At 34.4% G+C, this 56,783-nt stretch overlaps 2 protein-coding genes across 2 annotated transcripts; one reads left to right on the top strand and one right to left on the bottom strand.

The window, feature by feature from the left end:
* Positions 1–12,273: 12,273 nt before the first annotated feature.
* OSTN (osteocrin) lies at positions 12,274–32,980 on the top strand (the record flags this gene model as incomplete). Its single annotated transcript, XM_082625349.1, has 3 exons — positions 12,274–12,372; positions 14,771–14,985; positions 32,896–32,980. The coding sequence occupies 3 exons, from the start codon at positions 12,274–12,276 to the stop codon at positions 32,978–32,980; spliced, it is 399 nt and encodes a 132-aa protein (XP_082481475.1).
* Positions 32,981–41,459: 8,479 nt separating this feature from the next.
* UTS2B (urotensin 2B) lies at positions 41,460–53,161 on the bottom strand (the record flags this gene model as incomplete). The annotated part of the gene is made up of 5 exons (XM_082625348.1): positions 41,460–41,485; positions 45,992–46,085; positions 47,342–47,379; positions 48,619–48,717; positions 53,062–53,161. 5 exons carry the CDS (start codon positions 53,159–53,161, stop codon positions 41,460–41,462), a joined length of 357 nt encoding a protein of 118 aa, XP_082481474.1.
* Between the last annotated feature and the right edge of the window lie 3,622 nt (positions 53,162–56,783).

Below are 56,783 nucleotides of genomic sequence, written 5' to 3'. Positions count from 1 at the left end.
GGCAACATATTACCTTTAGGACTTAATAACTTATAACAACTTATTTTTTAGAATTTGTGTATGTAAAGTTACAAATCTGATTAGTAGGAAATGGGAATGAAGGAAAATTTCAGACACAAGCAGGTATGTTTTGGTTAAAAGGAAATTAAAATACTGGAGAACAAGAACAAGATAAAAATGATTACAACGACTGCATTTATAGCCCACATGTCCAGTTCAGTATTTATAGGTTTGTTAGTGACAGCCTTCCCAGTATAGCAATGTTAATTACAAAGTAGCTGTCAGTTTCACTGACAGGGCTGCACACCTGACTGAGGCTGAAACTACTCACCATTTCCATACATGATCATTTAATTTAAGGGTCCAAAATATACATCAATAAATCAGTTTGCATTTCTGATTTTGTTTCCCTAAACCTTACACTGAAATATCCTAGTGACTTTCTTTTTAATAAATCTTAGTGCATCTTACTTCCCAAATGTGATTTGTAATTATCAGAGCTAGACTAAAACCTCAGGAAGAAGTGATGGGTCTAAGCCTGAACACAATACTAAATGTATACTTAAATTTTCCAGAGCCCATGCGCCTGTTGCTACTTAAATTCCATGGTCAAAGCAGTAGATAGAATAAATATGGAGAGGAAGAACAGGAGAGGGAAACAGAGAAAGAGAGATAGAGACTGGGAAAGACAGAGAAAAAAGGATGAGAGAGAGAGAGAGAGATTGAGGAGAAGCTTGGGAAAATGTTCAGTGGAAAATCTGTAGAAATGATGTAAGAGAAAACAAAGGCAGGGATTGGAGTAAGGGGTGTATAACTGAGACTATAAAAACTCAGAGCAAAAACTCACCATCAGAGCTGAGTTTGGGAGAAACTGCACAGACAGGACTCTAAAGTGAGAATCTCCTGATTTTTCACAAGGTAAGTTAAATATAAAAGCTGATAAAGAGTTAGGCTTTTTCCTTTTAACTTTTAAAAAAAATTTCACATACTTTTTAAATGTTTTCATTATATCTTGATTTAGCTAAAGTCAGAAATGTTTTTGGAAATATTTTCCTCTCTAAAAATGAGTAAAAAATCTAAGATATTTTTGTAATACAAACTTAGGGTGGAGATAATTGTTTGCTCAGGCATTTTATATTTATTACATTATTTTTGCTTTTATATTCTATTTTAAAACAAAGAGAAAGGGAACTCAAGATAATAATCTTATAAGTGTGTTAGATGTATTAATTTTGCTTTCATCAAATATATCTAGTGTTAGGAATTTTCTAAATGTACAAAGTGGCCTAATTTTAAAAACCTAGCTAGAAAAGAAAGATTTTCTCTTATCTGTATTTCTATTATAATTGGAACTTAGGAAACATCCCTAAACTAATAAAATTCTGTATTCTATATTCTTCAAACCCATATTATCTGATTTTATGCTTACAAAACTCAAATAGGCAAGTATAATATTAATAACATAGCTTAGAGTAGACTTAGATCAATGTCTATTCTTCAGTATTTGAAGTGCTCTTGCTATTAAGTTATTGAATTGAGTTAATCTGAAGCATACATTTGAGTTCTGTTTAAGAAGAAATTTAAAATTTTGTTTCAGGTTTTGATCTGTGGAAATAGTGTACACTCAATAAATTAAGTTCTAGCAAAGCAAAATATAACTCCTTTGAATTACAATTATAGATATTATAGGTTTAGGAATTAGATTATTATTTATTTCTGAGTTATCGTTCTAGAAATTAGATAATTTAAACAATGATTTATGATGATTTTACTGCTCATTAAGCTATAGAATTGATAGCACTATATTTAATGTTCCCCCACAAACATCAGCACATTTTGTGTCTTCTCTTTACTTTGGTACTACTCTTCATCACTCTTAATAGAACTTTTCTAAGAAGAGCTTCCTGCAGATATGCATTCATCTCCTCTTTATAAGTTAATTGTACTGTGGTTTCATTCAATAAGTTGTTTAAGGTATTTAAGGTTATTTGTTTTCACCCTTTATTTCTCAGAATTTTAAACTGATTCCGATACAATGAATCATGGGCAGTAAAGAAGCAGATATGTTTAGTAGACTAGGTATGGGGACCTCAGGGCTATAATTTTAACGTCTTATTCAAATAATTTCAATGATTTGAACATTAATTAATAAAATTAGATTGGTTGAGCTTGTCTCAAATGAACAGAACTCAAAGTAAGCAGTCTCAAAATATTACCCCAACTGTGTCACTATGTAGTTGTGCAACTTCATGCAAGCTTAAGCACAGAGTAGGGCTCGACAACAATTTGTTATTATTGAAAGAGACAAAAGAACTAAAAGCGCCAGTGATACTGAATGTGAGAATGACCTGGGGAAGCTCCCATATCAGTCACTTTTCCCTATATTAGAGAATGAGGACTCAGCATCACAGAATCTTGGGGCTAATCCTTAGACATCATCTAACTTAATCTCCTTGCCAATATTTCATCCACTGTGATCTCTACACATCAGACAACGTTTGCTTAGGTTCAATGGTGTTATCAGAGGAACACATGATTTGGAGTCAGGAAACCAGCTTTCTAATCCCAGTCCTGTCTTCAACAGCTTTTACTCAGCTTCCTAGGGGCATTTTTCTCTCCTCAGTAAAACTAGAGTCTGTGTGGGTACAAATGATGAGTCACAAGTTCCCTCCTAGGCCTAGGCACCTCTCTACACAGGCCAACTCCCATGTGCCTAAAGATCTCTCTGACTAGAGATATTTTTAGCTGAGTCCTCCTTCTCCTTTCTGCAAATAATTTTCAGGGTACCTCTCTGGAGCAGTGGTTAGCATCACTAGCCAGTGATTGCTGGTGCCTTGGCTGGCTTGAACTGGCTGTTACTCACCCTTGCCTCTTCACCCTTGTCGATGCCTCATCAGCTCTGGTCTCAGAACAAAGCACCTGCTCTCTCCAGAAACAACCCCTCTGCCATGCCTTCTCCTCTTAATCCATTTTACATCTCCCCTTTATTTCCTCTCCCTCGAACAAGTTAATTACCTCTGAGTCTGGCTCTCTCCATCTATTGAGGATGGTAAATTCCACAGTTTCTAATGAGAGCCTCCTTCCCTTCTAAAACCCTATGTTCCTATGACACATAAGACTCTAAACATGTGAAAAATGCACCTTTAAAATATCACCTGGTCCACCACTGAGAACATGGATGCTGACCCACCAAGTAATAGCTGTGGCTTTCCATGGACCTCTCCGTGGCTTCCCTGTGGTCCCACTTTGGTGGTTGCATTTCCTTGCAAACTCTGACTTGTCCATCCATGCTGGGGCACTAAGAGCTTTAGGAAGTGACATCTCCTCCTCTACCTCCTTGGCAGTCCATCCCTCCCTGACTGCTCCCATGCTTCTGTAAGGTCTAGTTCCTGTAACAAGCTCCTTAATTCCCATAACCCTCAGGCTGGCTCTGCTTCCACGACACAGCCTGACTATGCTACACTGTCAATATTACAAAAACTATGGGAAAATCACGACTGTAACAACATAATTAGTGATTTTTAAAAAAATATTTAATAGAGATATCTTATGAACTATAAAACAAAATATAAATCATATAAAATCATATTAAAATTCAATTAAAATTTAGTTTTGTTAATATAATTAGAGTTGGAAGAATAATTATGTTTTAAGTATAACAGATTTCTTCCTTTTGTTTTCTTCTCATTATAATATTCTTTATAGTTGTATGCTAATATTTTCATAAAATATTGTGGCTGAAATTAATGATAATGCATAACATACTGTAACATTAAATGTTAAGAGTGATTGCCATTTATAACTCTCTTTAGTAAAATTTCCTTCCCCCAATCAATATTACTTTCTTTATTATATTTTATTTTCTATCACCCTGCTATAATTCTATTTTATTAAATAGTATACATAAGTACAAAGTGGAGTAAAGGGTGAAGGAGGTGGTAGTATTCCACATTACCCTGATGCTAATATATGCCATGTTTAACTGCAGTTATCCAACTTTACCCTTTGAAAGCCTTTTTATACCACATAAAAATGACCTAAGTATCAAATGGCTAAACAGAATGTTTATGTGCAACTCTACCAGCCTTTCCCTATCTCTAGGTTTGAAGATTCTTATTTTTCCCATTATTCATTATTAGAATTAAAGAACAAATTCCCTTACCAGAATTGCACACAATCATACACAAAGTTCTCTTGTCTTTCTAGATAACATAGTTTTATATGAAGAAACTTATAATAATTCAGGGATCTGAGCACAAATTAGTGTTTGATAAGGAGAAATCTTAAACTTTACTGGTATAATGATTAGGGAATAATGATGCAGATCTCTTTTATTAGAATGAGAATCTGTGATGTGAAACATTAATGGACATACCGGGATTTTGGCATGAACTTCATCATATATTACTGTAGATGTAAAACTTGGGCAAACCTCTTCCCATCTCTAAGCCTTAGTTTCCATATCAATAAAACTGGGAAGTTAGTATCTGTCCCGCATTTCTGTTTACCTACCACATAGGGCTGCTACATTCATTCATTCATTCAACACATAATGTTGACTCTCTGCCAGGCGTTATGTTGGGTGCTGAGATACAATAGTGAACATGTCATAGTTCCTACCCTCAAGGAGTTTACAGTAACATTTAAATAGTTTGTTAAACATACATACCTGGGCTTTATGATAGTGGGATCTTACTAGTGTTACTGTAGGTTTCTGCCTTCTTAACTTTGTGCAAGAAAGATACTAGTAGTATGATTGAAAATTCCATATAGAAAAGAAAATTGAGATATTTAACAACAAAATTTTGATTTTGGAAGGCAGTAGTGTCTGAAAAAGAACAAAAATAGTGCCAGACATAATAAAATCAGTTAACACATGTATACCGTAAATAATCATTCTTCCTGAATTTTAGCGTTCAGGGAAATTCATTTCAAAGAATTTTTTTTTTTTTTTTTTTTTTTTTTTTTTTTTTTGGCTATGTTGGGTCTTCGTTGCTGTACGCAGTCTTTCTATAGTTGCGGCGAGCGGGGGCTACTCTTCGTTGGGGTGCGTGGGCTTTTCATCGTGGTGGCTTCTCTCATTTGGAGCACAGGCTCTAGGTGCATGGGCTTCAGTAGTTGTGGCACTCGGGCTCAGTATTTGTGGCTCGAGGGCTTAGTTGCTCTGCGGCATGTGGGATCTTCCCGGACCAGGGCTCGAACCCATGTCCCCTGCATTGGCAGGTGGATTCTTAACCACTGCACCATCAGGGAAGCCCCCCAAGGAAAGTTTTTTTTAAAATGCAGGTGTTTGCCACATTAAGAACACCTCATCCATAAACATTTGACTTTGTAAGCAATTTGTTTTGGAGATGGGAAAATGTTTATACTTCTACAAATAAGTTATAATTGAAGAAACATGAAATTGAGAGTCTGAAAGCATTACATTATTGTTCTGGCTCTTCTTCTAACTGGCTATGTGGCTTCGGAAAATTGACTACTGCCAATGAAAGAGCAATGAGAAATGAGAAAGAATACATTCCTGACATTTTCATTTCTTAAAAAAAAAGGAAATGTTAAATTTCTCAGTCTTAATTTGCACCTTCCTTTCAAAATCATACTCAAAATATAAAGCAAATACCCATCACACAATCTACTGAAAATAGCAAATTTCATAAAGAGAATTTTAAACAAACGGCTAAACACCATGAGTATTTCTCAGATGTATTTCTGTGAGAATGATATAGATGATATGTATGCTAGAGACAGAAACTACTAGTTGTAATTCAGTTGCTCTTGGGTGAAAATCCTCAATGATTTTAAATCTAATATTTGACTTTATGAGGATCCAAAACTAATCCCCACTTCTGAAGTTCTAAGTGCCAAAGCCACACTGAGCTCTCTTCTTTGTGGAGCCGATTACACCATAGGCAGTGGAATTGCAGCACCAATAAAGAAGAGACTCCAGCGTCCAAGTCTCTGCATTCTAGCAGGAAAGTGTCTCAAGCATCTCATTGCTTCTCTCATCAATGAAAACTAGACATAAACTTAACACCTTGTTCAAATGTCACTCATTGAAATATCAAGATTATCTGTATCATGGCAAACTGTTATGTATCCTCTTGATTGTTTAACATAAGCTTTGCTGATTGTCTCTATGAATGGCCCCAGATTCCCTAGGTGGTTGTTGAGCATAAGCTTTACTTTCCTTGGAAGGACTTGTCGTCAAACACTTGCCTTTAGCTCAGAAATAATCATTTTTATATCATGTAGTTAATCTTTCCATATTATCTTATAGTTTTCAAAATGTTTTCATGCAAAATTTAGAGTCTCCATTGAAAAGTTCACCTATGATAAAATAAGAATAAAAGTGATGCAGTGTTTTTTCACAGATAAGTGTATATCTTTATATGTTTTAATAAATAATATTAAATATGAAAATAAATGTTTTTATTGCTCTTATTTGGCAAACAAGGCAAATCCATAATGATTTGTGTTATTTTAAAATTAATTAAATAATTTTAAATTAAACAAAATTAATTAATTAAAATGTGAGTTCATAAAATGAGTTTTATTAGACAATTTTGACAGTTTAAGCATCTTACTCAAGGTTACCAAGCACAGCAAGGACACTTATCCCTATCCTTCAAGTCTAATTCTGAGTTTTTCCTCACCATCATAGAAATATTTTTCTGATGATGAATGTCTATTTATTGACTGAAAATTTTTATTTTTAAAATACTCATTAGTTTATCTAAAGATTTTTAGAAAAACATTATGTGAAAAAGATATGTACATATGTGAAAAAAATATGTGTATATGTGAAACTGGTGGTGTTTCAGATATCTGAAAATTTCTACTTTCAAAAATTCCTATTTTGTAACCAAAATAGAGGCTTTTGATAATAGTGATTTTGTATCCACTAATACTAAGACTTGTGAGTACTCTGAAAATATTCAAATGATTATTTTCCTTTGATAGACTGTTAACTACAAATACAAAGGAATAAGGAATCAATCAAATCTTTAATTTTTTTAACATTATGTGATTTTTAAAATTTATAACTGATAATGTGTTAAATATTGTACAATGCTTTCTTTCTCTGACCCCAAAAGAGCAGATATAACTGCTACATGCTAGGGTATCTGGATCCTCCCTTAGCTCTAACAATGTTTGTTTTGAAAGTATGGGGGAATTGAGTATACTATCTTAAGCATGATGAAAAAAGAATCCAAGTAAACATTTGAAAGTAAATATATATAGCATATTTCATCCATTCTGTGCACATTTAACATCTTTGAAATTGGAATGTCTTACACTTGATAACATGGTATAATTTAATCGGTAGCATTTTTTCTTTCTTAAAATACATTTATAAAATGGGATTGCTTACCATAAATGAAATCTTAAAATCAAAGATTTGAAGGCCCTATCTTTTCAGCTAGAAATACTTAAAATTCAAGAGGAACATATTTATGTGAAAACCTAGATGCAAAATCTTATGCATAGACTCAGCTGATTTGAGGGACAGCAGAAAGGTTTTCCCAGCCAAACCTACACCAACTATTATCATTACCTACATACAGAGTCTGTGCTTCCACCAGAAAAGAGCCGGATTCAGAAACAGACTTTACAAAAGCTAGAAGCAACTTTAGAGGTCAGGGAGACTAACCTCAATTTACTCAGTCTAGAGAGGAAAGGGTTTGCCCAAAATCATACAGTGAAATAACAGCCGAGCCAAAGCAGAGCCTGAGTCTCAGAAACCCTAGATCAGGTCTCTTTCTATCACAGCGAGCCACACAGACTTTGTGGTAACCACTGTCCCTTTTAGGCCCATCTTTAAAATAAAAAATGATAGTTATTCTGCTATCTACTATCCTGGAAGCTTTCCTCTATTATCAAAAAGATCTGGGTGACCATGGCTTTATGGGGCAGGGTAAAGAGTACATTGAAGAAGAACTTACTCCATGTTACAGATTTACTGTGGGACCAAGCTGATCCACCACTTGCCTAGAAGACCACCCCCGTTTTCAGAGAAAGAAGATTTAGGGAGTGTTGTGTGCAAGTACACACGGTCATTTCCCACTGGCAGAACTAGAGACCCTTCATAACATGTCCTGTTAAATCTCACTTAAATGTCTGCAATGCCAAAGCAGAAAAACAGGATTAAAAATAATAATAATTACTTTTTAAGTCCTTTATCTTTAATTAAGGCTTTATTTTAAATTTCTGTTGAAAATAGGGTGGATAGAGTCTATTTGGAATAGCTCTAATTAAGAAATTATCCCAGAAGTTATCAAGAATCAACCCCAAAACTCAGTCCTTTTGTGAGTTTCTAATGGTTAGATCTACTATCCCTAAGTCAGACGTTGTTGAAGAGAAATTTCCTTCGTCACCTGAGTGATTTGTTTTTCTTCAACACCAGCCCTCAAAGGCAGATAGTTTGGATCAATGGCAACCAATCTTTTCTTTTTCCCACCAAGCCCACTTGAGAGATCATTTTTCACAGTAACAATGACTCATTGCAGCACTGATTCTCAATAAAGCAAATGTCTTTCTTCATTTTAACAGACTTCTCATTTAATCCTAGTTTAAATATAATTAAACCAGTTACTTTACTGCTGGACTTTCAGAGCTTAATCTTATAAGGCAGATCCCATGTCCACTGTCTCTTTTGAAGCTCCTCACATTAGAGGAATGTTATTCAAAAATTACTCAATGAAAAGTATAGCTGTACTAAAAAAAATTGCAAACACCTCCACTGTCATGTATTCACACAATGAACATCCTTTGAGTGTTCTTTCTGTGATCTGGAGTGTACATGGGGCTGAGTAGATTTTTAGTCATGGGCTATATTTATCCACTATCAACGGAGCTGAACCTGGTCTTTTCCTTCCGTCCCTATAATTTCCTCTGTTTCTAATTTTGTAGCAATCAAGTTTCAACTAGTTAATCAAATGTCTTTTGTGTGGCAGGTGCCAGGGTGTTTGTTTTCATTAGTGTACCAAATGCCATATTTAGGAACTTGGCCTTTTGGTTAACTGGCTGCAAGCATGGCTTTAAACCATTAAATGTGTGTATTTAAACTCAGCATTTATTTTTATATCTCCCTATCCAAATAATCAGGATGTGGTTATCTGTAAGATGATACATTATGACATTTTTCCTATATACACCCAAACACAAAAATATATGCCTCAGACATAATCATCAATATTACAAACACTCATCATCCTGTGCCTTTTATAGGATTGCAGAGATGAAGAGAAACCTGGTTAGTAAAATGTGCATAAAAATAGTTGAAAGAAATCCACATGGGAGAACTCATAAAATTGAGCAATTTCACACTTTGTAACCTGTTTTTAGCATCATAAAAAAAAGTGGAAGAAAAACATCACAACTGTACTTTATCTTTGATTGAATGAAAGAGGTATTTAAAAAAAAAGATATGACAGAAATATGAGCTCATTGTAAAAATACATTTATGTTTTTGATATATCTTCCCTTTTGCTGAGGAAAGTCAGAGACAGCAGCAAAATCAGAAGGAAGAATGATTCAATGGCTGATTTTCTAAAGAAATAAGTAATGCAGTTTTTGGTTGGTATTTTTACCAGATATCTTTTACATTCATGCTTGTTATTTTTCTCCTGTCTCAATTTAGAGAAATAATCATGATTAGCTGTTTTTAGATACTTATCAAAAAACTCAAATATTAAATATGTTTGTCAGAAAGAGAACACAGAATTTACTGCTCCCTTCCAGAAATTGTGGAATACACAGAAGCAGCTAGTGAACAGCATTGTATGACTAGATTGCAAAGTAGAGTAATTGATGACATAATGAAGAACTAGTTTAGACTGCATTACATGAAAATTAAGATTATATTTGATAAATAAATGTTATAGACAATGCTAAAATATTTTATCTCCATTTTGAGTATTAATACACATTTAATACAGATGCTACTATGTCTAGGTCTTATTTGTCTGTATTCTAGCAGATACATTTTTTACTAAAATCCACACTGAGGTTTCAGAGTAACAATATTTTAAGGAAGTGTCATAAATAAAATCTTGGATCACACCAAGGAGAATGTAGTTATTAAAGAAATATTTAGTAATATCTCATAAATGTTCTTTCACTTACAAATTATAAATGCTATATGGGATAAAGAGGTTATACATGAATTAATCCAATCCTCTCAAAAAGTTCTTCTGAGATCAGAGTTACTCCTCATTTCACAAATAAAGCTCAAGTAGGTTAAATGACACACACTCAAGGTCACACTATTACTAAAGCAAATATGAGTCAAATCCAGTTCTTCAGATTGATCTTAGGATCCCTTTCTTTTTGCTCCCTGTAGGTTTCCAAATGATTTTTTTTAATTTTTTAATTTTTTTATTAGTTTCTGCTTTATAACAAAGTGAATCAGTCATACATATACATCTGTTCCCACATCCCTTCCCTCATGCTTCTCCCTCCCTCCCACCCTCCCCATCCCACCCCTCCAGGCGGTCACAAAGCACCGAGCTGATCTCCCTGTGCTCTGCGGCTGCTTCCCACTATCTATCTACCTTACGTTTGGTAGTGTATGTATGTCCATGCCTCTCTCTCGCTTTGTCACAGCTTACCCTTCCCCCTCCCCATATCCTCAAGTCCATTCTCAAGTAGGTTTGTGTCTTTATTCCTGTTTTACCCCAGGTTCTTCATGTCATACAGAGTGAAGTAAGTCAGAAAGAGAGAGACAAATACCGTATGCTAACACATATATATGGAATTTAAGAAAAAAAATGCCAAATGATTTTTTTTAAGGCAACAGAAGTTTACTGAAACTTCTAGTTCATGAAGGATGGCCTGGGGGACTTCCCAATATCATGTGCTAAGTGGTGAAGTCAAGCCCGTTCTGTTGGTAGCCTGTGAGCTTCTCCCAGCAGAGCAAGGCCTTCTGCTTTAACCAGTGGCAAGACTGGCATCCAGCAGGCCTGATCTCAGTTGTAGATAAGCTTTAATTGGATTTATAGGTTTATTTAAATGTAAAAATTCATAAATGATACACCTTTGTGCTTACTACACAGAATTAACAAATGCAATATTTTAACATGTTTGCTTTACTATGTATATATAGAGAGACAAAAACTGAGTCCCTTGTGTTTTCTCCATAATCTCATATACTCCCCACCCTCCCCAGAAGTAATCATAGTCATGAATCAAGTTCCATTGGTTTATATTTTAATTATATATATAGATTTCAAAATATATGAAATTGCTTTACGTATTTCCAATTTAGGTAAATGGTAGCATGACATATGTATTGTTCTAGAACTTCTAATCTCCCCTCAAATCTGCTTTTTTAAATCCTTGCATATAATTACACATAATATTCAGGTCATTTGTTTTGAAGAGTAGATAACACCTATATTTAATTTATTTGCATAAAGTCCATAGTATGAATTTACCTCGTTTGATCAATCCATTTCTTCTTGAGTAGGGTACTTGAATTGATTAGTTTTTTTACTACTATATAAAATGAAGCTATGAACTTTCAGATACATGTCTCCTTATAAACTTTGACCCAGTTTTACTTAATTGTGAGTCTGTTTTTAAATTTTTATTTATCAGAGTTATTTAAATGTTCCAAATGTTAATCTTTCTTTTTTTATATCTGTTGAAAATATATTCCATTTTTAATTTGGTTTTTATTGTAACTTGTTTATGTATTTATCATGTAGACTCTTTCAGTTTTGATATAGTGTAATTCATTAATTTTTTCCATGAGATCTACCTTTTGAATCTTGCTCAAGAAATCCTTACATATCACAGGACATAAAGATAGTCTCCTATTGGAACTGTGGTGTTTCTGAAATTTTGGATTGAAGTGCTTTTAGACACAGCACATCCTCTCTTGCTCACCACAAATCCCATCAGGCCTTAGTCTCTCATACCTAGTCAATTTAACACATTTCCCCTTAGGTACATGAGGTTGTACTCTGTGGATTAGAGAGTCAAAGAATAAAGTTACACAAACTAGATTTTTCAGACTTGGGTTAGAGTTAAATTATGATTATTGTTGTACAACCCCAGTCTAGGTTTCCATGGAAATGAAGCCTTGATAGAATTCATTCTGGGAGATTGACAGCTTCTATTAAGTATTATATAAGTTTTGCAGAGGTGCACTCCAACACATAGAAGCTGAATAACTTGGTTTATTACCTGCCTATAACAAACTTTATAGACAATTTTGTTTTCTATCTTGCCAGACTAATCAATGTTAACCCTGATGTGTATGACCCTTAGATGCTGGACTGGAGATTGGCAAGTGCACATTTTATCCTGGCTGTGATGTTGATGGTCTGGAGCTCAGGAAAAGTGCTCTCAGTGGATGTCACAGAAGAGGTAATGGAAACTAGCTTAAGGGACCATACTTCTTTTATGAACATAAGCCATTTGTACTAATGTCAGAAGCAGGTGTTGCTGACAAGTAGGGAGCAGGTTTGATAACACAAAAATCAAGTAAATAAGCATTTCTTTCTATGCCTTGTCTTCACCATGGATTCAGAGAAAAACAGGTATCTAAATGTTAAAAAAATAGCTGTAAGTAACAACAAAGATTTGTATTCCATAAACCAAAAACTATAGGAGAAAATTCATTATAATTTCAGCCATATTTATAATTGAATCAATTACATGAAGATGAAGTGCTTTTATGTGAAATTTGAAGTCGTTTACATGTCAAGATTTGAGTAGTTGGGCCAAAATTTTATCACTCTACAGATGTTTTCTTGCTGCCAAGACTAAACTACAAAGGAAAAGAAATGTGAGGACATCGCCACACAGAGAAAAGTTAATTTGGCTCATTTGATCTTAATAGAAACATACATTCTTTGTGCTTCTTAAATAACATAAAGTGAGAATCTGAAATGTGTTTTACTGAAGGACAAGTTTTATACAAGTTTTGTGAATTTTTCCTGATGATTAAGAATATCTTTAAAAAGAAACAAAAATCTAATTTGTATATATGTCAGTTGGAAGAATGAACACATGGTTTTTGGAAGAAGCTCTGAGAGATAATAAAAGTTCTCCTAAATGTGCCCTTTGAAGGTTTGCCTCCTGATCTTAAGAGTTTCTTTCTCATGATTATAACATCCTTCCCCTCTTTAGTTTCTATGCCACCAGGCTTATGTAAGGAAGTAACAGAAGTTGAGGTTTTTTAAAAGTTGTGGACTTTGAACTATGAGTTACAGAGAGCTATAGAGATTTTTAATGTTTTTATATGATGAAAGTAGTGTTTGGGGATAATTAACTTCATGGCAGTATTCAGGACAGAATAGAAAAAAGAGAGAGAGAGAAGAGATAAATAAATTATATGGTGATTGAGAGTGTGCACTAAGCAGTGAAGAGGACCTGATATAAATCTCTCCTCATGGGAATCAGAAAGAGCAGGGCAAGAGAGGTTTTCCAGAAAGAACTGGCTAGACTTAGAACAGATTTCACTGGTTTAGGAAAGAAGGAGCTCAATGACTTTAGGTCTCAAGAGCTTTGAGGTGGACTGTAAGTATTGCAAAAGAGAATTGTGTGAGTCAATGATGAAAAGGCTTGGAAAGTACTACTGTTTCATTTTACTGGGAAAAAAATGAAGGGAATAGAAAGAGAATAAGAGAAGTAACTCAAAAATAAAGACAGGAAGTGAAGAAAAAGAGTCTTTCCCAGACCAAGAGTCTAGCAAGAATGTGACTAAAGGAAGAAAGGGAAGAGACCCCTGTAGTTATTAACCCTCCTTCCCACAGGGGAATAGTCTCAGGCTCTTGGGAAAGAAGTAGCATCCCCTGCACAACAAAATGATTCCAGATTGCTAGCAGGGGCATTTTCTGAAATGCTGTGATTGCGCCTGAGAAAGGAAGACAGACTTCACAAACTGGAAGCTTATACTTTTATGGTTTGGATGACATGCCAGGTGGCAATATGTGTAAATAATCAAATAAACAAGAAATCTGACATGGGACAAAAAAGTCCTTGGGATAGCTCTGACTCATCATAGACACTCATTAATATTTGTTAGTAAATCACATGGGTGGAGATGGTAAGCTCCTTCAGGGCACAGACTGGATTTTACTCATTTTTGTATCTCTTGGGTCTAACGCAGGACCTGCACAGTGGATGTTTAGTGGCTTGAATCAGTAAGGAATGAATGAGTGGTGAAAAGAAAATAACATGAGGTTTAGATTTTTTCAGAATTCATTCAATAAATATTCATCAGAAATTTACTGAGTACTAACTATGAGCAAAATACTGGGATAGGCATTGAATAGAGCAGATAAAAGACTAATTAGACCTAGTCTTTGCCCTCAAGTTACTCACAATCTAATAGGCAATACAAATATATTGTACCTAATCTAATACAAGGGAAAATGTAATAATGGCAGTGATGAAAGAAGTATAGATAAAGTGCTTTTGGAGTAATAAGGAAGGATGCAGTTGTTACTGGGAAAGAATCTGAAAGAATAATCAGTTATACTAAATTTTAGAGGCAGGCCTCCTTTAGAGGAGTTTACCATTTTTTTTCTTTGTGTGTATGTGTATGTGTGTGTGTGTGTATTGTTTCCTTTTCATTTCTTTTGGATAAACCTCATCTCTATGTGTTTTTGTCCCCAAAAGTCTTTCTCTCTGGATCATAACTCATGAGAAATCAAGGTTCATGACAGGCAAGTCAGCTAAAAATAGCAAAAAACAAATGCAGATGATTGTATGTATTTTCTTCTTGTTAATGAATGGAATCACCTTTCCTGCCCTATAGGCCTTTGATTCTAGAGTCTTAGATGTTCAGTCACCACCCAAAGTCAAGGAGGAGAAATCAGCCACTGATCTGGCAGCAAAACTCTTACTTCTTGATGAACTTGTGTCTCTGGAGAATGATGTGATTGAAACAAAGAAGAAAAGAAGCTTCTCTGGTTTTGGTTCTCCCCTGGACAGACTCTCAGCTGGTTCTGTAGATCATAAAGGTAAACAGAGGTAAGTGAACTCTTAGAGAAGGAACATTTTCATTTTCTAATTCTTTCACTCTGGGTTCAGAAACAGAGAGGTCCACATTAAAAAAAAAATACAATGAAACCTTGTAGGTAAATAGGTTTAAAAGTGTCTTAGCTAATTTCTGAGTTTAATGGCATCATTTTAGAAATAATGTTTAGGGAGCAAAATAACTGCTATAGTATGCACAAATATTTTTGTCAAAATGTTTTCTGAAGAAGATTCTGTTGCATATAAATATAAAGTAGCTCTTATAAGACATAACAGCATTTGGGAAACAAGGGGAAACATATGTTCTATGAGATAAATGTTCTGGTCAGTTACATTTTCTATTTAATAAAGGTAACCACAATACCATTTTATTTTTACCCTTGTTACACAGCATTCCAAATGATGTGAATAAGTCCCCTCTCCTATACCAAGAAGGCAGTGAAGAGCTCTCAGGACCTGGAGTCAGGACACATGTGTTTAAGTCAAATTTCTAAGCATTTCTAGCCATGTGACTTGTATAAGAATCTTATTCTCTGTGATCCTCAGCTTATTTATCTGGAAAATGGGGATAATTACTTACCTCTATAAAAATCAAATGAGTACTTTGTAAACTGTTAACTATTATAACAGAATTAGAGTAATTAAATCTCTCTTTAATCATTGAGTAAGTGTCAGTACTTTAAAGCAGTCATTCCAAACTTAATTCATTTTCTACCACCTCAGTATCTCTTCCTCATGCTGTACATTTCACAGCAGCAGTGTCACAAGAGATCACCCAATTCCCCAAAGTCTGGAATTTGGGGAATTTACTAGGATCCCTTTTGCTCACCAGGATTCCATTTACTTACTTTAAACATTCCATTATTCACTAAATTCTCTAAATCCTACTTGTTTTATATGTTTAATATCTCCAGAATATCCTTTTACATTAAGGCTTTCCTAATTCTGGCCTAAATCATCTTTTTGACATGTTTTCTTTCTCCAGTCTTTCCCCATCTCCAGTCTTTCCCCATCTCCACTTCTACCACCACCTTCACCCCTTTATTGGTGAATGCATCCTTTACTCTGCTACCAGGGGGATCATCTAACACAAAAATCTTTTCATGAAAAGTTCCCATTGCTTACAAGATAAAAGCAAACTCCTTAAGGAAATTCTATGAAAATTTTCATAATCTGGCACCTCTTTTCTTCCTGCACTCGTTTCCACATCCTTTAGTCCAGTTTCACTTGGTTACTTGGTGTTCTAGGACACATCACTTTTGTTCCTGGTCTGTGACTTTGCTTTTGCTCGATGATTCTCATCAATACAGGATGCAATTTGCTAGACTTCTGAAAGATTCTCAAAGTTACACTAGGAAATAAAATCATCACTTTGGGACAATAATTTATCCAACATGTACTTGAAAAAAATACCACACATGTATTTTGAAATTCAGATCGTATTCTAATTAAACAAATACAAGTTAGTTCCACTTATGTTCTAGGCACTGTGTTGGGCTACGGTGGAAAAAAAGAAGGAAAATATAGTCTTTGTCCCTCAAAGAGATCACATACCAATAAGAAACATAGAAATATTTATAACAAATTATAACACAAAGCAAGAAGAGAGGCAATTTTTAAAGAAGGTTATAGAAAGCCAAAGGTTAAGTGGAGAAAATATTGTGCCTTCTAATAGTATTTCTTTGATTCCTGGATCTTGCAGTACAGTCTACAAAATAATTTGAAAGTCAACATGTAAACATTTATGTAAATATTTATATATGAATTTATAATAGCATACATAGCATATACAGCAAATATTTTTTAAATAAATCTTATAAATATATATAATCTACATTGAGATTCCATCATAACAATTTCTTTAGGAAGTGTCATAAAGAAATACTATATTAGGAGGTATAATCTATCTAACATAGCTTGGCTTGTAAGAAAAGGAAATTGTCAAGCACTTAGTCATTTGAACAGATTTTCACATATAAAGGCTAAAAATAAACTATTATAAGTGTGTAAAAAATTAGGGAATATTGTTCTTATGAGTACTTCCTGAGGAAGCTACTGGAAGAAATTCTTCAAACAATCAAAATGACTGGAGAGGTAACATCATAAGAATTGGTGTGAACATAACTTTAGAATTAAAGTGTGATGATGGTTACAAAAAAAAAAAAGAGTGCCATGTGTTATAGTTATGCAGTCTGACGATATAGATACAGCAAAGTATCAAGCAATTCAGGGACAGTAGGGGGAGCATATGAAATTTAGAATGAGTTTTTTATTGCTTCATGGCTATTAGCTGAGCACAAAAGGATATTACAACAAATAGTTGCTTGCAGACATGGAGAAGAAGGAAAACGTGGAATTTTCCCTTTATAGAATTTGTACAGCTAAAGCAATGAAGAAACAACAGAATTAGTAGATGTAGAAATTCTCCCTTATAGAATTATTCCAGCTAATAAATGAAGAGGAGTGGTAGTATTAGAATGTATCTATTTTGCAAACCCTAATGAAAAGATGGCTCTAGACAATGATTGTCAGTTTCTGCTAACATCACAAAAGAAAAAACAGTGAGTCATTGTATGCTCCCTGATGGAAGAACTCAACACTACCTATATAACAGAATTGAAAAAAATTTTTTTTTTCTTGCCTCTAGTTCTACCTCTCAATTTCCAGGAAATATAGAAGACAAAGAAATGACTTCAGAAACATTATAGGGAAGCAAACAGCAATTCAGACTGTAGAAAACAGCAGAATAAATAACCTAGTTTCTTCAATAAATAAGTTACAAAGATTTGAAGAAAAACAAGAGATGGAGGAGGGAAGGGATCCAAAAGATCAAAGTAGATTTAAGGGACTTATTAACTAGTCACAATTTTGGGGGGGGTTCTAATTCAAGCAATTGTCTGTTTAAAAATTAACATGTGTAAGAGACAATTGTGAATGTGCACTGTGGCTACTTAATGATTTTAAGTAATTATTGTCTCTTTTTTTTTTTCTTTCTTTTTGGATGTGTTGGGTGTTTGTTGCTGCGTGTGGCTTTGTCTAGTTGCAGCGAGTGGGGGCTACTCTTCGTTGTGGTTCTCGGGCTTCCCATTGCAGTGGCTTCTCTTGTTGCAGAGCTCGGGCTCTAGGAGTGTGGACTTCAGTGGTTTCAGCATGTGGGCTCAGTAGTTGTGGCTCGTGGGCTCAGTAGCTGTGGCTTGCAGGCTCTAGAGCATAGGCTCAGTAGTTGTGGTGCATGGGCTTAGTTGCTCCGCAGCATTTGGGGTCTTCCCCCACCAGGGCTCGAACCTGTGTCCCCTGCAATGGCAGGCAGATTCTTAACCACTGCACCACCAGGGGAGCCCTACTGTCTCTTTTAAATATGAAAATGGTACTGTGGTTACATTAGAAATTAGATTTATTGTTATTTAAATATTTAGTTGTAAGTATTTGTCTGGGATTTGCTTCAAAATAATACAGGAGTGGGAAAGGAATAAATGAAACAAGACCTACCATAATCAATAATTGTTGACTTAGAATGATGCATACATGGGAGTCTATTATACTATTCTATTTTCGCCTGTGTTTGAAATGTTTCATAACAAATTAAAGAAATGAAATGAAACAATAAGATAAACAAGAGATTAGACCTGGCAGAAGAGTAAATACATTCACCATATGATAACGCTAAGAAAATGACTCAGAATATATCACAAAGGTATGGGGAACAGAATGAGAAATTATAACATACAAGTTAATCTAATTAGAGTTTAATGGTGATAAGTAGAAGAGAATCACTATTTAAAGAAATTGTGGGTATTTTTTCAATAATTTTCCAAAAATGGTGAAAAAAGATGATTTGCCAAATTCCGTAATAACAGCACATTTTGACCCAAATAACTAGTACTATTTTTGAAAGGTTAATTGGATTAAGAAAAATTATTCTGTTAAAAGGAAGTCAGGTAAGAGATGGCTTAAAGGCCTGAATATTCAGGGCATGTTCTTGGGATGACTAAATAGCATGGTGTAGGTTCAGTATCAACATACAACCTAAGAAGCAGGGTTAAAAATAAAATTGGGAAGGAGAGTTAGGACCAAACAGGGATGCTGTTTTCAGCAATCATTCATATTGTTGCCCTCTGGACTGTGCAGTACAAAACCTATATAATCTTAGTCAGTGTCTCTGGAACCAGATTGTGATGGTCCCATTGAGTGTTGTATAAAGAAAGGATTTTAGTAATTAATGATCTTCAGAGGTCAAAACTGGTCAATTTTCTTCTGCCTTTTTCTCTACCTTTCCCTTCACCTCCAACTACTTCCAGAAGGTTGGAAGTGTTAAGGACAGCTAATGCATTTGCACAGAAGTTTACACATGACCTTGAAAACTGAGAATTTCCCCTAATCAAGACACTATATTTTGTTTCATGACTACAGTTAGAATGCAGAGACTCTGCTCCTTTGTACTCTATGGCTTAACAACAAAGGTGACCTCCTATATCAGGATTGTTTTATTTAGCATTTATTTAGAATGACATATACAAATTAATAGTTTTCTTTTTTACATATAATTTATTTATGTCTTTTATACTTTTATTTTTGATAGTGGATGTTTTACCCCTTTGAATTAGATTCCAAGGACACTTCCTGTGAGCTTTTCCTTCAGGATTCATTTTTTATTCAGGAATTCCTGTTCTTGGTCTTAAAGCAAACATTAAATTTGTCTATTAGAGATTTGGAAAACAATGGGAGATAAGTAATAGATATTGCATAATATATTTCTATACACATTCTTGAGTTTTAATTGAAAAATAATTTAGATTTCTTTCAAATTATAATGCTAACTCAAAACACATTAAGTGTTAAATGTTTCTATCATCTGTTGCAAAGATATTTGAGAATCATTTAAATGTATATGATAAAGTCACAGGACTAAAATGAATGTTTTCCTACATTTAGTAGCAAGAATATATAGTTTAGAGTTTTGCAACTATTTTATTAAAATATTTCTAAAAATTATAGTAATTTTGCTTGGGAGAGTTGTACATAATGTTATTTGCTGTTCTTTGATTACATTATATGAGATAAGACCTTTGGTCCTTTAGTCCAGATAGCTTTACTACTTCTTTACTTGCTTTTGAATTATTCACAAGGCCAGGATTATCTTGTTACCTTACTATGCATGAATGTATACAAAACAATTTCTTTGTTGCTTACAAACACTTGTGATGTTCATGTATATGCTATCAATTTTTCTCCTTCTCAGGGCATGCATTTTCTATTTTCTCATACTCACCGAGAGAAGGTTATAGGTCTGAGGTCCGTTTTCCATACTGTAGCCCAAAGATTTCACCCATCACTAAATCTAGGAATTCATAAGCTCTTTCTGTGTCGTGGGCCACTGTGGACCCCTTCTCAGAATATTGTTTTTAAATGGACAAACGTCATGAGTTCAAAGGTTACTAATATATAGAAACAGAATTATCATAATACTTAAAATGAATTTGTAATATGACAACATATATGCTTCTTTATTAATGCATAAAATAAGATCTAAAAGACATGTCTAAATACCAATAAATTAAAGTAGTGCTGAACATAAAAACAATTTCAAAGTATCTGTAATGACAAAAATGTGATCCGAATATATCTGTGATTTCTACTGTGACAAGGGTTTACTTACTACTAACACCATGGTGATTTTTTTTCTACATTCATAACTGAAACAAATGCTATATTTCAATTAGAGGATAATGAGACTAAAGGTGTAACATTTCCCATCCATGTTTATGGATCCTTGAATTACATGACCCCAGATTTTAAAACTCTGTCTCACGCATATGAAATGCATTATTTTATTTTCAATTACTATAAAATATTCAGAAAAGAAAAATTTTAAACTCTGCTTTTGAAAAGGTCCATAAGAGATGGAAATGTGAAGAATGAATGAACAGCTAGTGAGAAAGAAAAAAGAAAACAAACAAACATAAAAAATACCAGGGCAAAGTCCATGTCAGATCATCATAAAATGAAGCAAAGAACCATCTGTTCCTATTTTATATCATATTTAACTTTTTTTTCACCTGAATATGACACTAGCTTCATTTTCAATTGGATGTGCAAGCTATTTTAATTCTCAGGGCAGGGTTATCTCAACTATACTTTGAAGTTCAAAATATTTCTTCATTCGGTTCACTTGTTTAAAGCCTGAAGTTAATGGTCATTCAGCTTATGAAAAAAAAAAAAAAAAAAGGAAGCAGCTATGACCATATCCCTAGCAAAATTATATCTACTATTTGAATGACACTTTAATATTAGAAGGTATTGGAATTTTTCTAAAGGGTGGTTTCTCTCACTTCTTCACACAACACTGAAAATGCCTTGTAAAATATTAACAAAAATAATAATACTTTATATCTGAATTTAATTAGGATAATCATTTTCACAACTGTTATTGTTTTAATTCTCCCATTAATATTTTGAGGTCAACAAAGCAAGTAATATCATTGTGTCAGTCGGGGTTCCTGCAGGAAACAGGAAACATTTGAGATAGGAAAATTTGAGAAGGATTTAGACACAGGAAGACTATTTACAAAAGGCTGGGTAGAAGCAAATCATAATGGATGGCACAACAGCTCAGGACCCTGGTCTGAAGATTCAGATGCCTTGGGAGAAACCATGACCTTCAGTTAGGAGGAAGTGATCTTGCAAGGAGGCAGCAAGGAGAAAATTATACTGACTTCACTTCCTCTCTCCTTCCACTCTCCCCTGCCAAGGTTGCCCATTAGGTCTGTCTCAAACCAAAGCCAGGGAGCACAGGCACTATTCTGGGATCCAGTGAGGTTAGTTTCCTGGACTGAAAGTAGGGTGAGAAAAGTCAGAGAGTGTATCTGGAGAATAGATGGAAGACACCCAGCACAGTTATATACATTCTATAGACGCAGGTCAATAAACACTTTGCTCTCTAACATTGTTATTATAACCACTTAATTGAAAGAGAAGACTCCATAGAACATAATTAGAAAAGCAACTTTATCCCTCACCCACATGCATTCAAACACATTCAGTAGGAGTTGTTTCCTATCTCTTGGGTAAAAACACAGGCAGGTACTATGACTCTACAGGTCACACTGAAATAAAAATTCATCTCATCACTTTTATTAGAAAAACAATCATATTTCAGTAATTAAAATAATAAAAATAATATGTTTTAGCCCAAACTATGAATATTATTAAAGTTTCTCCTTTTCAAGCTGGAAAGCTGCACTGGGAAGAGGTTTGTGGTCAGTTTGTCCTCACCCCTTCCTCTACCACACTGGGCTGCCTTATGTCCCCTCTAGTACTGGGGATGTGGGTGCAGAAAAGTAAAGAAAAGTCTTACTTGACTGATGCTATCATGACTTGACTTTTGTGCTCTCTGGCCTCAGTAAATGCTCAAAGATGACTCCTCACCATGGGCCGTTTTGTGGGGTCACTGCATAACCCCCATAGGGAACATTGACATAAATACCTTGCCTCCGGCTATGCTTCTCTTTCAGCAGGTCAGTTTTACTCCTCACCTTTATCCTACCCGCTCAGTTTCTTCATTTGACACCACCAGCAGCATCCTCACCCGTAACCCCTGGCCAAAAGCCCTTCAGGGAAGTTCCCTTTTATAATTAGCCTAGGCCAACTCTACCCACATGCTCGCTCTACATCTGTTCTACAGAAAACCCACATCCTTGACTCTGGTCACTCAAAGTAAAGCTGTTGCTTATATAACCATTTCTTCACTCTGGCATCGAGCCAATTCTTACAGAATCCTGCCCTTTAGATTTCATAGTCTGTTCTGTGAGGTCTACCCTGCTTCAATGGGTATATGTCAAGCTTTTCTTGAAGCCCTTTCTCTATATGAAAGAAGAGGGAAATGCCACTGTTCTCCATAAACTTGTTCCAGAGAAATTCTCTTTCTTTACCTATTCAATATCAATCTTTTTATTGGATGAAGGTTGAGAAAATTAGTTTGTAACAACCTCCTTTACAAATAGTGGATAACCCTAGCACCTTACTTTAGAATGCAAGAGAAAATACCACTGTTTTTTTTTCCCCCTTCAACTTTTCTAGACCACAGCCAAAACTGAGATAGAAAGAATCCCATTTTAACATTCTGATACACTGGGATTTTTTTTTAATTCCTAACACCCTAAGAAGATATTAGCCCCATTTTATTAGTATATTTTCACAGATATAAAATGATTTCCTTGGCATAATGTAGCTAGAATATCAAGTTGTTGAACTCCAAGTCCAATGACTTTCCACTGAAATAAGCTGCTTACGATAAAGAAATTAAAGTTATATGTGAATAAGACACTTGTCCAAGGCCAGAAAAAGTGAGATTCATTTAGAATGCATGCATTAAATAAATCATTTTGAAAAACCGTACCAACAGTATATGTTTTTCTATCCAAAGCCAGACATAAGGTTCAAACTAAAGTTGAGAATAGCAATTCCAACTTCAATTTGTCAGATATGATTGTGCTTCTTGATGACCATGCCAAAGATTAAATGTGAAAATCCTAACATTTCACCTTTCTACTTCATTGTGAAGCAATGTTGCAGGCTGAGGCCAACCTAGGTATCTCATGATTTTTGCTAATTTTTTCCAGTACTTAATTGTTAATACCCAAAGGAGGTAGTTCAAAATGAGCTCCATTTCATAGTGAAGAACACAGAGAAAGGATTCAGAATGTGGTGCCCTATTTCCATGTTTCCTTCCTCATATTTAAAAGCTTGTCTGTACTATAGGAAATGCCCTTGAGCATTGATCTTGGGTCATTTTTCCCAATAATTGTTCTTTACTGCTTGCCTCTTATACCCAGCTCAACTCCATGGTAAAGTTCCTTTACCTTTTCTCTCTACACTAACTCATATATGAAGGTTTAAAACTTTCTCCTAAAAGGGATAATACATGATTCCATATATGGGCTTTGAAATGTACATTAACTACTCCCCCAAAAAGAAAATTCTAGAAGACGCTTTTGTGTAAATTCATTTGCTGGATAGAAGTTTTGAGTGTCATCAGACCCTCAAAGAGGCTCATGAGCCAAGCAAATGAAAATACTTTCTGCCTAATCCTACAGCTCTACGGTAGTTTCCAAATCAAGCATGCCTGGGTTACTTTACATTGAACCCTTTAAATCTCATTTTTTGATTCCAGTGCTCCTGGTTTGTTTCTGAATGCTTGTTCATATGGCCCTTTCCTTGGATAATACTTCAGAAGCTGACATTATGTCTAGTCAGCACCACCATCATAAGTTTAATAGAATCTATTTAACATTGAATTACCACTTTTGAGACAGAACTCCAAAAGTCATAAGTCAACTGTGTGCTAATGAAATAGCAGTTTCTTTCATTATTCTAAACATATCCCATTTATTTAGTCATATTTCTCAGCCTCATGTTTCCACATAGAGAAACTCCAGTTAAGTAAAGACTGGCCCCAAGCCCCACCACTTTATTCACTACTTCTCAAAGGAGAAGTAATCATGTACTTGATAGGTCAGTTTGAGGGGAGTAGTTGAGCATGCTCAGCTCATCCCTTTTCTTTCTGTTTTTATTTGATAATTATGACTAATTGTATAAATCCGTCTAATCCTCAGAGGAGATGTAAGAAAGTCATTTACATGCAAATTAAAGTCTTATTCTACATTCAGCTTGATCAAAATGACATTTTGATTTCTCCACATTGATCATTCATATCTTATTTCTGTATTGTTTCTGAAGGTGGGCTCAGGAAAAAAGACATTATGTACTGGCCCCTAAAAACTACATCATCACTCAGACTTAATGTGGTCCTTCATCAGAACATTCTGGAATTTGAATTTGAAAACCTAATTGTCTCTTTTAAATTTAAACATGACTGTAGACTTTAATGATTTCTCTTTTCATTCTTTACAGGAACTTGCTGAGTCCCCTTCATTTTACTCTGTCTCATACATTAGTTTTTCCAAGCTCATATATTTATATCTAACTTCCTATAGTCATTTATTAATTCTGTAATTTTAAATTGTGGTAACCAATATTGCAGGACTCAGGGGTCACCATTTGTTTTATTGTTTTCATATGCCCCATAATTTCTTCCTGGAACCTCCAAACTTGGCTGTGATCTCTTCTTTTGTGGAATCCCAAAGCACTTTGAATCTTACTGTATTAGATCTCTATTGCTATGCAAACAAGTTACCCAAAACGTAGCAGCTTAAGGCAATAATAAACATTTATGTTCTCACTCAGTTTCTGTGCATCAAAAATCTAGGAAAAGTTTGCCTAGGTGATTCTGGTTCAGGGTCTCTCCCAAGGTTACAGTGAAGAAGCTGGCCAGGGCTGCAGTCATCTGAAGGCTACATGGGACCTGGGGATATCCATTTCCAAAATGGCCCACTCGTAAGGCTGATGACAGGAAGTCTCAGTCCCTCACTAGCTGTTGGCAGAAGGCCTTAGTTCATTGCCATGTAAACCTCTCTATAAGGCTGTGAGATGAACTTAGGAAATGGCAACTGACTTCCCCTAGACTGGGTGATCCAACAAAGCAAGGCAGAAATATTTTTCATTACTTAGCTTTAGAAGTCATTTCCACAATATGCTATTGGTTACTGAGGTCAGCCCTTTCCAATGTGGAAGGAGACTGCATTATAGTAGAATTATTGGGGTTTATCTTGGAGCCTGGCTACTATACTCACCTAAGCTTTAAAGTATATTTATTTAATTCTGTGTTTTACTCATCTAAATTACTGAACTATTTAAATGAACATTCTCTGTTAGCCATTACTATACTTTCCCTTTTTGCTGTCACTCAGTGTTGATAGAGCTGCATGCCCTTCTTGAAAGGGGCCAAGCATTTTATTGTCCCTTTAAGATGTAACAGCAAATCAGACTATTGTTTTTAGGGAACACCCTCCACACTCTGATTCCTAAGTTTCTTTCCTTGGGACACAAAACAGTAAGCCGGATCAATAAAAATTGTTGTGTATACTACAATTGGGGGAAAAAAATGTTTAAGTTCACATGAAACAACTATTAAAATTAATGAAGGGGCTTCCCTGGTGGCACAGTGGTTGAGAGTCCGCCTGCCGATGCAGGGGACACGGGTTTGTGCCCCGGTCCGGGAAGAACCCACATGTTGCAGAGTGGCTGGGCCCGTGAGCCATGGCCGCTGAGCCTGCGTGTCCAGAGCCTGTGCTCCGAAACAGGAGAGGCCACAACAGGGAGAGGCCTGCATATAGAAAAAAAAATTAATGAAGTACCTGTTCACAAAATAAACCTTAAAATTTTTAAAGGCTTGGTTATCATACAGAACATATTCTCAGACCATGACATAATTAAATAAGTAACAAAAGGATACCTAAAAAAAAAAGGTACAGTTCTCAACTCATTTCGTGAGAATAGCATTATCTGGACACCAAAACCATGTGTGGAGAGAACAAGAAAAGAAAATTACAGGTCAACTTCATTAATAACTATAGATACGAATTCCTACCAAAAAAAATCAACAAAACAATTCCAAAAATATAGCAAAAAGATAATACACCAATATCATGTTGGGTTTATCACAAAAATACAGTACAATGTTGATTTGCTTTAGAAAGTCAAATAATAGAGCTAATAAATTGAAGAAATAAAGCCATATTATCTCAAAAGATGCAGAAATAGCATTCAATAAAATTAAACATCTATTCATGATCTAAATCACCAGTGGACTAATAACAGAAGGGAACTTTTTTAACAAAATAAGGGACTCCTATTTAAAAATGCTACAACATATATTCTTAAATGATAAGCAACAACAAATCCAATAAATTATTGAAGGTCTTTATGGAGAAAATTATTAACATATATGAAAAGGCATTAAAGATAAACTAAATAACTTATCTTGGATAGTAAGATTTAATATTATAAAGATTTCAATTTTCTCCAACTTGATTTATACCTTAGATTCAATACAATTCCAGGTAAAACTGCAAAAGGATTTCCCATGAAACTTGACAAAGTGAATCTAAAATTTATGAATAATTAAGTCTGAATATAGAAAAAAAGGAGAAATATGACCCCTATGTCACTCCATAAATAACAAATAATTTTAAAAGGTTTAAAAATATAAATGTGAAAGGCAAAACTGCAAGAGGTTTTAGGACAACATAGGATAATATTTTTGTAACATTAGAGGTGATTTAATGAACAAAATGTAAAAATATTGATAAATTTCAAAGCAAAATTAAAGATTCTCATAAAAGACACAATAAAGAAGATTAACCACAAATGGGAAAGGATATTTGCTCATAACTGACAAAGCCTAATATTCAGAGTATATGAAATTCTCCTACAAATCAATATTTAAAAGAAAAACAAACCAATAGAAAAACAGGCAGCAGACTTAGGTACTTCCAAAAGAAGAAATCCAAGTGGCCAATAAGCAAAGGGAAAGGTTAGCAACTTCATTAGTAGTCATGGAAAGCAAACTAAGAACACAATGAGATACAACAACAAATGCACTAGATTGGCAAAATTAAAAGTCCACAATGGGAGGGCTGGCATAGATTTGAAACAATAGGAACTGTCATACACTGCTCTTGGGTGTGTAAATTTGTACAACAAATTTGGAAAACAGTTTGGAACTATGTAATAAAATTAAGTATAGGCATAACTAGCAATTCTACTTCTAAAAATATACTGTAGAGAAATCCTTAAATGTGCATTACAAACATGTGTAAGAAAATTTCTAGCTGAACAGTACATAACCATCATGAAAAAAAAAAAAGAAATACCTCAAATTCCCATCCATGGTCATGTATTAATAAGCTCTTGTATATTCATTATTCATACAATGAAATACCATACAACACTGAACACAAAAGAGCTACCTCTACACATGACAACATGGACAAATCTCAAAACACAATATTTGCTGAAAGAAGTCAAGAGTGTTTGCACATTTCTTTCAAATAAAATTCTAGAGCTATCTAAACTTACCAAGAGACTTTTGAACAAAACATGTAGGTTATAAAGAAAATGAAGGGAGATATTAGATCAAAATTCATCTTACGGATTACCTCTGGGATGAAGTCATGGGAGGGATTCAACTTGGGAGGAAGAAAACTAAGGACTTCTAAAGTACTGGTAATATTTTATTTCTTAACTTTGTGCTACCAATAGGGATATTTATTTTATTTTTTTAAACTGAACCTAGGTGAATTTATAGACTCTTTGGTATGTATGAAGTGATTCTAAATAAAAAGTTTAAATATAAGTTTTCTAACAGTTGTTTTAGAATGGTGAACATCTTTAGAAATTGAATTATCAAAGAATATAAATTTTAAAGAAAATCATATTTGGCTCAAGAAGTCTGTATTTTAGTCTGAAGTTTAAAATTATATTTAAAATAATCCATCCTCCTATATTACTTTAATAGGTATTCTGTATCCTTAAACTACTTTCAGAATATTTTAGAATGGAAAAGGTGGATTGTTTTAAATGGATATATAATATAAGCCATGTCATACTGTTATTTTGTCAAAAGAGGGACTAGATAGTCAAAAAGTACGGTTTTCCCTTTTGGTCTTAAAAATATTTTTCTATGTTAACATTTATGTTTTATACACTGTGTATTACTGTCAGTGTATGTGTTGTAGATTGTAGTATGGTTATATATATTTCATATCAGCAAAAATGTTAAGAGAAATACTAGTTTACCATTTTACTTCTGAATAGATAGAAACTGTGTAGAAATTATTTAATTATTAAGGCATTGTTGTTTTTCAGTAAGTAGAAGTAATAAATAGAATCCAAGTCAACATCCCCTGGTTGCTAATACTTTTTGGATCAAATCTGGGAGAAAGAAGGGAAGGAAAGAGTAGGGAAGAAGGAAGGAGAAAAATAGTTTATTTTTGCTTTTTACCATACCACAACTCCCTCTAGTTTACTTGAGCAGGAAAAGTAGATTAACCATAGTAAAGAAAGAAAAAAAATGTTATCTTCATTTATTTTACCTTGACTTTTGAAAATATACATTGGTAATATGGACCAATAAATGTTCTGTTCTAATTTATAATGATGCATGAAACCATCATACTTCTCTTTAAAAAAGTAAAAGGAATATTTTTTGTGACACTATCCATTCTGCAGAAGCTTTGGGAGGTCAGTTCACATGTGAGGCACTACTCTTTTCCCAGGTGCCATTTTCTTCCTCTTCTCATCAGTCCTTTGAACACCTGGAAGGGGCTGGTTTCTCACTTCTTCTTCTGCTTGTCTGGAACTTTCCCTGAGCATTTTCCTCCATCCCGGGATGGCTTCTACCTTACCCCTTCCCTGGAGTTATAACGGGGAGTTGTCCATGAAGGAATTTAAGGGCTCAAGGAATAAAAATCACATCAGTTTAATGCTTTTATGTATTAAGCATTTATACTGAGACTTCAGCCCTAAATCATACGACAAATGTATTCAGTTTTGTTTTTTTTTTATTTCTATGATAATAAATTACCACAAACTTCTGGACTTAAACCAACACAAATTATATTATCTTACAATTATGTAGGTCAGAAGTCCAGGATATCCTCACCAGTCACCAAATACCATTCTAGACCAGCGGTTCCCAACATTTTTGGCACCAGGGACCAGTTTCATGGAAGACAATTTTCCCACAGTGGAGATGGTTCAGGCAGTAATGCAAGTGATGGGGAGCGGCAGATGAAGCTTCGCTAGATGGCCCTCCCCTCACCTCCTGCCGTGCGGCCCAGTTCCTAGCAGGTCCCGGACGGATACCGGTCCACGGCCTGAGGGTTGGGGGCCCCTGTTCCAGACAACTTTGACATGATTGATGGCTAGCTAGGGGGTTGCCCCTAAAATTCCTTCTGTATGCTGCTATGGGATTTCTCTTTCACCTAGTCTATCAGCAGAATACAGAGGAACTCAAGAGACTAGCAGGCTGTGCTCCTTGGAGGATCTAGAGAAGAATTCATTTCCTGCTCATTTTAAGATGTTGGCAAAATTCGGTTCCTTTTGGTTGTAGGATGTAGGTCCTCGTTTTCTTTTAAGAATGTCTAGAGGCCACAGCATTGCTTGATTTGTGACTTTCTCCTGCATCTTCCAGACTAGCAATGGTGGTTTAGGTCCTTCTCTGATTGCAGCTCTCTGACCCACTTTTCTTGAGTCATCATCCACTTTTAAGGACTCCTCTGACTACACTGAGCCCACCTAGATAATCTAGGATAATCTTCTCATCTCAAGGTTTTTATTAATCCCATCTGCAAAGTCCCTTTTGCTATGTAAGGTAAATGATTTACAGATTCTATGGATTATGACACAGACATCCTTTATGGTGGCAGAGGAGGAGTGGCCATTATTTTGACCACAAGGAAAATAACTGCTTAAGTGAGGAGTCTGTAAATCTACTTATGTGAATAAAAATTATTTTAAAATATCATGAAGACATTTTTCTTTTTTTTCCAGCAGTCATTATTTATAATTACATCAGAAGACCTAAAGCACAACTATATGCAAAGTTTCCTATGACTCTTGATCATTCATTCTATGCTAATTTTATAGCCCAATATGTTTCCCAATTGAATGTCAAGTTGAAAAATATGTAGTCAATTTATTATCATGAAATCCAGATGTGCAAACAATAGGCACCACTTAGGAGGGTGTGATTTTCAGAAACTTGAAGAATGGAGGCAGAGGTATGGATAGGTGAAGGATAAGCACTAAGTTTTTTTTTTCCCAGATTTTCCCATATTGATCATACTGTTTGTCTAAAAGACAGTCCTATAAGATCATACATACAATGCTATCTACATTGACTCGCAAAACAAAGGGCCAACCCAAGAAGATAGATGTGAATCAGCAGAAAAGAAGGCTGAATTAGATTAAAAAAAAAAGAATAATAATAACATGTGTCTATTCCTACCAATATCATTTGAGGGTAAGCTCCCCATCAGGTTCACTTCCTATTTTTATCATCCTTGTATACATAGCACTAAGCACAGTACCTGGCATATTGAACACATTAAATAAATATTAATTATCTTCAAATTAATAGTTTTAATTAGAATTAAACAATATTTATAAAATTTTTACGTGTAAGATACAGTGATAAAAGTCCCTCATGTTTCCATTGTTCTCTATACTTTTCAGAGCTTTTTAAATGAATTATTTACCTAATAATGATATGAGGAACATTGATAAGACCTGGTAGTTAAGGCGAAAACTTGGCGTCAAGAAAAATGAGAGAACTTTGTCCTCTACTATTCGTGTAATATTAAATCCTTGTCATGTAACTGGCTTGTTGGTGGGTTCGAAAAGTTGCTAGGCGTTTGCAGATGCCTGCTCCCTTGGTTTGGTTAAAAACTCAGGGCTTGTGAACAGTAAAAATATTTTTAGAAAAAGTTACCTAGATAAATAAGCATCACTCCCATCTGCTGTAGCCCGTGTGACACTATTTAAGCAGGCAGTTACATGCTGAAGAGCAGGAAATAGGTTTTAACCTGGAGGTCTCGGTGCTTAGTGCAGCTTCTCAGATAAAATACTAAGTGAATACAGGAGAAAATGAGAAACCTGCAGCATTATGGTAGCAGAGAAATTTGAGCTCCTACTGTGACCCAGGTCCTGAGCCACACTCTGCAAGGTTTCATTTGATCCTCATCCAGCATAAGAGGTTGTGGGATCTTAGTTCCCAGACCAGGGATCGAACCCGGGCCCTTGGCAGTGAGAGCACAGAGTCCTAACCACGGACTGCCAGGGAATTCCTTCAAAGGACAGTACAATCTTAAGCAAAGGTAATGTCGTTTCTCTAGTGCTTCAATCAGCCTGGGAAGAGTCTGCTCATCACTGATATCCAAAATTTCGCAGGATGGCAAAGGTGGAAAACTCTGCAAAACCACTTCTGAAACCAGCGGTTCTGTACTGAGTTATTAAAAATAATAAAAAGTTACACAGGAGAGAAAGAGTTATTCAAACAAGTTTAATACTGTGATAAGAGTCCCAGTCCAGTTAACATTGTACCTTGTTGGGTTGTCATAATACTTCCTTAAAAACATGTTATAAAGAAGGAAAAATGAAAAAAAGTTATAGTATATAATAAAAGAAATGTCATATAAAAAAATCCTTGTCAATCAGACAGTACTTAACTATAGGTTTTTGAAAGACTGAAAGACTGAAAATGTCTTTTAATTCCAAGGCCAGTGTATATTATGCATTCACAGCTCTTGGACCTCTTCTGTTAGGATTTTGACTTGATAGCACCAAGTGATGGCAATAACAAATCAAATTAAAATGTTTCTTTTTAAAGAGATAATTTATGGAACATACAAACTGTAAGGCCTCCTGTAGGATTTTTTTAACTTTATTTTAATAATGAAGTATTTTTTTTCCAAGCAATATTTGAGTACATATAACAAACATAGACCATCACATACAAAGCTTCTCTAGGTAAAATCTGAGTGAAGACCTGAGAGACACACTTACCCCACATTCAGTCTTGGCATCAGCATCCTTTTCTCTCTTTCCTTCCCCAGGAGAAGCATTCTAAGGGAGAAGTTGGGGAAAACCGCTGACCTAGTGCAATCTTCCTCAATTAACAGAGGAATACACTCAAATCTGAAGAGGAGAAAGGGACTTACCCAAACTAAACATTCAGCAGATTGTTATGCTGATAAGACCTGGCTTTTCATCTGGACTATTTGATTTTGGATAAGTTATTTAATTTCTCTAAGCCTAAGCTACCTCAACAGATGTTGAATAGATAAGAGATGGTGTCTAATGCATAGTGGGTGCTGATGAACGAGAACTATCACAGTTATTCCAACTCCAGAAGAAAGCCCCCAGATCTGCATGAAATAAAAGAGCAAAACTAATGATTGATAACTTGGACTTTAGCTTAAAAATGTTCTTTTTCGCTTGTTTCAGGAAAGTAGTAGATCATCCAAAAAGGCGATTTGGTATCCCCATGGATCGGATTGGTAGAAACCGGCTTTCAAATTCCAGAGGCTAATTGATTCCAATCGTGAGTATAATTTGAAGAAATATAATACCTGCAGACTTTGATTAACATTTCACAATGGGCTAACTGATCCATCTTGGTTTGTAAATCCCTCTTTTGATTCCTTAGCTTATAAATATGCTTTTTCAAACATTTCTGTACTTTATTAGTATGTAGATACTAAATAATTTAAATGACATTAAAAAAGATCATTCCTAGACCTACTTCACCCTAAAATAAAAGATTTAGTTATTCTTACAGACTTCTATGTAATTATTGAATATTAATATGCAAAGATTAAAATTCTAATAAACAATAAATCACTTCCATAAATATAAATAAATGTGTAGCAATCCCTCTACTATGAAGAAGACACATTCTAGTGACACTCACAATTTTGTGGCTAATAACTACATTACCAGAATTATCATCATGAACACAGGAGAGAGAATGGTGTCCCAGAAAGCATATTAGCCAAGGAATCAGGACATATAATCCAAATCCTGGTTCTGTCATTCATTATCTCATTTCTATTAAGACATCTTATTTCTCTACAGCTTGTATGTTTAGATAATAACATAAGGGTATTGTAGAAATTAAATTAGATTCTTGTACTAGTCCCAGAATGTATTGGACACACAATACGTGCAAGTGATAACAGCTTATATTACAGTTCTGAAAGTTAACTCCGTGCTGAGTCCTACACTAGTGCTATACATGCATTGTTTAATTTACTCATCATGTTCCATAAAGTAAGTACTGTTACTATCCCAACATCTTGAGAAGCAGTACAGTATAAGGGGTAAAAGTGCCAGGTAGAGAGGTCAGACTTTTTGGGTCAAATCCCAGATCATCTATCTGTTAGCTGTGGCAACTTTCTTAAAGTCTAAAAACCTCTTTCATAAAATGAGGATAAAAATAATTTCTATCACAATGCATTGTCCTGAAGATAAATGAATTGATATACATTAAGCACTTAGAATTGTGCCTGACATGTGTTAAGCACTCAATAGTTATTATATTATACAAATAAGTGGAAAGCTTAGATATATTAATTAATCCACAATGTCACATAGCTAGTAATTGATACAAGTATAATTCAATCCCAGAAAGCTTAAATTGTAAGCTTATATTTTAAACAATATATTTAATCACACATATTATATGTTTTAAACACTGAATATTTGTTGCATATAAAATCTAGGCAATGTATTTTCTCCCAATAGGGTTTACAGAGGGTGCATTCTTCCTTGCAAATAGATAAGACAACCCATAACTGCTTTGACAATTTCAGGCTACAGAGAGAGAACTCTGCTTTCTGCTTTTCTCAAGATAATCCTCAGACCAGTGATGCCCCAAAAGCATCACGTTAGCCTTGATCCTCTTTTAATTTGTCATGTCATTTTTTTCTCCTCATCAAATACTCTCAACCACAATGAAAAATCAATATCTTACCTCGACTTTCTCATTCTCAGAATGATTTATTTAAAATAAATATTTTTCTCTGTGGAGTCGTTGATCAATGCAGTTAAGAAGTTACTGAGGGCTTCCCTGCTGGCACAGTGGTTGGGAGTCCACCTGCCAATGCAGGGGACATGGGTTCTTGCCCCGGTTTGGGAGGATCCCACATGCCAAGGGTGCAGCTGGGCCCGTGAGCCATGGCCGATGGACCTGTGCGTCCGGAGCCTGTGCTCCACAGCGGGAGGGGCCACAGCAGTGAGGGGCCCGCGTACCACAAAATAAATAAATAAATAAATAAATAAATAAATAAATAAATAAATAAATAAAATAAAAGAAGTTACTGAATGTCCATAAATACAGGAGGACTTACTGAATACAGCCAATATCACTGCCTTTTGAGCAGCACCATCTTCAAAACTCAGACTGAACTGTCTTTATATCTAGAGATATACCAAGTATGGTCACTCTTGGGGCTGTTAACAATCACCATATTATATTTGAGTAGGAAATAACTGCTATCAAAAATCAAGTAACTCCTTGAAATTCGGGCCACAATCCTGTAGTTTCTTGAAGTATTGAGAACGTTATGACACTGAGGTTAAAATAATTAAGTTCAGCTGGTTTCCACATGTATCCTATCATCTTTGCAACCCTTGATTATCACCCATTTTAGTATTTCTGAATTCAACCAAAACAGGTTATGATTAAAAAAATCATACAAGAGACTCATTTTTCATATATATATATATATATATATATATATATATATATATATATATTTTTTTTTTTTTTTTTTTTTTTTTTTTTTTTTTGCGGTATGCAGGCCTCTCACTGTTGTGGCCTCTCCCGTTGTGGAGCACAGGCTCCAGACACACAGGCTCAGCGGCCATGGCTCACGGGCCCAGCCACTCCACGGCATGTGGGATCCTCCCCGACCGGGGCAAGAACCCGTGTGCCCTGCATCCGCAGGCGGACTCTCAACCCCTGCGCCACCAGGGAAGCCCCTCCTATAAATTTTTATATGAAGTTTTAGACCATGAAAACTCCAGACAGCTACTAAACTATGAAAAGGCCATTGAATTAACATGTTTTCTGAATCACTGTTGAGTGAAATCCAAATTAGTATATTATGTCCTTCACTTAACAGACTTTACAGAGTATCATGACAATCACTGTCCTTATTATTATAACCTCAAGAGAGTAGTATCACAAAAAAATATGATTAGAAAAGAACTTAATATCACATATTTTCTCTTCCTTTTTCAATCATTGCTCAACCATCGTTTCTATTCCTTACTTCCTGCTACTATCACCAAAATTTCTCAGACATTTTTTGACTTCCTCATGTGAAGTTTCATGTTTTATATTTATAAATAATAAAGGCCATCAAAATATATTTCTGATTTACATTCAACTTTTCAAAATTATTTTTGCTATGTTATTTCTTATTGTCACAATATTTCCTTGAATTAAACAGATGTAATATGTGAATCATTTAATAGATAACTTGAGCTATTAAATAGTGTTCACATAATCATGCAGCTAAATCTTTTGAGATTAAAGAACATAAAGTCTCATTTAATCTAAATCTTCTTTTTTTTTTTTTTAACGAATGAGAACATGGGCTTTGAGAGAAAATTGAATTACCCCAAATTTTACAGACTTTTGGACAAAGCAAGAACCAGGACCCAGTCTCTGGACTTCTAAGCCAACATTCTCTTCATGACCTATAAGGCCTGTGTGCTAAATTGTTATTGCCAACTTCACTGATTAACCATTTCTTAAGGAAACTGAAACCATATCTCAGACTTTATGAAAATCTTTGTTTCACTTCTGTGGGAGTTGACGTACACTCATTTGGAGCAATTTTATTTGTGGGTTTTCACCTTCTGGGTTTCAATATAAGTCTTCACACTAAAAACGAAACTGGTAGTAATCATGGAAGTTTTTCTTGGTTTGAAATCAAGTCTAGATATAGCTGCTGTGTGTTACTTAGTTTCCAGAACAAATGCTAATCTCTTCCCTGATAGGCATTTTGGAAAGGAAGATAATCTGATTTTTACACAATGTCCTCCTCAGATCATTAATGTATTGGACCCAAGTTTTGAGTTTTTAATAGGCTTCAGTTCTAAGCAACTTGAATTAAGATTGGTAAAGTTTCATAACGTCTCTAGATGCAATTAACAAGTTCTAGGTCACTGCCATTGAAATCAGGATGCCCACTTGATGAAATGTGATAGAAGTATGAACATTAATTGTGCTACCCCGGCTGCCACATGCCTTAAGACTTTTAATAATGTGAGGCAAATGTTGCTGTATTATACTGACAATTTTTATTTTAGAACAGTATTGACACATTATCATTCAGATAAATTAATGTAACTCTCAAATAACAGAAATACTGTGTTTAAATACTAGTATATGGTTGGACCCTTTAAAAAGAGCAAGATGTACAATAATTATCAACATGTTAATATAACAATAGAAGTAGTAATCAGATTTTCTTTATCTTTCACTTGTCATGGCAACATCCTTTGAACCAAGACTGAAAACTCAAAATAAATAGAGGTACCGGAAGAATGGAAGTGTGGTTTCAGCATAAGCGCCTAGCTGTTACATTAAAAATATCCTTTTTTAATAAATTTTGATCTGAAATTATCATTCTTCATTATTGTCTCTGCAATAAAAATATGGTGCATAAGTAGAAGTTATAATGAAACCTCATGTAATTAGAGTTTTAGCTCTTCTCCACTGAAGTTGATGAGTTTCCCCTTATCTACAGAGTTCACATTAGTTTAACATTTTCAACTTTCATTTTTGCAGACACAAATTCCTGGGGTGAACTGTCACAGAAATATGGAAGATGCTGCGGTGAAGTTCTTCACACTCCTTAATGAGTAAACTTATAAGGAACCTTCTGTAATCCTTTCCAGAGATTTAACTTCAGTCCATCACATCACAGTATTGTTGTAACTTCAATTAAATTGTGCAGATAATTTCAATGTATGGATATATTTTAAATATATATTTTAGTTATTCATGAACGGTTACTTGGCCCCAAACCTTACTTTTCTAAGAAACACAATACAGTAAAACGCTTTCTATGTGCATTTACCATTTACATATATTACTGAAGAATAATAACTGAAGACTGATTTCTTTCAGTAAAATTTAGGTTCAATCCATTTGTTCATCATTGGGGAACAAGGAAAGACAATGCTGTATAGTTTCTCTTGAAGTTTTACTTCTCTCATATCCTTTGTCTGTGAGGCTCTTGAGTAATGATTATGAAACTAGGCTTCTCTTATATTCAAATGTCAATCCGGTTCAACCAAATAAAACACAGTCCCAGTTCCAGAAACAAGAGAAAAATGTCTCTGAGCAGAAAAAAACAGCAGTAATTAAGCCCATAAACTTTATTCTCCCAATGAACTGAGAAACACTACAGGTCAGAGTACATTGACTTAGAACTAGGAAATAAAGGATATTACTCATTTGCCAAGTTTGGCTATCTCATGTCCCCTAACAACTTTCCATTTCTCTAAATTACAACTTATAGTTAATTAAGAGTAGTGTTGACTGATTATGAGAAAAACTACACACAGAAATAACAGATGAAAGTATGGGGAAGTCAAAGAATCACCAAGTAGGAAACCACCAAAGCACTTGGGGCCAGTTAAGTTCACCTAATTGTTGCACAGCATATTTTAGCACATTACAATAAACAGTCTTTTTCTTTTTAATCACTCATCTAAGAATCCATTTAATTTGTTTCATATACTGTGTTTAATAAAGCATTGAAGAATATATGAGAATGATTTCTTTAAAAAGATTCAAATTATTATTATTATTATTATTTTCCGGTACGCGGGCCCTCACTATTGTGGCCTCTCCCGTTGTGGAGCACAGGCTCCGGACGCGCAGGCTAAGCGGCCATGGCTCACTGGCTCAGCCGCTCTGCGGCATGTGGGATCTTCCTGGACCAGGGCACGAACCCGCGTCCCCTGCATCGGTAGGCAGACTCTCAACCACTGCACCACCAGGGAAGCCCTCAAATTATTTTTAATTGGCCTATGAAAGCATAAGTTTTGGTATTCTGGAAAGCTCATCTCTCAGCAAAACTGTGTTGTTCTTGTAATTTAGATGCATAAGCTCATTGTGCATTGGATATGCTTTCAAAACATAAAGATAACTTATTCCTTGGACCAGAGGTTTAGCATAAGTCAGCAGAAATTTAAAAACCTTCTGAAAACACTTCTTTAAACCCTAGTAATCACTGTCAAACAGACCTGATACGTGGGAAGAAAAATGTTCGGTCAGCAGAGCAAAGGTTTATTTTAGCCTAAAAAGGAAGACTGTGATGAGAAGGTATAGTCATATTAGAAGAAGAGAGAAATGGGTTGTTGTTGATCTTAACTAAAAATGAATTAATGTACGATCCAAAGAACAAAATAAACCCAGACATAGAGATGAACATATGCACTTAGAGTACAAAGTGGTTTTGTATATAATTTCTCCTTGAGGGGGGAAATTTTCTAACTGCTGAAAAACTTTAAGTTTAGGAAAAAACTGAAAATGAATGATTCTTTTAATTGTAATAGAGGAGCCTTAGCAAAGAGAACTGAATTTTGAGAAAGCTCACTGATTCTTCAATTTCTGTTCATAAACTTACATTAGAAAGTTAGTGGTACATGGACAGATATCCTGCAGGGCTCACAATTTGAAAGAATTATTTAAGTTATAATTGCTCTTGCCCACTTTTCCCAACTTTCTGACGAATTATAGAAATATGGCTAATTCCTTAGAAGCTCTTTCTTTCTTTTTTCTCCCCTTTGGATATTTGTCAGCTGCTAATCCAACTGGGTGCTGTTGCTTCACACTTTGACAAAAGGTATTAAAACCTACTTTAACCTAAATATTTCTCATGATAAAGATTTAAAGTTGGATTAAACAAATTGATTTCCTATCTTCTTTAATTTTTAAATTCAAAATTATGCTTATGGCCTCCATTTTAACTAAAGTAAGAAGTCACAGTGTATCGAATTATACTCTATTCTAATGTGTAATGCATTTGTCTCATAGCATATACACAAGACTTACATGAAGAAAAAAAGAAAAGTGTTTTCTCCACTTATAACTATTTTATTTCATATTTTAACTTTTACCACTACTTTATACAGAGTAGAAAATAAGTCAGCGGTATTCTAGTTTAAAATAAGGCATCCTTTTAACATAGCAGGAAATTTAAGACATAATTTCTGTTAAAAACATGACGAGTCATCTCATCTATTTGTATAACACATTGTATGTTACTAAATCCAGCTATATTTCATTGAAAGCCAGCAATTTAAAGGGACTTTTCATTTAGCTTCAAAGAAATAATTACTTTTTATTTTTCTTTGTTCCTGTAAAAAGCTTCATAGAGCAAACTGTGAATATGGATTTCTGAGTTCTGGCGTTAATTATATAACCAGTTTTTCAAGGGGGATATTAATTCCTGGCTACACACACACACACAAAATATCAGGAAAATTCTACCTTTAATCTACAGATATCTTTAGGGATTCAAACTTCTTAAAACAAATTATAAAAAGAAAACAAATTATAAAAAGATGACTTTCTCTAAAAGGAAGAAGTATCAAAACCTTTTTTGAATGACATTACCCCTAAAGTTTACAAATGCACAAATATTGTTCAACTGCTCCAAAGTTAATAAACGTGAGATGATGAAAACAGGAGTTTTGTTTTCTTTATGATAATATCATGTTTGTGTTCACAACAGGTGTAAATACGTGGGAACATTCAGACATTATTGAGCAACTAATATTTATGTACATTTAAGTGGCTCCTAACAAGTGTATTTAAAGCACTGCAGGCATGTTACTCAACTTGGTCAGTTTCATGTATTTTTAAATTTTTTTTTTAGCTTAAGCGATACTGTTCATTCTAGCTCATGAGATAGCCTTAGCTTTAAGCACCACACAATTAACATCATGTAGATAAACTGCATTTCCCCTGTTCTGTGATGTAAGGGAATGCTGGTAGGCTCACCTGGCCAGCTAGTCATTGATATTCTTTAATTATAAAGTTACTTCGACTATGCTTCTGTGCCACAACAGGTGGCAAACAAAGATGAAATTGGATTCCCAACCTTGAATTGATTAAATAAGTTTGCTCAGACGAGATGTAAGCAAGAGCAGTTTGATGTGAAGACATGGGGGAAAAAATGAAGGAAAATCCAATGAGTTTTTGTTTTGTTTTACTTAACGTTTTTTGTACACTGAGTCTAGTCTCTCACAGACGTGCTGAGAGGCTCAAATAATTTCTGATATTGTGGAGGAGGCAGAGATGAGAATTAAAGGACCAAAAGCAAATTGTTCTGTATGAGAATTTTCTTAATATCTATCTCTGAAACTTCTAATACATCTTTCTCCTAGAGTTTGATAAACAATAGATTTCTGCTTCCCAGTAATGTATTCATTTGGTTGTAATAGTCTCAGTGACAATTGTCCTAATGAACAGAAAAGAGATAGTAGCCAGCATAATCACAAAAAAGGGAAAGGACAATGATGCACATTTTCCATAAATTGAGACAATATAATTTAATTTTCCAAGACATTTTCTAAAATATTTTAAATAAATTTAATAAAATATAATTTCTCATATAAATTGGGACAATATAATTTAATTTTCCAAGACACTGTCTAAAATATTTTAATTGATAGCTCAACAGCCTAGTCATCTCTGGACAAAACTATATGTAGACAATGAATTTATGAAAAGCATATAATAGATACAGCACTCCCAACTTTAGGTCTACAAAGCCATTTGGATAGTCCCATGCCATTCAAAAGTGCAACTGATTTGTCATCATTATTCACAACATAAGTTTTAAGCATGTAATATCCTGGATAAGTTCTGCCACCATTTCTTTATGCTTGAACTAGTTACAATCTTTAAGCAGTAAAGTGAGTAGATAAATAATTTTGTCTAATGTTCTTATCTTTTTTTGGCATCCAGAGGAAAAACTTTAGACACAGTATTTCCAGAAGCAAGCTAAAAAATAAACAAAACAAAATCTTTATTAGGAATATTTTTGATAAAATGGTACATTTGAATAAAATAGTTTATGTATGCCTGAGTATGAGAGAAAGTTTTCTAAAACGAATGTTCAAATGGTAGTTATTAGCCTCATGTGGATCTTTAAATTAATTAAAATTAAATAAAATGTGAAAATTCAGCTTCTCTATCACACTAGCCAACTTTCAAGTGCTCAATAACGCCTAGTGGCCTGTAACTACCGTAATGGGCAGTGCAAATTAGAGAATGGTCAAATCATCAAAGAAAGTTCTATTGGACAGCACTGTTCTACATTATAATGCATATAACGCAGTTCAGAGAATACAGTAATACGCACCCTTCTATTTAAGAGTTGGGGTAAGTTAAGTCCCAAAGAGGAACTCACATAAGTAAAATCAGTGATAAATATGCTTCTATTTACTGGAGAAAAAAGAAGGAAGAAAATTTAAAGTTTACTTTGCAGACCAAAAAATGATATTTAACTAATTTGATCATCACATTGAGTCTTCACATTCTGATGATAAAGTGATGTTTCAGAAAAATCAAACCAATCTGAACAGCATTTTAATCTTCAAATGAATGAATGAGTCATTTTAAATCTTCTGTGGGTTGTTCCCAATCAATTGTCCAACTTATGTTAGCTTCATCTAATTAATTACAAATTTCTCTAATTTCCTTCAATCTAAATGGTTTATAAAATGAAGACCTTGGGGGAATAGGTCTTCAATTCACTATTGATTAATAGTATGCACAATAAAAAAGAGTTGAAAAACTCAGTAAAGACACTCTTTGCCATAAATGATAAAAGTCTATCTTCCTGCCTAGGTTTCTCTCCCTACCTCCACTCATTCTGTAAACTGTGACCCTAGTGCTCATCAGCGCAAACACATAGTGTTATGATAGCACTCAGAGTCTACTTTTCATTCCTAAAAGAGCCAGCGTTTTCTTTAAACAAAACCACATTCAAATCCTATGCAAGCAGAAGTTTATTTTCAGACAGTAAACTGAAGAACTTCGCCCTCTAATCCAATCTTCTTTTTATAGTATTTTGGAAAGTCCCTTTCTGTCCCTTTGGATATCTTTGAATATCTCAGTCTGGAAGGAAAAAGAAATCTACACATATCCCAGATTTATACCACAAGAGTAGCTCAATTAAGTATGCACTGGAACATAGTTTGGAAATTTTCTGGACCAGTTGAAGGGAAATTTCATGAATGGTATCCCCAGTAGAGCCAACTCCTCAATGCTTATTTATCATTTATTGTTTATGTGAAGGAAAACTCTAGCCAGCATTCTGGTGTCTCTTGATGTGTATCTGGTTCACTCTTGTAATCCCCATTTTTAGCATGATATTAGGTGTTGGACAGTTATATTTTTAATGAATGGAAGAATTTAGCAGCTGTTGGTCAACTATATATTAAATAATTAAACAAATTACAATAATTCACAGTAAATGTAAGATACTCTTGCTTTAAGCTGAATCTCTGAGTCCATTTTACCATTACACATTGTTATTTATGGTGGACTGTTTCTAGTTATGCCAATAAACACCACACTTCAGATATGATGTGGGTTGTTTTTGTCACCTAACCTGGGCATCTAATTCATATGTTTATCACCACAAATATTTACTTTGTTCCTACTACATACACATATGTTTTAATATCGCCTTGCTTAAAAACAAACAAACACAAAGCTTCCTTGACCCCCTCAAGCTACTCTAATATCCCAATTTTTACTACCCTGTAGAAAAAATTCCTCAAAAGAGTTGTCTGTTGTTAGTCATTTCTGTTGTTTTGTCATATTCTCTTTAACCATAAGTCCACCAGATAATTATTGTCAAAACCATTAAAACCCTTCGCATTGCTATTCAGATGGAAAATCTCAGTTCTCATTTTACTGGACCTATCTTAGCATTAGAACAGCTGAACTATGTCTTCTGGAAACAATTTTTTTATCTGACTTCCAAGGCATCTTTTTCTTTGTCACCTTTTTCCATGGTAGCTGATCCTCCTCAGCCTCCTTTGCTAATTCTCTCTCATCTGCCCAGTCTCTAACCTTGGTGTGGCCTGGGACTTGGCCTTGGATGTCTTCTGTTTTATATCTGTCTAGAGTGATTCCCTAGACAGTCTCATCACAATACCTAGCAATAGTGATATGCAGATAACTGTCAAATTTAGATCTTCAATCTGGGCTACTTCCCTAAACTCAAATTTATATACTCAGTGGTTTACGTAAATCATTACTGGGAAGATTTTGTTATACATGTCATAACAAGCTCAAAATATCTATGGTAGAGGTAGGATTCTCCAACTGTTCCTTGCATTTCTCCACATTCCCCAGGGGCTTCCCCAACCCCGCTAAGTTAACTTGAGATCATGTGCCTAATTTTGTCAGGTAAGGGTGCATTTACCTCCATGTTTTTCCTATCCTGCTACAAGGACACACGGTGCAGGGACAAAGTGAAGGAAAATAACCAAGGTACCTAAGGCTTCATGTAAATACAAAATAAATCTTAAACCAAGTCACACCACTGAGATTATAAGGTTATTTTGTTGATGTGTTTTGCCTAATTTATCCCAAAATACACTTTGAAAACTTGAAGGAGGGTGGTACTCTAAGAAGAACCTAAGTTATGGCACAGTCTCAGCAGTTGATTAATGGCAGACAAGGAAATTGATATCATAGGCTGGAAACAGGAAGAGCCATTTTACATAGAAGCATAGTATGTGGTAAAACTGACATCTGCAACAGTTCAGGTTCAGATTGTTCTCCTCTTGAATTTCTAGAAGAAAAACTAGGAAAACAGAATATTGGCAGTATTTTTAAGTTGCTGTTGGATACACTTAGCCAGGTATTGCAAGAAATAGTGAGCTTAAGAAGAAAATGGTATCTTTGCAAATAAATAAAAAGAAATAGAGATAGTTCAGAAATACAAGATCTTGAAATATTGCAAGAGCTGTTTCTGGATCCCAAAACTATAAAATGGAATTTAAAATGACTCTAAGTGAGGGATGCCAGGTAAATGTCAATTGGAATAAGGAGCTCAGGGCACAAATCAGATTATATGTATAGCCTTCAAAGTATGTTCCAGATGTCTTCAAGGCAACTCAGTTGGGGATGAGAAGGCAAAAGAGTTAAAATTGTTTAAAAAAGATTGTGTGTAGCAAATAGCTGAGAAACTTTCTAAATTGTTACAAGAACACCATTGGCAAAGAAACCATAAACCCTAGAATAAAAAAATGTTTTTGACACTTTAAGACTAAATAAACCTTGGGCCTCCAAATTTGTGAGAGTAGGAGGAGACCTGAGAAAACTGTGCAATCCTCAAGAAGGGAATATTCCCCAAGGAGCCCATATGATGTGTCCAGGGATGAAAATGAAAAAGCCAAAAAAGCAAAAACCTCAGAAAGGGTGAAGCCAGGGGAAATAACACAGTGGACAAAGCACTCCACCTATACACTGGCAGGTCCTAATGAAGAAACCATTCTCCATCTCCAGGGTAAGAAACTTTTATAATATTTGCCCAGTGAGATTTCAGAATTGCTGGAGGCCAGCATTCTTGATGTTGTGTGTCTCTTGTTCTTTTCCTTTGTGAATAAGATTATTGATTGTGATAATCCAGTCCCTGTTCCAATTATTGAATTTTGTCCTTTTAGCTGATAGGTCTGTGAATGAAGAGGAGACACATTGTATTTGACAAAGATTAGTATCTCCTGGAGGGCTTATTCTTTGTTCTGGGTGCAGCAGTGAAAGGAGTTTGGAGTTGTCTCTAATGTGAGACGGTTGAGTATAGCCTATGTGGTTAAGAAAAGATCAAAGGAAGGGCTTCCTTGGTGGCGCAGTGGTTGAGAGTCCGCCTGCCGATGCAGGGAACACGGGTTCGTGCCCCGATCTGGGAAGATCCCACATGCCACGGAGCGGCTGGGCCCGTGAGCCATGGCTGCTGAGCCTGCACATCCGAAGCCTGTGCTCCGCAACAGGAGAGGCCACAACAGTCAGAGGCCCACATACCGCAAAAAAAAAAAAAAAAAAAAAAAAAAGATCAAAACAAAGGATTGACTGTGGTTGAGGCAGTACTCTCCAAGTACTGTACGTGCTTTCTAACATTTATTAGCCTGTCTTGCCAATATTTTGGTGGCAGCCCAAGTGATTAATTCTAGGCAATGGACTTCAGTAGAAGTGAAACATGTCACCAAACTGAGTTCTGAACTGAGGCAGTTGAGAGCTGAGATGCATCCTCTATCCTTTCCTGTGTCTTGGTAATCTTGGAGGTAGTCAAGCTACAGCAATAATCTAGACGATATAGCCACAAAATAGAAGAGGGTTGTACTATGTGCATTGAACTTTATGATTGGATTTTATTATATCAGGTCTCTGAGATTTAGATTATAATTGGTAACACATCACAGCCTAGGCTATACTAACTATGGAAAGGTCCAACAAATCTCTATTTCAACTCTTTTCTACCACCAAACTTACCTCGCTTATTAGGATGGGAAGAAGATAGACCACCTATAGCATAAGACATCTCAGCATCCTTTGCCTCCATGAGCTGCTCTTTCAGTTTTTCCAACTGTTAAAAATCAAATATGAAGTATTAATCTTTAATAACAGCAATGTTTTTTTCTATTGAAGAAGAAGAAATATAGACAAAGAAAGGGAGAAGGAAAGATGGGAGAAAGGAAGGAGGAAAAAGGAAATAAAAGGAAATAAAAGTAACAAATGAAAATAAACAAAAAGAATTAAATAGAAAAATATAACGAAACTTGCATTTAGAAACTGGCTGGGAAAGGTCCATGACTTAACAGGTGATCAGGAACAAACCGGCTTATGGTGAAGGAAGTCAAGTCTGAGTGTTCATTAATGGGGAGCCTATAAACACAACCTGTGTAGCTGGTCTTGATATTAAATCACCTATAATGACCAGTCCTTTTCAAGGAGTTCCAAAGAGTTATGTGAATGTTTGGATTTCCTGAAAAATTTGTCCCTTCTAGCAGTAAGTGAGAAGTATTTTGATGCCCTAGGATTTCCACCCAGAGTGTAAGCCATGTTAATTTTTAGCAAGCTCATTGATTGCCTAAGCCCTAAAGACCTAATTCTATCAAAATAGAACTCAGCCTGAGCTACTGCATGTGTCTGTGTCCTGGATACTAAGAATTGATGGGGCATAACTCTCTCTCACAAACAGCCATACAGTTTGTATAATAGTGGATTTGCATGCAGTTGTGTTTGAGAGAGTTAAGAAATCATCTAATCCAATGATTTTCCAATTTTCTTCATAGCAAGGAGTCAGGAGATAAGGTTGCTAAGGGGCTTTCTGTACCGAGGCCAAATGCAGGTCAAGAAAGAAGCACTTCGGGACCTTCCTTCACCAAACTAGCTGTTTCAAACAGAGCAGCTCCACTTTTATATATTTCATTTACTGAGACCACATACAATTTTGTTTAGAAAAAAATTTTCACTTTAAAAAATAATAATAACTTTTGAAAACCACCAATCTAGTTATAGCCTCCTATTTTACAGATGAGGAGATTAAGGTCCAGAGAAGTTTAATTCTTCCATGGTCTCATAGGTAATTGGAGAGCTGGGTCTAGAATCCAGATTTCTAGACATTTTATCCCATGATCACTTCAGTTATGGCTCTGTTCTGTTTTCTTTATTTTTTAGTAGAATTTGATTATTTTTTTCCTAGCGAATTACTTCACTCTTCCTCTAGCAGGAATAAAGGTTTTATAATAGAGTATTAATAATTTTAACAACTATTATGTCAAAAGAAAGTGTCTTTTGGTTATTATTAAAATTGAAGTTTTAAGTATTTCACATTCTCACCTGGTTAAGTTCTTCCAATTTGTTAGCCAGCTCTATATCTGCAAGACACATTTATCATATGAAAAATGTACATTGCAAGTAATATTTAATTCATTTCAGGTCATACATTCAAGGAAGACAAAGGTCTTTTTTGTATGATTTGAGATCACCCACCTGTCCCTAATATAAAGGTCCAAGCATTTTTTCAATGTCTGTAATATTGAAATGTAATCAGTAATGTAATGAGCAAATACCTAATTTCTATCAATAAGCACAGAGTTTTTAAAAATAGACCATAGTTCTAACAAGGACTAGTATTTAGAAATAAGCTATTTAACTGACATGGGGAAATTCTCATGAAATGATATTCAGTAAAAAAAGCAGGACACAAGTATTTTCTATGTAATTCAATCAAGAAGGAAATTTCCAGAAATGTTAATATCAACTCCCTCTGGGTTTTACAATTTGAGTATAGCCTATATATATATATATATATATATATATATATATATATATATATATATATATATATATATATATAATTCTGTTCATTTTCTTTAATAAAAATATCTTATTAATTTTAAAATCCTGTATTTTAAAGTATTTATTAAGGTATTGTTTTAACTGGTACACTGTCCCATGAATAGACAATATTTTTATAAGAACAGATGTTTTCTCAGAGGGTACCACATTATCATATTGTCACACTGTCTCTCAGGTTAGACTTGCTAAGTTTCTGACAATATTTGTCATTTCTTGGAGACCAGTCTGTTGCATAATTCTAAATCATATTCTCCTGTTCTGCAAAGAAAAAAAATCTCAGTTGGTATAGCCTAAATTTCCCAATGGTTTCTATTCCAATGATTTCCCAAATTGAAAGAATTTGATTGCAAAAAAAAGTGCTAACTTAACTGCCACAAAACCACAGTTAACTTGAGAAATTTTTAGTGGAAACCTGTTTTGAAACATTTAGTGATATTCTTGAAGCATTTAGTAAAAAATAATATTAACCGTACCAGTGGGAGTTGCTTAGGTGAGAGGAAAATACGACTAAAGATAACTATTGTGTAACTAGATAGTTACTGATCTCATTAGGACTCTCAAACTGAACAAAATAAGATTTTAATATTTTTTAATAACGCCATTGCTTTTAGCGTGAATACGAGATAAGAAAGACATTTAAGCCTTCAATGCAGCATTAAAATTAGTAATTATTATTTTATTTAATATAAATTAACATGTAGAAAGAACAGATCAGAAGATGGAATAAATAAAGTTTGAGTTTATTCTTAACTCACCAATGTTGGAAGGTCTTTGGAGATCAAAATTTTTATTCAGTAGAGCCAGCAATAGTTCTTCACGATCTGTATCTTCTTTATCTGGAAACAATTCATTTCCTGTAATAATTACCTCAATGTAGTGAAATCTCCATTTTCAGTCTGTGTCACTGAACATGTTTCTGATTAAATACGTTTTACAGGTAACTATAATCACTATCAATCACTATATGCACTATCAATGTGTATACTCACCAATAAAATGTGTATAGAGAGAGGTGTGTAATCCAAAAAGATGGGCTGTTTTAACAATCGTTGAATGTATGTGAACACTCAAAGAGAGATTGTGAGAGAGAGAGGGAGGCAGAGATAGAGAATATACCTGGAAGGTTACAGAGTAAATTTTACCTGTAATTATTTCTGGGTTAGTAGAATTACAGGTAAATTTTACTTTCTGTTTTTTCATCTGCATTTTAAAAAAATTTTCTACTATTGTGTTTAACATAAGAAATATGAATTAAAAGTTGTTTTTAAAAGAAAAAATAACATTTGATTTTGAGATTTTATTTGATACACATTAAAATATGAGCCTTTTTGTGTTCTGGGAATTGTCTTTGAATCATCCAAGGCAACCCTGTGGAAGAGGTAAGACAGTGCCTACTTTTTCCATATTGATATCTTTCCATCTTTGTCCATTTACCTCCCAGCCTACTCATTGGTCAGATGCCCAGCTATTTCAGCACTCTAAAAACAGAAAAATCAACCAAATTTTCATAAATACTTTAATTATGGAGCAGAAGTCAGGACAATAGACTTTATTCAAGCTATAAAAAATGAAGAGTCAACAAGATTTTAATGCAAACAAAATAATAATTAGTGTGTTATAAACAAAATGAACTTTGTGAGGTGGCCTAAAAAATCAAACCTTTATGGTACAATTTCTATAGGATCATTCTTCCCTCCATCTCCTCATAATAACTGATATTGTGTGGACAAAAGGTAGATTAGTGAGTTTAAAATTTAAGAGTGGGTATATTGTGGTTTCAGTTAGAGAAATGGCTCATAATTTAGCTAGATTCTTCCTTTAAATTGTTTCTCTTTCCCTGTGTCTACAAAATGTCAACTAATGAACTCAAGAAACTAAGTGGCTAATTAAAGGAATGAAAGCTTTGCTGAGAAAGAAAATAAATGACTTGGGGTAGGTGGCAGCATCAAAATTTTCTGCATTGACCAAAAACACTTATTGTTGCTCAATTTCCTCAATTTCAAAGTTCCTCAATTTCTATTACTTCACAGACATAGAAATTATTTGTGAAATTCTGGGGTTTTTTTTCTTTGAGTAGTTAAAATAATAGACTATCAATGGAATTTTTGCTTAACATCAATTAAACAAGGACCCTTGGAGATAATTTAGTTTAAGAGAAAGACATGACTATGCAATAGTGTAGTAATTTTTTATTATAGCTGTTCATTAAAATGTTAAATTACAATCTTTAAAATGCTTTAATTGAAAAAAATAAGGAACATTGTGTAGCCAGGTGATAATGATTATTTTTTTCAGAAAGAGAACTGTGATAAAAGAAACAGATTCATTGCCTTCAGTTTAGGGAATTTATAAGACTAGAAGGAAGGTAACTAGAAAAGTGATGATCTGAAGCTTTTGTTTGCTTAATTTACAGCCCACTTCTCTGCATATTTAAGTGGAACATTTTTTAAAAAGACAATTAATGTATTTACCATTCTCTACCAGTTTGGTTTCTAGTAATTACACCTGAATGACTGTCCTAAAAAAATTCTTGTCACTAACTTTTAAGAAAACCACCTTTTGTAAGAATCTCTGAGGAAAAAGTTTTTTCAAGAAATTAAATTTTTTTTATTTCTAAAGTTAAGTAATATATTGCCTAAGAAAAATAACAAATAAGTCTTATTTCTTCTTTTTATTTTTAGTATTAAAACACATACAGCTTTAAAAGAAAAAAATGCATGTACTTTTCATCTTTCTTTGCACTAAAAGTTAGTGTTGATAAAGGAGATGTTTGAATAAAAAAATACTCAAGTGCAGATACCCCTTTAGCACAAATGATGGCAAAGTTGTTCAGACATGAGAGAGTCATTATTTTTGCAAATACACAGGAAAAAACTGATTGATTACTACTTGAGATACTGAAGCTTAAAAGACAGTTGTCTCCTGCTTGTCATTTGAATGTGAAGATTTTTAAGGGATATAGACAAGAAACTTTACCAGAAAGAAACCTGGAAACCCCTCAAATGATAATATACCAAAAAAATTAAATTGCTGTATCCTTTCTGGTCACAATATTCATTCCTCCACCTTTTGTGGTAGGAAGTTTGCCCAGTTTCAAGCTTATCCACTGAGGCAGGCTTTCGTATGGCCCCAAGCAAATGAAAGCTGGCAGGTTGTGCTGTTGGTCTTGCATGGTGTCTAACACAGAGGATGGCGACCCCTCGGTGTTCTGTCAGCAGACAAATGCATATTTGAAAACAATGTGTTAAAAGACTAAAGTAAGTCAAACATTTTGAAAAATGTGTACATGGAGAGAAGCTCACTCTAATCATCGACAATTTAGATTAGAAAATAATTTTCCCAATAGCTAATCTTCTCCATTTATATATAATGAAACTGAGATCAAAGGGGGTCCCAGAAAGAAACCTTTCCTGTATGTTGCCAATGAAATATACATATCAATATGTGCTATTCTGGGATCAGAGTTGTTATCTAATTATAACCTAGCAAAATGTTTGAGTTGGATTTTACTGTATTTCATATACACATGATATCAGAAGTTACAGTTACCACTAACTAACATCCTAATATTGCAAAGTCCTTTATGAATGGCCAGATGTTTCCCTCTTCACACATATACACTGCATTAAGAAAACTGAAAATCCCATTATTTCACAGGAAAAACAATGAAGTCCTACCAAGTACAATGATTTTGACTGGCCAAAGACAAAATGTGAGTGCCATGGATAAAATCCAGAATCTTTCATTCCCAGGCTTGTATTTAAGTCTCAGGCTTGTATTTGTTTTTCAAAGGGAAAATCCCTATAAATAAATAACAAGGGTTTCTGCAATTTTATTTCCACTCTCAAAAGAACTGCTCTAATTTTCATTGACTTTTAAAAGCACATTTGAGGCAAAATGGTCTAGTAAAGTTGAATTAGATCTGAAAGGGGAAACTTAATCCGTTTTCTCAACCCAGTGTCGTGTAAACAAAATTTATTACATTCTGTCTTGGTTCCCCCAAGTAAGACAAAAGTAAAAGGCTATCTCCCTCTTCCTGACAAGGAGATCAGTTAGATGGTAGATCACCTCAGTTTCAAACTGGAAGAGATATTAAAGAGCAATATTTTTAAGTTACTATTTTTAAAATGTAAAGAAATATATAAAAGTTTCAATGAGGTTGTTTGCCTAATAAATCAGCATTTAATCTGGCTCCACTGATTCCCAGATTAAAAGCTATTTCCACTACAGAATGCACTGAAAATTTTAAAGAAAGATCAAGTTACCATATTACAAGAGCAGAAACTTATTTTCTCTAACTTTATTGTGGCATATGTTTGTAGACATCATAAATCAAATTATTTCATTTAACATAAGTACCCTAAGTATGTTAGAAATCTGATACAGTCAATGCGTAATGTGGCTGTTATCATCATCCTCCTGAAAGTACTATGTAAATTTCCCCATGCATTACTCTCCCCAAATCTCTTCACACACAAGTTTCCATCTTTTTTTAAATTATACAATTTTATTACAAAACAAAGTGAATAAACTGTGCTTAGATTAGTTGTCATGAGTTTGATGAACACTTTGAATTTTTTTTTTTACATCTTTATTGGAGTATAATTGCTTTACAATCGTGTGTTAGTTTCTGCTTTATAACAAAGTGAATCATTTATACATATACATATGTTCCCATATCTCTTCCCTGTTGCGTCTCCCTCCCTCTCACCCTCCCTATCCCACCTCTCTAGGTGGTCACAAAGCACCAAGCTGATCTCCCTGTGTCATGCGGCTGTGTTCTACTAGGAACCACTCTCCTTTCATAAGTAACTTATTAATAATCTCATTGGATGAAAATCTCATTTTTCTTTCCTCAAGATGTATTTTTGAAATATGCATAGCACTGTATCACTATTTACACATTCCCATCTTTGGTCATGGAATAGAAATAAGAAACAGATGCTCCTGGATTAGAAAAAAAGAATGTAGTTGAAATTAATTTAGTACAGTGTCAGTTGAAATTAATTTACTTGAGAAGAACAGCATCACAGATTACATGTAATTTAAAACAGCAACTACTGAAGGGCTGTTTGATGATTCAATCATATTGATGTTTAAAACATTATTGCCATAGTGGTAGAAAAATCAAAGCAATGAAAACAGGAAGATAAGGATTATTTACCCACCTGTAGGATTTTAGATTCGTATGTACATACCTTGGATAAAATATGGCAGCCCATGCACCGATTCTAAAAAGAACATTACAGATAAAGTTAAGAGTCCAAAACAAAGAGTGGTTGAGAGGATCTTGTTCATGTTAAAAATCTTCTGTGCTAGCAGAAAAACTGACTATCCAGGTCAAGACGAATATTTCAATGGCTTTGGAATGCTGCAGAGACCACGTTTAAAAGGTGGCAAATGTGCTTCAACTACAAATGATCTGGACAAAGAGAAAAAAAGCTTACAAAATGTGGTGCACCCTGTCAACATGATTCACTTACTTGGAGAAGTGACAGGTTTGCTACTCAGTCAATGACAAGAAGAACCCAATCAATATATCTCATACTTGCCCATTTCACTAAAAGCATGAATTCCTATGCATGCACACGCACTCAAACACATGCACAGCATAAAGCAAAGACTGGGACTAGAGACCTGTGGGTTAGCTTTTCATAAAAATGAAATGGGAACAATTCCCTTCATTTGGCTAATTTAGAGCCAGATAGGTCTTCCGGATAGTAATGTTATTTGCAAGCACCACTTCATTTTCAACCAACCCAATAGATTTGAGCTGCGAAGAGCTCAAATTTGAAATGAATCATAATGGGAACATTAACATCTCACTCTGTTGGAGAAGGATGGTTTCATTTTGCTGCAAGCAGCACTTTTAAAAATTAAGGCTGAATCTAATTAATTCAAAGTTGGCAAATGTCCCATCAATTACTCTCTCTAATACTTGCTTTAATTATGTTGGTTTTCTTTTTAAGTCAAGGTCTTTCAGTATATCTGTGGTTCCAATTTTATGGCTCCGAAGATGCAATAATGACCAATGGCCTTGGCATTTACTCCTTCTCCCAAGAGACTTAAGGTGTACTTGCTCTAAAACTGACTTGGTTCCACGTGCGTGAACTGCAGCACATGATAATGTTAAGGAGATGCAGTAAGCAAACTTTTCACCCACTGCTTTAATAAATTTTCTGAATAAAGTCTAAACTACTTAGTTTGATAGGTAGGACTGTTTTTTCTTCACAGACTCATTTTCCACTACATGTCTTTGTGCACAGCTATATTAGACTTCTAATTCCTGAACATATCCTGCACTTTCTACACTCCAGAGCTTTGCTGATATATTTCTGCATTAATGGACTCATCATCCCACCGCCATTTTACTTTCTCAGTTCTCAAGCCTCTGATCAAATGTCACCAACTCTGTTTAGTCTTCTGGATCTCTCTCTCTTCTTTTCCCTTATGGCCATAACATTTTTTTAAATTTTTATGGAAATATAGTTGATTTACAATGTTGTGTTAGTTTCAGGTGTACAGCAATGTGATTAAGTTATACATATATGTTATTTTTTAGATTCTTTTCCATTATAGGTTATTACAAGAGTATAGTTCCCCCTGCTACATATTTTTTTAAACTCCTTTGGACTGCTGCAACACTTTGTTGATAAATCTATCACAACTCAAAAATCCATTCTTTTTATTACAGTTATGCATTTACGTGTCTGCCTCCACTATTAAATTGTCAATACTTTGAGAGCAGTTATTGTTATAGTCATTTCTATTCCTATTTGCAAGTATCAGAGTGATTTAAAGGAAAAATCAGTGAAAACATAGTTGCTATGTGAATAAATAATAAATGAAATGTGTGGTAATTTAAAGACAAAATGGGATAATGCTCTTCAACGTTATAGCTAGTTATAAAGCTAAATAAGTGAATAGTTGCGACCCTTTAAATGTCTGTTTTTTCTTGAGCCTAAAAAGTTAAGAATAAACATTGTCTTTGAAACCTGATTTTAAAAGTTTATCATGTTTCTATCATTCAAATATACCTTGATGTTATCTATCATAGTTTATTCAGTAAGTTATTTAGATTAGCTTTTTGAACTATTTTCTAAAAACTATATCAATATGGAAAATGGTATATCAGTATCACTTGATGAACAAAGAATATACAAATGTGATGAAAAATAGTTACAAGTTAAATAGTAAAGAAAAAAGAAAAATCATATATAAAATATATAGATAATAAATCTGATAAATCTTATATAAAATATACTGATAAATTTAATAACCCAAAATGAAGAAAGACCTGATAATAAATTATTCAATGAAATTAGAAAGTTAAATATGAGTGAGCCAATATTAAAGACATGTTTAGCTCATGGTTCCTTAATTTTAAAAAATATATATTTTTAAATGTAAATAAGATTGTTCTGATTTTTTTTAATTTTGTTATATAGAACAAGGAACCCCATTTCTTATGAGGTTTGCCTTCTTAACAGAGGCAAAATAATTGGCTTGCCTTCTCTGATAGGGCTGGGTACTGACTTGTTTCTAAACAAACTTATATGTATGACTTTTGTTCCACAACGTTTGTTTCAGGAAATCTGATACAATCGTCTGAATCTTTTCTTCTGTTATATCTTAGTTGATGTTGGCAAGGTGATGAAAAATTAGTTCCTTTTTCATTATCATCCATTCACTGTGGGAAAAAACTTACAAAGTCCTTTCATTAAATTATTCATCCATTTCTCCCTAATAATCAAATTATTCTACTAAATTATTCTCATGAGTGTATAGCCAAATTAATTGTTCAAAGAAAAAAAATTTTCACTATTGATTGTATTGAATAGGTAAATGAAGTCAACATATTTGTTCCTGGAGCCACTAGTATGCACAGTAACATAGCAAGGTTATTGCTGCCATTCATTGAGCAATCATCCCATGTCAGGCCCTGTCCTAAGCACGTCACATACAGTATCTTATTTAATTCCCACCACAGTCCTTCAATAATTATGTAATTGTCATATTTCACTTTTTCCAGCAAAGGGAGAAAGTTGTGGAGACAAAAGTGATACCTAGACCTACCCACTGCAAAGCCACACTCTTAACCCAAGTTGTCTCTTGCCCACAAGTGGGGAAAAACAGAGATGAAAAGTCATTGATTGTGCCAATAACAGAGACCCCAATTTTAAGAAACTTATGACACTTTCACTTTGCATTTTCAAGAGCAATTTTTCATCACTTAAACTGTATTTCAAGTATAGCATATACATAACATTTCTATTTTGTCAGCAAAGACATTGTCAAGTTATAATTTACAGAAAGCTTTAAGATTTACGTACATTTTATCTATTTCTCATAATGAGTGACGGGAAGAGTCAGGGTCCATATGGTGACTCAAACACTTTTGAATACTTACTTTCTGACCCTATTAAAGTATTGGGCTCTCTTTCTAGTAAGTAGAAAAAATGAACAATTTCATTTTGACCTTTCTGACCCTGTTAGTTCTTGGTAAAATTCCTGACATATAGTTAAATGAGTGAATGAAAACAGCAGGCAGAAGGAAGAAGGCAAAAACAGAGACTTTGACATTCTGACAAGTGAGTACATGGATTTTTTTTAAGAGTTCAGAATTGGCTTTATTTGTCAAAATTAAATAGAAATGTCTATTCAAATACCTTGACAATATTTTAAATTGAGTTATTTGTCTTTTTATTCTTAAATTGTAAGACTTCTTTATATTTTGGATACTAGTTCCTTAACAGATATATACTTTGCAAACATATTTTGTATTCTGTCAAGTGGCTTTTCACTCTGTTGATAGTGTCCTTTGAAGCACAAAAGTTTTTATTTTGATAAAGTCCAACTTATCTATATTTTCTTTTATAGTTTTGTGTTTTGAGTATGGTATCTAAGAAACCATTGCCTG

The sequence above is a fragment of the Mesoplodon mirus genome, assembly GCF_964341445.2.
Source record: "Mesoplodon mirus genome assembly, chromosome: 6".
Lineage (NCBI taxonomy): Eukaryota > Metazoa > Chordata > Mammalia > Artiodactyla > Ziphiidae > Mesoplodon > Mesoplodon mirus.
The sequence above is the reverse complement of the archived record's forward strand: the minus strand, read 5'-3'. Positions and strand labels throughout refer to the sequence as shown.